The sequence below is a fragment of the Hakea prostrata genome, chromosome 3 (genome assembly GCF_041222555.1).
Source record: "Hakea prostrata isolate BN-2017 chromosome 3, UWA_Hpros_2, whole genome shotgun sequence".
Taxonomy (NCBI): Eukaryota; Viridiplantae; Streptophyta; class Magnoliopsida; order Proteales; family Proteaceae; genus Hakea; species Hakea prostrata.
In genome coordinates, this window is record NC_142602.1 from 65,623,339 (window position 1) to 65,695,427 (window position 72,089).

The 72,089-nt window shown below is 39.2% G+C and overlaps 2 pseudogenes across 1 annotated transcript; one reads left to right on the forward strand and one right to left on the reverse strand.

Moving 5' to 3' along the window:
* The first annotated feature begins 12,805 nt into the window (after positions 1-12,805).
* Positions 12,806-17,791, forward strand: LOC149022788 (protein ANTAGONIST OF LIKE HETEROCHROMATIN PROTEIN 1-like; annotated as a pseudogene). Its single transcript, XR_016172462.1, has 4 exons — positions 12,806-12,866; positions 12,961-13,223; positions 13,311-13,376; positions 15,558-17,791. The product of XR_016172462.1 is annotated as a protein ANTAGONIST OF LIKE HETEROCHROMATIN PROTEIN 1-like (transcript).
* Positions 17,792-28,359: 10,568 nt separating this feature from the next.
* On the reverse strand, positions 28,360-29,839 carry LOC149022789 (epidermis-specific secreted glycoprotein EP1 pseudogene; annotated as a pseudogene).
* Between the last annotated feature and the right edge of the window lie 42,250 nt (positions 29,840-72,089).

Consider the following 72,089-nt stretch of genomic DNA (forward strand, 5'->3'; position numbering starts at 1 on the left):
TTCTCTGTGATTAGGAGGATTATCTTATGTCATTCCCATGACTGATCTTCCAATCCCTTATGTTTTAGAGTGGATATCTATATACTCTATAACTTTGTGAATCTCCACATGATGATTTCAAAGGGAAATCAAGAGTGATCTTCATGATTGATTAACCATTCTAGGTTTTTGATTTCTAAAGCATGCTAGATTCATTCCCATGATTATTTTTATATATGATCTATTGTTCTTTTCTCTCTAGAGTGAATCCTCATTCTCTCTAGCCTTTCAGTAGAATTCATGAATTGATTTTGGTAAAACCTAGCTTTTGATTAAATTAGAATTCTACTCTTATGATCATTGTTTATGCCTAATCTATGCGAGATAGTCTTACTTTACTATTATAGAGTGTCCCTTAAAATTTCGGAGTGTTCCAAATCCCAGAAGTTGAGTTTCTGATAAAAAATTGGGGTTTATGTCCGTACAGAACAATTGTCACGTCCTCCCAGCCGGTACCCTATCTGGCATACCCGAGAGTGTGATCCACAGCCCGAAGATCAGGTATCGAGTGATCAGCCTCCCACATTCACAATAACATAATCATGAACAATCATAATAAAAGTGCGGAAGATAAACCATAAATCCAATAAGGAAAGAATGAATCATAAATAAATCAGAATGATAGATATAATCAGAGTATCAAACAGATAAGTAAAGTGAGGCAAAAATCCCACTTTACAACCAGCGGAAAAGTAGCTCTAAAAGATAATAAACTAGACAAAATCTAATCCCAGTAGCAAGTACATTGGGTAACTAAATTGTTCTCCACTTTATAGACAACATCCTTATAAGTGTAAATCTCATAAATGGCACAAGGACGCTTCCACTCAATGGTCGGACTAAGCATCGTACGGAGCATAACCACTCGTGGGATCTTCAGTGTAATTGTGGTAACCGCAATCACCTTCCTGGAGATATGCCTCTTCGCCTTGCGCTTCTTCATAGGGACCGTCATAGTATTCAAGACTGCAGGATAGTCTAACAAACATTGTACAATAAAGGAATGAGTTTCAAAGAAACTCGAGAAGGCGATTAAATCCATAATATCATAAATGGCATGATTTCAGAACAACCATAAATGCAATATGATATGAGACAAGCAATGAATGAATGAATCTAACTCTATGTATGCTGGTCTCTATTGGCAGACATGCTTTAAGTCATAGCACCGTACTTCTTTAGGAAGGTCCGCTCACATCCTCAACCATTTAAGATATCTTGGATTCTCTCACGGATCATTTCACCGGTCTTGAGCAGCCGATTGGTAATGGGTCCTTCATCCCTCAGGACAAACCATGGCAGGGGGTTAAGTCAACACACTCTCTCACAACCATTTGGCATAAGTATCGGCGCATGTCAGGGTAAAACCTAGCCAAATGCAAGTCTTCTACTTAGTTACATCAAGTCAGATCCAGATACGTCCATTCCTCGTCCCTGACGATCCTTTCCGGTATCCTTCACACTAGAGTCCTCATAGTCCCTAACTACGGACTCATCAACCCTATTGATCATCCACATATGGTAAACGGGAAGCTCTCACGTCCTCTCACGGGTTGGTTACCGGTCTTAAGCGCCCGTGAGCCCAAGTCTAACCATATGCAACCCTACCAATAAATGGCCCCCACAATGTGATTCCTGTCCTCTCACGGGTTGGTTACCGGTCTTGAGCGCCCATGAATCCCCATTGCTACCACGGGTCGTTCGGTCTCAATACCCCTCCGATTAGGGTCTGACATAACAGGACATCCTAGCCAAACACTACTAGACAATCCTAGATATGTCATCCAACAGTTTAGGAAGGTGTCCAGAGGGCATCTCCGGAAACATCCCATAATATTCCCGTAGTAGTCCAAGGACAGAAGTGTCAAAAGGACACCTCTCCTTTCCAAACCATACTTAAGCATACACATGCATCAATTCATATCATCACATATATGGTAACTTCATATATGGAAAGAAATCAATAATTACAATCACTTGCATATAATTGGTAAGTAAATCATACATGAATCGATTTAAGCAATGCTACTGTAATCAAGGTTATGTAATAGTAGTATATCATTGTAGGAATCTAATTTAGGAAACATATCAATGATATTCAAATATAGAAACTAGATTCATGCTATCTATGTAATTAAGGAAATAACCATCCTTACCTTTTATAACTCGCAAAGGAATCCTAAGAAGTCAAGTAAGATCTTGGCAAACTTGAGAAGAAGGTCCTAAACAAGTATATACAACATATTAGGAAATATCCCTAACAGAAAAGATACCAAAACATCCAACACGGACCAATCTGCGAGTTGCTTGAACTCATTGGTCGAGTGGATTGGTCGACTGGTCCAACGACCAATGCGATACGAAAGAGCCCAAAAAAACAGAGTTTTAAGATATGAAATCTGAATTTGGTGGTTCAAAAGGGTACTAATCAAGGGGTAAACTACATCAGTAGTATTCTAACATATAGGGGACCTCAAAACACCAATCAAATCAAGATATCAAGATCCAAATTAGGAAACAAAAAGTTACCATAATTAGATCAACCATGGATCTTGATGAATTTGAATTAGAAAACAAAGACAAGAACAATAGGAGGATGGATCATTGCTTCAGGTAAAGGTATCATGAAAACATACTTAGATCTTCAAGGAACAAGGCTTAGAAGCATAAATCTAAATAAGGAAATAAAACCTACCATATATGTAACTACCATGCATCATGAAGAACACATAGTATGGTAGAAGAGAACAACTAGAAATTTATAGATTATGGATCATGGAAGGAAAACACAGTAATTAACTACTAATATGATCAATATAGAAGATCCAAAGAGATCAGAATTCAAATCAGAAGTTTAACAAAGATTAGATCATGGTTTGATCATGATTCCCTCAAAAGCTTGCAATGATCATAGTTAAGATCATTGTTCTAGCCTCAAATCCTTAGGATGATCATGAGAACATGTTCAGAGATGTTTGCAACAGAGAATGCAGCATCTCTTCTACTGTCTCAACTCAAAAAGGAAAGAAAAACAAAGATGGAGGAGAAGAAGAGAGTGTAGACATACCTTTTGATGCAAAAGGAAGAGTTTCGACGAAGATCCGTCAAGAAAATCACCAAGGATGCAAGGGAGATGACTTGCAGAGGTCTTTGGTTCGTTCCAAGGAGTTTGGAGGTAGCAAATACGAAGTGGACTCGAGATTGGACTTAAATAGAGCAAGAAAAACCTAATTGCCAAAGACAGCACTCATTGGTCGAGTGGATTGGTCGACTGGCCCAGTCGACCAATGCTGACAGCAAAACCAAAACAGGGAATTGAAGGCCCAGATCAAATCCAATCCTAAAGGGGTTTTGCACACAAGTCAAGTGACTTACCTAATAGGTAGAATTGCATTCAAACCAAGATAGAGAGCACTCCAAGTCCATCAACTAATCAGATCTTCATCAGGATTCAGTTTCCATAAATAGAACTTCATCATCAACTTTCATGGATTCAAAGCCAGACACCAAGTCCTCCACTGGGATGGCCCAAAGCTGACTTCTCACTTTACTTCGGGTCATCGGACCTACAAATAACAAGGTTTCCGGGTCAAGGTTAGGGCTGGGTTTTACAACAATGTTGGTCGATCACCTAGTCGGTCACCTGACAGACCAACAGAGTTAGTGAAATTTTCTCTGTTTTGCTTCTGTTTCCTCTCCGATCTTTTGGATTTGTTTCTTATGACCTATACATGTTTGTTTAAGCTTGTTTAGGTGATTTTGGTCTTGTTCTCTGATCTCTCACTTAAAGTTATAGATTAGGAATTTGAGGTGAGTACGTTCATTCACAATATGCATATTTACATGCCTTGTTATGATATGACTTGAATGTATGATTTAACTAATGTAGTTTCAATTTCTTTACATTATATTAGTTCTGTAATTACAGTAGCATATTCATATTATGATTTATATACTGGAATGGAACATAAATGATATGAATGTGAATTTGACTTGATTGTATGATGTATGGAATCATGATATGATGTGAATGCCTAGGTTGTAGTTGTGGAATGGGGAATGCCCTTTTGGCGTTTCTATCTTTGGACACCAATGGAGGTGGTATGGGACACTTTCCTATGGTGCCCCTTGGCATTTTCCTTGACTACTAGTTGACATACCTAGGATTGGTCTATAAGTGTTTGGTTAGGGAAACCCATGTCATATCTGACCCTATTGGAAGGGGAATTGAGACTGGTGACTCATGGCAGCAATGGGGATTTGTGGGCACTCAAGACCGGTAACAAACCCATGAGAGGACATGAATCACATTGTGGGGGCCATTCATTGGTAGGGTTGCAGTAGTAGACTTGGGCTCATGGGCGCTCAAGACTGGTAACCAACCCGTGAGAGGACATGAGAGCTTCCCATTTACTATTTGTGGATGACCAATAGAGTTAAGAGTCTATGTAGCCAAGAAGGAGACGGTGACTCTAGGGGAAGGATACCGAAAAGGATCGCAGGAAGCGAGGAATGGACGTATCTAACTCTAAGTAGATATGACTCAGTAGATGACTTGCATTGGGCTAAGATTAACCTTGAACATGCGCCAATACTCAGACCAATGGTGATGTGAAAGAGTGGTGACCTAAACCCTAGCCATGGAATGTCCGGGAAGGATGCAGGACCCAATTACCAATGGAGAACCCAAGATACCGGAAAGGTTGAGGGAGAGTGATTTGAGACCTACCCAGAGGAGTATGGTGCTATGACTTAAAGCGTGTCTGCCATTAGAGACCAGCATATTTAGAGCTAGAAGCATACTTGCATTCATTGTCTCATCTCATTGCATTTATGCTTGCTTTGAATTGTGTCTAGATGGCTGTTGTGATTGAAGTACTTGCTAAGTTCTTTTGAGCTTACCCTTTGGGGGATATGTTTTTATATGTTTTTGCAAGAACGGAAGAGAACACATGCTTTGGTACAGAGGACCCTTCCCTACTTGGTGTAACTTTGGAAATCCTTGGAGAAGGTCATTTACAATGGTGTGACCAATGCACATGTTTGGACTACATTGACGACTCCTATTGATGGTAGTTGGCATCATCTTGTTTACCGATGGGATTGTGAACTAGAAGCTGACCTGAAGTTACAAGAGCACAACCTTATGGTGAAGAAGGTGAAGGCTGAAGAAGAAGAAAAGCCTATGGAAGATTTTGACTAGTTTACTCTTGTTCTTCTAGACTTTTATTTTATTTGTAATAGCTTTAGATCTTGCTTTAGATTTCTGATCTACCTTCTGCTTTGTTTGTGGGATATATTTTCACTATACTCTACAGTTATCTTTTGATTGGTATCTTGTTATTTCCACACTTTGATATTCTTTTGTGATCCTTCTGAGATTCTTTCTTGATTATTATTATTAAGTTACTTAAATACAATGATTTGCTCTTTCTTTTGATCATGTTATTGTGTTATGTGGATATGATCGCCCAAACATGATCTTCGGGGCTGTGGATCACACAATTGGGTATACCAGATAGGGTACCGGCTGGGTGGATGTGACAGTTGCTACCCGTGCACTAAGGGGTCACCCTAGGCGAACCACCCTACTCTACTTAGGGTGACCAAACCCCTTGGGTAGATTAGAAGAGTTCCCCAGGCAACCATTCCAAGCTACCCACCCCCATTGTTGTTCATAATTTGATTCTATGATTCAATGCATGACTTTCTAGGGTAATTCTAACATGAACCAGTAATTATTTAGGATAATTTGGGACATGTTAGGCTATCGTTTCGTTCACTCTTGAAAGGTTATAATCTACTTGTCGGTGAGGAAGTTCAAACTGCGTATGCTTAAGATTGACGTTTGGTTTCTTATTTATCATTCATGATAATTTATATGCTGCTGTTATATGATTCTTCTATTCATATTGGAATATGAAATTACTTAGAATCATACTCTATATATGCTTTATTAAATCTTGAAGTGTTATGGTTAAGTGCGGGATTAACAAGGTCATGCATGAACTTGACATGGGGTTGTAGCATGACCATTGCCCTTGGATCTTAGTATGGCCATGTAGTTTAAGTTTCTCATCTAGGATGTATAATTGCACATGGTTAGGTAATACTCATCATGTTGGTACTCTATCTGTAATACCCGCACCCCAAAATTTTCGATCTAATTTGAATTTTATTTTTATCCAAAGAACCAACTCGGACCGATGAGCCCGGAGTCGACACCATCGAACCAGAAGCGAACCACTTGGAGACCCTCAGCGAGAATGTCATTCCAAAGAGGTACGATTTAATTATCCGAGGATTTATTTATTTCCCCATGACCGATATATGGTAATGCTCATAGACCTCATATCCGGTGGAATTAGACTGAACTGAAAACGAGGAAATAATCAGCATGATTTTCCGAACCCAGGAGGGGTATATATATATATATATATATATATATATATATATATATATATATATATATATATATATATATATATATATATATATATATATATATATATATATATATATATATATATATATATATATATATATATATATATATATATATATATATATATATATATATATATATATATATATATGATATGTTAGTATATATAAGATATATAATATATTCAATACGTGAGAGATGGGGTTAGGTGAGTGGAGGAGGGAAAGAGGGAGGAGGTAACACCTCCCACTTTCCCACTCATTTGCATGGTTTAAGAGGAAGAAGAAAGAGAAGTAGGAGGTGGCAATTGTACTATTAACGTGTAAGCCTTAGAGAAATAAAAGTAGGAATTGATGTGCCAAGTGGTAAGGAAAAAGGTAAGAAAAATGGGAAAAAGTGGTTATACGTACAACACAAAAGGAAGAAAGAAAGAGGAGGTGACACCTATCAAATGTAATCAATTCATATTGATAAAATAACTAGGAGAAAGAGAAAGAAGAAATGGTATTGCTTCATATGCGTGTAATACGGTATTGAGTGAGGTGAATTAAGAAAAGAGAGAACAGAGGAGAGAAGAGAGAAAGAGGAAAACCAGAAAGAGAGTTGCACCCGTACCTAGTTGCAGAACTACGAAGAGAGAGAGAGAAGAAAGGACAGGAGAAGAAAAGACGTGTATACAAACTAGCCTAAAGTGAATTTTCCGAGGTTACGCGAAATCGACACGAAATTGGTGAGTGGGAATTTAGGACTCTCATACATCATGGATCTTTACATTATTTTATTGGTCATGCAAGCATGCGTATATTGTATGTAGAATTGATGTAATTAGGACATGCATGGCATAGCATGATATTTATATGATCGTAATTCATGTGGATATGATTATGATTGCATACGTACCCTCTGGTGATGATGTGGAAAATACCTTGAATGTGTGATCGTACGCCCCGGTAGAAGTGTACGATGTGTATTACACTCCTGGACTGTACACTCGGTATTCCCACACCCATTACTATGATGGGTATGAAATGACTTAATTATAGTAAACAACATTTCGTTCTAATTCTGTATTGCACACGAGGCCAGCTGTATGACGTGGTATGGGACACCAGAACATATTCCGGACCCCGCATAATCATCATAGTAGATTGCATGGCTAGAGTGCATATCCGAGTGCTACTTCCCTTGCCAACAGGGGACTAGGTGTTGGTCAACCAATGGGATGTGGGTGAAATGTGAGTAACCCATGGGCCTCATGCGGTTGTCTAGGGTGAAATGCGAGTAACCCAACGGTTTGGTGGTATTCTTGTAGTTGTGTGAATATGATTAAACCCTATGGGGATACTGGAAAAATATTGCATCGTGACCAGAGTAGCGCTTAACCCTCACGGACCTAGGCATTGTATGTTAGAGCATATATTTGTGCATCATAACCTCATGATATATTGTTGTCTTTGCATTATAGATGTTTCCCCTCACTGGGCTCTGTGAGCTCACTTTTTATATACACGTGTTCTATAGATTCAGTATCATCGTAGGATGCCGATCTTACCCCTTCCAACTTCCCGTCTGAGGCACTTTCGACACATGTTCCCGATTATGATGACTGGTGGACCCCCACTCCTCCTGATCATGGAAATGGATGTGTGTGTGACATTTGTGCCTACTCAGGACCCACTTAGGTTGAGTAGGGTTACTGGTAACCTGGTAGCTCTCGGCACTGTAGATGTTCGTGTGGGGTATATGTTACGCCTTGTACCCGTGTGATATGAGATGTATGGTGGAGATAGTGTTATTTCTGTTGTATTTTGTACGTCACTTGTTGGCTCGGCATCATGTATTTCTTTTTGGTGCGATGCACCCTAGCCCTGGAGGTTTTGTGTATATGTACAGGTGACTTTTGATGGAAAGGAAATAACACGTTCTCCCTTTCATCCTTAGTTATCTAAGTTTAATCCAGTTACCTTGTTATGGTTGATACTTGTAACGAATGGGTGTATATTACAACCTGATCCTGGGTTGGTGCGAGAGCGAACTGGTAAGTGTTCGTACCGTTGCATCTTCGGTTTGATGAAATCGGGGTGTGACACTATCGGTGTGGGTGTTGACGCCGACTGACCCACGGTAGCAGTGTTGGGTTGGTGGGCACCCAAGACCAGTAACCAACCTATGGGGGGACACAGCCACACCATGGGGGCCATTCATTTGTAGGATTGGGGGCATGAGCACTCAAGAGAGGTTACCAACCCATGTGAGGACATGAGGGCTCCCCCCCCCCCATCATATGTGGATGACCAATAGGGTTAAGAGTAGGCAGAGTTCGAGTTGATCAGTGCCATGTTAACTCTAGATAAGGAAGGATATTTAACTGAGTTGGTGGTGCCATAGGGGAGATATCTTAACCTAGAACGATGTGATTAAGTATATGACCTTCCATTGGGCTAGGTAATACCTTGATATGCGCCAGTTCTCATGCGAATGGTTGTGGTGAGAGAGTCTAGTCCTAATCCCCACCCATGGTCGATGAGAAGACTGTTATCCTTGTACCTTGGTTGTGATGCTTAGTTTGGTCTGAACCATTGGAGTCTTATGAGACTACCCAGAGGAGGCTAGTGACGTACCTTAATTTGTGTCTACCTAGCTAGAGATTTGCATTGGTTAGAGTATAGGAGCATCATTGCATTGCATTGCGTCGCAATTATACATCATATTATCATACATACATTTTTTCATGCCTTGATTTTGTGGATATATACATTTATTGTTGAATTACTCACTGAGTTCTTTGGAACGCAATCTTCCTAGAAATGTTGTTTTCAGATTTTGTTACAGATTATGATGCCATGACACTTCAAACTTATAAGACACCGGTGACTGATGGCTACAACTTACTAGATTACAGTGGTGAAAACATGCATAGTGACACGTGGGCATGTCTGAATTGTTTATACAGAGCTTTATTACACTTAGGAAGACGCTGACCATTAGAGAAACTAAGACATTTGAATATCATATTTATCACTTAGTTAAAAATGCTTGAATAATGTAAACCTTGGGAGTCTTGAACTCCTCTTTTATTTCCAGTTTGATTTTTCTTTCTAGTTTGATAATGTTCTTATTCCAATTTTTTTACTCTTGGGGAATATTCTTTGATAATTGCATTAATTAATTATTAAATTTATTGTTCCTTGCTCATGATTATGTCATTATGTGGAATGGTTGGTGATTACGTGTGAACCTGGTATTGTGACTATGGATCACTCCCTTGGGTATTCAGGTAGATCTGATACCAACTAAGCAGATGTGGCACTTCCTTTCACAAAGCCATTCTGCCGAAAAGATATTAGATGAGGCAAGAAAACTCTCAACCTGTCGACTAACGATTTAGAGAGGATTTTGTAGGACATATTGCATAGACTTATTGGTCTTAAACCACCACCAAATTTGGTGCTTATGACTCATTCGCAAATTCACCTTCAATATCGATAAGATGATTGGTATCAAGAGGAAAGTAGACTTTTGGCACTTGTTCGTAAGCTTAAAAAACAAATCCATGATAGGTGGCTTCTAGACTCGTGTTCAATGGTTGACCAATGCTGGCAAAAATACCAAATTCTTTCATCTCTCCACATTAAAAGGTGAGCTAGAATCACGATCTGAGCATTGCGCTCTGAAGGATTTCTATTGACCAAGCAGGAAGCTATATCTAATGCTTTCCGTACTCATTTTCAATCTATCTTCACCACTTCAAATCCTCATCAACCAAATTCTTATTTCTGGATTATCAAGGGTCAATTAATGCCAGCACTTAAAGATCAACTCACTACTCCATTCACTGAGCAGGAAATTCATACTGCAATTTTCTTAGTTAATAGATTGAAATCACCAAATCCAGATGGATTCCCAGGACTCTTTTATCAACACCTTGGGATGAAGTCAAACATGATGTCTTCCAAATGGTACGTGCTTTTACTGCCACTGTTACCTTTACAAAGCCATTGAATAAAACTTTTATCTCTCTCTTACCCATTCACATGTCACCTACTTATTGTTGGTCTAGGATGGGTATGACCATATGATATCTTTGTGCAAGTTCTAGGAGCCACCCTTATTAAGTAATCCTCAATTCCTCATTAGTCAAAAGAGAGGTTTGGCTGAGTCTTAGCTAGGTAGTTTAGATACTTCAATACTTCAATTTCATTTTCTTTATAGGTCGCATGAACAACAACTATTTGGGCTGGAGTTTCTGAGGCTTGTAGAAGCCAAACAATGAAGTAAGTTGGAGAGCTATGAGTGATTGAACATGGTAAATACATGGCTGGGTAGAGCATTGTGGGTTCATGGGATTGAGATGTTGACTTGAAACTGACATGATAATGGAGGATTTTTATCTGCGGCAGCCACTGCTGCCGGCAGCCGACGGTCGAGATTTGACCACGTTATCAATTTAATATTTAACAGTTCAGATTAAAAATTCAAATATACTATGTACAAATATGATCTTTTCGTTTGCATTTTAAAGGTTTCAGAATTTATTAATTTACAAACTCAGCCCTTGTAGGTAGCCGAATCGGAATCTTTGCCGGCAATCGATGCCTAGCAATATTTCTGGCGAGGACTTCACTGATTTTGCATCCCTCTCCTCCTTCATCATTTTCCGTCTCCCGTTCACCTCTTCCTTCAATTTTTTAACTCTCAATTGCGACAAACTGGAGAAAAAAACAGAACACTAGGGTTTTTCCTTGTTCATTTTGGTTTACTCTCAATGGCAACGAACTGGAGAAAAAATCAGAACAGATCTTTGATTCAAAGAACGGAAGGAAACAAGATTAGAGCATCTATAAAGGAAGATATTTAAATTCGCATGAATCCTTCACAGATCCGTTTGCTTTGTTGTAGTTTCTCATGTTTTCTCATGTCTTCTATCTCTCCATCAAAGGCATCAACTGTACAACCAACCTTAATTTATATGCAATTCTTTTATAAATCTTTCTGAAAACTAGGGTTTTTCCTTGTTCATTTTGGTTTACTTCTGCCCTTTTATTTTGCCTACTGTTGTGCATGTCGCAATTAGGTATACAACTGTTGTTCTCACTCAAACTGCGACATCGACTCTCAGAGGTGGATTGACATTGCCGCCACTCGCCAGTTTTGCCGCTGGAGAATCTGAGCAAGAGGAGGGTAGATTATCGGCCGTGGGCTTCCGATCCAAGGGAATTCATCCCCATGGGAAGAGGTTCGAGTCCATTGTAGAGAGGAGATGAGGACTATGGAAATCAGCAAGCTGAGTTCATGGTTCAGGAATCTGAACATCACGTCTGTGCTGTTCTTCGACGACATCCCAATCACACCACCTTCTATTCTTGTTTGTTTCTGAGAAAATGGGAGAAGAAGAAGAAGAAATCCTATATTTGCAAGAAACAAGCCATTTTGTGCCTTACAGTAGTGCCTTTGAACCAAGGCTACTCTGCTTTCGGTCATTCCTCACGCAGTCACGCCTAATCGTCCCACGCAGCCTCTGTAGAAACTAGATTTTTATTTGCAGTCGAACGTTGAATTTATCACAGGGGTTTGGATTCTCCTACCTATAGGGGCTGAGTTTGTAAATTTAAATTCTGAACCTTAAAAATGCAAAAGAAAAAAAATTTACATTTTAATATAATACCCTAGACTTTCAATCTCGACTGTCAGCTGCTGGCAGCAAGGCTGCCACAAATAAAAATCAGATAATGGAGGAAAAGAGATTCGTTTGGGTTTCTTAAATTGTTGATGCCAAGGTTTAAGTTGATTTTCTTGACTTCTATGCATACTCTGGTTGGAGTACTCGAAGGGTTCCGTTTGTAGCCTATCTGGGAAATCAGGACCTTTTCCAAAGCTCCAGACCAGATCAATAACAACCCAAAAATTAATGTGCTCCAATCCTCTCTTGAACTACTTGAGAGGGTAAGATAACTTCACTGACAAAACCAACACCGATCCTCTTCGCATCTAAATTTTTTTTCCCTTCCCAGTGGATGAAATTGATGGCAGTCTTGCCATGGGGAAAGCTTGCAATTGTCTTCAGAATGTTAGCGACAAATTCAATTCTTAAGGCCCCATTTGGTTCCGCGTTTCCTTGGAATCAGGTTCCAGGGAATCATGATTCCAAAAAAAAAAAACCATTTGATTCATAATTGACTCAGAACCCTGATTCTATTGGAACCTGCTTTTTAGTAAAAACCCGATTTCATTGGAAACCACCTCTTCCAAATAGAATCACCCAAATCGAACCATGGTATAAATTTGGGAGACTCGACGAGAATCAGTTTTATTGTGCTTTCTGTATCTCTAGGGTTCAGCTCTCGCAGAGGTTCTCTTCCGTTCCGTCGAGCTCGAGTGCTGGGTTTGTTGAGCTCCATCGATTTGGTTTCCGTTTGTCGAGCTTTCTTCTTCCCATTTCTGCTCTAGGCGTCTCACTCCTTGCTCTCTTCGTGCAGGAAAACCAAAAACGAAAGAAGAGCAGAGACATCCAGTGGAGTAGAGGAAGCAAGGCTAGCTCGATCTCTCTCTTTTTCACTTTCTTGGGTAACCTCCATCGATTTGGCTTCCATTCGTAGCTTTCTTCTTCCCATTTCTGCAAATGGCGTCTCACTCCTTGCTCTCTTCGTGCAAGAAAACCAAAAACGAAAGAAGAACAGAGACATCCAGTGGAGTAGAGGAAGCAAGGCTAGCTCGATCTCTCTCTTTTTCAATTTCTTGGGTAACCTCCATCGATTTGGCTTCCATCGGTAGCTTTCTTCTTCCCATTTCTGCAAATGGCGTCTCACTCCTTGCTCTCTTCGTGCAGGAAAACCAAAAACGAAAGAAACAACAGAGACATCCAGTGGAGTAGAGGAAAACTAAAACAAGCAAGGTAGTGTTCTTCCAACTCGCGGGGAAACCTCAAGTTATAGCTCGCGAGTCGCAACTTTTTCACTTTTTCTTGCTGTTGAATAACTCTTAATTCTCTTTCTCTGTACTTCTTTTATATTTTTGAATGTCAGCCATTGAATTTGTAACTTTAGATTTTTATTTACTTATATTAAATCCTTTAATTTTGATTTACTTATAAGCTGGTCTAAATATTCAATCCCTGCTTTCAATTTGGCATATCAGATAGGGTCATCTCATGTTTGAGAATGAATCTTGGTTTGCTTTCTATGGCTTTTGTCAAATGTATGGTGAGTTTATTCTTCTTCCAACTGTTCAGTGATAAGAGAATAAAATTTGGGTTCTTTGTTATGGAATTGGGCACATTTCAGGTTGTTAATTTTGAATGGGATGGTTATTATGGGTTGTAATGGGTTGTGATAAGATAGGGCTTTGGAGAAATCAATGTGTCAAGAAAGATATCAATCTTAGGGTTTTCAATGGGTGAATGGTTTATAAGTATGTTTGGTCCAGTTCCAGGTTTTCTGTTGGTTATTTATCTTTGTTTTGTTTTATTTTTTCTAAGTTTCGTTCTTGAGTTGGGTTTTGTTAGTCATCAGTTGGGGCCTATCAGGTGAACCATTCAGAATTGGGGTGACCAGTTATCTGTAAAATTTTTCAAAATCTAATCTTATTAAGTGGTTCGTTAAGTCCCAGTTTCAATTGGTTGGTGTCAGTCCTGTTAATCTGTTTTGGGATTGAATTGACACCTGTTAATTGTGTCTACTCTCTACCATGTACAGAATGAGCTCTGAGTGTGGCTTTTTGAGCAACCCCCTCCCCCTCTTTTTCTTCTTGATCATGTGGGCCCACATCTCAGAGTCCAATTGTCTCTAACACTTGTGGGAAAGAGGAGGAACAGAGGACATGTAAATTTTCAGCGGAAAATTTGGAAAGAACTGTGGAATTGGGATGATAAAAAGAGATGATCCTGTTAGGTTCAGTTGCATATGGCATTTAGGGAGCCATAGGTGAAGTAGAATCAAAGGCTGGATGGAAGAAGACCATGGAACCAGGACCCAGTGGACCAGCATTGCCAGGCTTGTTCAAGCAGGAACAACCAACCAAGCTGGTTCTAGAAGGGCCAAAAAGAGACCATACCACTGTGTCATCAGTGTGTCAGCCTCATAGTTGACTTAAGTGAGAATAATCTTTGAAGATCTATGGGACCCAATATTAGATCACAAGGAGTTTAGAAGTTTATTTGGTTTCTTTTTAATTTTTAATAAACATCAGTTTCTAATTCTTATGTTACCATTTCATTGAGTTGCTACTTGCTATATCTTCTTACATTTTCATTTTAAGTGTTAGATCATTTCTATTTCTTTTTGAATCTTTAGTGGCTGTTTCCTTAATAGAACAGAATTTTAGAAGAATTGAAATAACAAGCCATGTTGCCGTTACCTATGGGGTAATCCATGGTCAACAGCTGAGATAGCCCATCCATTTACCCCCTTTCTTCCTTCTATCTTCTCTTCCCTGTTCCCTTTGCTAATCGATTCCCTAATTTGTTACTGTTGCTGTTACTGCCACGAGCTGTCGTTGAGAGCCTCTTGATAGAGCACCAATTGACAAAATAGACTGCTGCTGCTGCTGCAATCCATCAAAGAGAGGCCTTCTTAACCCTGTAGAATTGCTAAGGCTTAGTTTCTCCTGCAACTTTGGGTATCCAATTTCTCAGCAATAAGAACTCTGATCCACTAGAGACTTTGAGGACATTCAGAATCTTAGATCACTAGGAGCTCCAGTTCATCCCTGATCTGAAGCCCAGGGTCTCACTGGTTTGCTTTTATTTTGGTTTTGTGCCTGAGTTTTCTACTGAATTTATGGGAGCTTGAACATTATATTTGGAATTGTTATCCTTAGGTTTACTGTCTTACATTTATTTGTAGGTGGTTTCATAATATTGCATCTGTTTCATGAATTTATGATGTATGAGAAATAAAAACTTGGATATGAGGAGATGATGGTTTCTGATATTAAGAAGGGATGAAGAAGTCTTGGGTTTATGATATATCATAGACTCTCTTCTTTCTTTCTTTCTTTCTTTTTCTTTTTCTTTCATTTTTATTTTATTTATTTATTTTTTTAATCTATATATATTTTCCCTATAATTACATTTCAGGCCCAAGTCCGATACTCACCTTGCTGAAAAATGGCTTACCCAAGAGATCGTGTCTTCCCCAACCACACTGAGTTGATAATTATTATGGTGACCACTGTGGTTGTTATCATAATGGACCGGTATATAAGAAGATACCTTAGGAGGGAACCATATAGACTAGATGGTCGATGTGGATTTCTTGAGACCCAACGTATGATTGGTGGCACCGAGCGTACGTGTCGTGAGCTAACAAGAATGAACAAGAAATCAGTTCATAGCTTGATTCATTTGTTGCGTATGAAGGGGCTCTTACAAGACAACAAATTGGTATTAGTTGAGGAACAAGTGACGATGTTCCTGCATTGTATTGCACATCACATTAAAAATTCAAATCAGAAGCACAATTTTGGGCATTCTGGTGAAACAATTAGTCGACACTTTAATAAAGTGTTAAACGCAATGATGAAACTACACCCATTACTTCTAAAACCCCCTAGTCTCACCACACATCCAAAGATAGCTGAGAACCATAAAAGCTTCTACCCATTCTTTAAAGATTGTGTTGGAGCGATTGATGGGTCTCATATACCAGCGTGAGTCTTGGATGAACAACATAAGAAGTTCCGTGATAGAAAGGGTCAAATTACACAAAACATTTTAGCTACATGCGACCATGACAAAAAATTTACATATGTACTTGCTGGTTGGGAAGGGTCTGCATCTGACTCTCGCATTTTGGATAATGCTATTCATAGAGATGGAGATGGAAAATTAGTTGTTCCACCTGGTAAATACTATCTTGCGGATGCTGGTTTTGCCAATCAGAGAGGTTTTTTGACACCATATCGGAATGTTAGGTACCATCTCAAGGAATAGAAGAGGGGAAATCAAAGACCCAAAAATGAAAGGAGTTGTTTAACTTGAGGCACGCGAGGTTGCACCATGTCATAGAAGGTGTTTTTGGTTGGTTGAAGTAACGTTTTAAGATATTGGCAACTCGAGCAGAGTTTCCACACAGAATTCAAGTAAAGATTGTCATAGCTTGTGTATTGTTTTACAACCACATTTTGAACCACAGCACTCTTGAAGAAGAGGAGGAATGGTTTGCTGGGGAGGGGACGTGTCACACCCCACCCAGCCGATTTCCGGACATGCCCGAAGACCCGTGGGGCGATACTCTCCGCAGGATATCAGTTCGCGGCCAATCCATAACAACAATATTATAAAGCATAATCCAAGAGCAAGAATATAAAAGAAAGTAAATCTAAGGTTATTACAGCGGAAGTCTAAAAATCAAACGGCGCTCTAACAACGGAAAAAGGAGGAAACAACCTAAACCCAACCCAAGTAAAAGAAACTCCAAGCCTCAGAATGGCTGGACTCCAAAAGCACCATCTGCACAAGTACACATCCCATCATGCATCTTCGTATCCTCACTCGCCAGTCCCACATAGGACTCTACAGACAGTGGACTCTCCAAGTAATATGAGTCGTTACATCCTGCAATAGCCTAAAGAAAAGACAATATTCACAGAGGATGAGTTCCACAGAACTCAGTGAGTCTAACATATCATACATCTTGCATTCATCATGTACACACACACATATCAGCATATACAGTCGATGAATAAAAGAATGAACATGAAGATATGATTATAACTTTTACCATGCAGTCTCTATAGTAGACACGCTTTAAGATAACACACCAGCCTCCTCTGGGTAGTCTCATCACTCACCCTCACGGCACTTAAGCTCGTCTGTTGGGTTCACCGTAGTAGTTGGGTCCTGTCACATCAACCATGGCTGGGGATTAGGTCAACACTCTCTCCCATCACCATTGGCCTGAGAATTGGCGCGTGTCAAGGATTTACTCTAGCCCAATGCAAAGTCACTATGTCTCGTGCTACATGTGATCTGGATACCTTTCCTCATGCCTAAGCACCCTTTTGGTCCGGTATTATTCTCACCTATGAATGGAATCCTCAAAGGGAGGCATCTATTGGATCCCATTCCTTAACCCTTTGGTCATCTACATATGCTAGGGTGGATGTCGTCATGTCCCCTCACGTCGCCTAACCGCCGTCTTTTGGGCGATCACGAGGTCCGTTCTAACACATGTCACTATACCACTGCATGATACCGTGGGTCTGTTTGATGCACACAGAACCCCATCCACTGATATCACGGGTCACTCGGCTTCAATACCCTTGCCGAAAGGGTAGTAGCACTCACGGGATTCCTAACCAATGCATCTAGACAACACACCGACTATGAAAAGTGCTGGGGACATCGGAGGACAGTGTCCCATACCACAGCCGCTGATAACCCAAGCTATGAATACCAAGATAGGTAAACCCCATTTCACAGTCACATACATTCATATGCATCAAGCAAGTGAAGTAACCAATCACATAATCACATATGATTTACCTTTAATCATTCAATCAGAAATATAGTATGATACGCAGGATTATCGAGATTATAGAAGGTAACAGAAATTATCATGCAATACCACATTATTCACAGTCCAAATACACAATGATATTACATAATATATGCGATGTTTTCCTCACCTGTTAATCGAGAATCCACTCGCAGACCCACAAATTCACAAAATTAAGGAATGCCCAATACCCAATTAACCTAGCAAATAAACAAACTAAATTAGATTTAATTCGGGATTCAATTTGAACACAGATCAAATGTGGGTTAACCGGGTATTAATTCTAGTCCAACAAGGTGGGTCAACTCAGTCCCAAATTGACCCGTTTAACTCGGCAGACAGCTCACCGAGTCAACTTGGTCGAACATGCTCGGTTTCGCACGAGGTTCAAAGTAGACGTGCGCAACGGCCGTGCGAATCTTTCTACGGAGTCAGAAAATTATTTCCTCAACCTAAGCCCTCCAATATCACATTTAAATGAAATTACCCATCAAAACCTCATGAAATTGGGCCAAAATTAGGTATGTTGAAGCATACTTACTTCCCTACGCGATCATACTTCCAAATCGCGATTCCGCACCGTCGATTTGCTCCAACTGCTTCTTCCCCAAGCTTCTTCTCCTTCTCTCTCCTCTCCCACGAGCTCTCTCCCTTTAGAAAACCAAAAATCCCGAATTTGGTTCAATTGGGAAAGTTAAAGATCTTTTAGGAGGTGAAATGACCATTTTGCCCTTCACTGAATTATCTGACCGCCTCCATCCGACCGCCCCAATATCTTCTTCATCCGAAGGCCGATCACGATGAGCTTCGGAGGGTAGGTACCTTACACAATTACCAAGTCAATGGTATATTTTATTTGAGATTTGAAGTCCTCTTGCATAGCTTTTTGGGCACACCAAAATGTCACTTAAATGCCTTAAGGAGTAATTTTCTCTCTCCTGGTGAAGTCAAACAAAGAGCCCGGGTCTTCATCACTGTCATTCAAGTCCATAGGATCAATTTCTGAACTTTTGGGCTCAACTCGGATGGTCAAGAGTTGACCTCATCCTGAACTTCGGGTACACGGACCTGAAATGCCGGGTTATTAGGTTTGGATTTTTAGGGATCTCACAGGACGCAAGGGTTAGGGACCACAGGATGCAAGGGTTAGGGACCACAACAGGTTCCTCTTCTGCACCTCATATTGTTGAAGATGAGTATGATAGTGAGTCTGATGAAAATGAAGACCACGACAACATCCATCTGGGTGCAGAAGCATTTTGAAATGGACTGGCAGAACAAATGTGGCATGCATACACAATCGAAGTTTATGATGATGAAGACATAGAATCGGAGAATGACAATGAGTCAGAATCAGACGATTAAGTTTTAACATTTACTGTTTAAAATGAAGTACATTAATTTAAATGTATGTTTTTGAGTTTGAAATGTACTTCGATTTGCTTTAATTTTCTGGTTAACTTTGTAGTATAATTGTCACAATATGTTTAATTCTACTGTTAGAATTGCATCCCTATTTTAATTGTGTGGATTTACTATGACCATCATTTTGGTATTAAGTATATCATCTGTTTCAGGATGTCAACGTCTAGTGTAAATGATGTGACAACTTCTTACTTAAAGTATAAGAACAAGAGATGCAATTGTGGGAAACTTGCAGCCGTCAAAATTTCAGTCTCATCCAGGCATCCTGATAGGTTGTACCAAGGGTGTGAAGACTTTCCAAATGGATGCTCTTTCTTCCGTTGGTGTGAGCCAATTGGAGAACATCACACACCCTTAGAGACATCTAGTGGTATGCAGATACAACAAGATGTGGATGTGAAAGATGTGTTGAAGTCTCAAAAGAAGAATGTGCAACATCTGAAAATTTTAGTTCAAGATATGACCATGGTTAAACTATTACAAATAGGATAATTTATTGTGTGTTGTGTAATACTATTTATAGTTGCTAGGCATGGTTACTGATTTGTATTTTAGAAATGGATGTATTTTGTTAAATTAATAACTCTTTTGTTGTCAGATATTCTAAAGTATTTTGTTTTTATCTTAATTATGTGGTAATCTTTTTGTTATACATTATGAAATTATGGTGTGGATTTTTGTGGTAGCATTGCATCATAACTGCATATATACATGTACTTTGTCACTCAATTATATTTGTACCAGATGGAGCCTATAAATGCGTCACAATCACGAGACAAAGACATAGCATCGTGGCCAACAAACATATCCCTCACACTCTTGGAGGAGTTCTTACAAATCCATAGAAGTTGTAGAGGTGGAGACAACGGACCCAAGAAAGAACATTGGATGGAGATAAGTAGAAAGATAACTATTGAACTATTCTGGGTAAAATCCACTTCTCCCACTCCTCTCAAAAGTAAGCAAGTGCAGAATAAAGTTTTAATCTTTGCAATATGCGCTACGAAGTGCTAGGATGATGAAATTGTTTATATTGAAAGTAGTGATGACACAAGTTAACCCCGAGGGGTGGCTCAGTTGGCAAAGCCCAATGCTTTCATGTAGGAGGTCAGAGTTCGAATCCCCTCGGGTCCAGGGGCGAAGCCTCGCCTATATTAATTATATAAAAAGCGCCTGAGGATGTAGTCACGGTGCGCGCAAGCTGGCTGGCCCGGATGAACCTCATTTCCAAAAAAAAAAAAAATGATGACACAAGTTGCGAGAATAGAAAATGTGGTTTCTACAAAAAAAAAAATGAAGGGTAATTTTCATATGGACCCCCTGAGGTTTGGTCTATGACATTTTTAGTCCAAAAAATTTGAGACTTTGCATATGCCTCCCCTGTGTTATAGAAAAAGTCAATTTAAGGGCAAATTATCATTTCTATGACCAATTTGCCCTTATTCTTTTTTTTGGGGGCAAATTTCATTTGGACCCCTTAAGGTTTGATTTATGTCCTTTTTAGTCCAAAAAAGGTGAGACTTGCATTCGCCTCCTTTGTACTATAGAAAAGGTGAATTTAAGGATAAATTATCACTTTTATGACCAATTTGCCCTTATTCTTTTTTTTTTAATTTAAATTTTTTACATATACATCTTACCTGCCATGAAACTCGTGACTCCCCTTTTAATCCAAAATTAGGGTTTAATGATGAATGGAAGGAATTCAAATGAGAGGAGTGATGAATGGAAAGAATTCAAATGAGAAGATGAAATGATATGAAAAGAAATCAAATGAGAAACAATTAGGGAAAGGATGAAAAATCATCCTAATACCAAATGGTTTTAGCATTTTGAACCCAAAATGATCTTTTGCATTGATCTTTGAAAAGCAGGTAAAAGTTAAAAATGAAATCGACCCTAAAGAGAACTGAAGATGAAAATTAAGGCCCAAGCTCTGGCTAATCTTACTCTTTGGGTTGGGTCAAGGGCAGAAAAGGATGAGGCCCCAGCCTACCTTGCAAGATTGAAAAATGAAGTCCAAGCTTTGTCCGGTCTTAGGGTTGGTTCAAGGATGATACGTGTGTAAATCTCAAGTTTACTTTGTCTTTCTTTATAAATAAAGGTATCAACCGGTTTATTTTGGGTATTTGGTTTACTTCTTGTTGGACTCTAAGCAATGATATTGTAATTCAACTTTGAGCCGACAACCAAATTAATTCTAAAATTTAATTCAAACCCAAACCTACTTGGCCTCAATTCTAATTAGGGTTCCAAAATTTGATTATAGATTGTTTAAAATTTATTGAGGAATCTGCACAAACACTTGAAAGGTAGTTGTAATCAAAATACTCCGTCAAAGCTTAAACGTATCTAAGGTACTTTCTTTAAGGTATTTAGACACCATGATTTGTGCAATACGGGTACCAAATGTGTCTTCACCTTCAAGATCAATCAGCCCAAACCTTTAAGGTTGCACCCCAAAAAGGTTACTCAAGGTGTAATCAGGTTATGTTCATTGTTTAATAGAATAACAACATGGAAAGAGAGAGAGAGAAAGAGGAGGAGGAAATTCAGTGTGAAAAATGAGCTCAAAAATAGTTTATATAGAGTTCCAAAGGTCATGGGTAAAAGGATAAAGTCACCTATTCAGCTGAACTCCCTACAGGCAGGGTATCTATTCAACTGACCTCTCTAAGGGAAGGTGCCTCTTTAATGGTATCTCTACACTTCCACCCATTGGGCTTTTCGGATCACATCCCAAGTCCCAAGTCATATAATATAATTAATATCAATTAATTAATATATAGCTACATTATTGTTGGGTCACACCAGGTTCGGGCTTAGTTCACGTTGCATATGGATTCTATCATTAACCCCAAAATTATATTGCATGGGTCTTATTATATATAAATAAGATAATCAGCTCCTTTCTGCTCAATATGAGACTAAAGTTTCCATTATAGAAATCATAAGATAAAAGATTTCTATAGTCTCGTCCTCCCCTGCCAAGTTCCTACAAAACACGTGCTCGACCTTGGGGGGTCGAGGTATGTCTCCGACAAGCAAGTCAGTACCAAGGAGAAATGAACTCAATTACTATAAGAAACTCAAGTAACTGATCACACCAAAATATCAATACCTACTTGTGGTGTTTATATAGTTTAAGATAATAGAGTTAGATTCGGAATCCAACTACAGAAAGACTTATTTACCTGTCTCATCCTTCTAGATAGTTGATATATAGTAGAAGATTATCTCGATGAACATTTCTTGATCGGTCAGTCCGACCATAACCAACCCTTGATCGGATGGTCGGACCAACTTCTCTAAACCTGATGGTCGGACCGGTCTGGAGATAATGATCATTTCGGTCATTAACATAAGCCCCCCAATCCGTTGGAGTCATGAGTAGTGTGTTCGATCCATAAGGATTACAATGTTCTCGTGTTGGATGTACTTGACCGGTCCATTCAAGTCCCTTGGTTCAAAAAACGTAACGTCTCACTTATGGGTAGCCGTCATTCACGCGCAAATATTGCACGCTTTTCGATGACTGCACGAGATTTGACATGTGTCAAAACTGTCATGTCTCATTAATTACACATCATAATTACGAAAAGCCCTTTCATCTTCAACCGTTCACTTGCTTGTCTCAACGGCCTTTGGATGGGTATCTCCAGATAATCGCATCGTGGCCGTTCATCAGATAGGTCCATAGATCTCTTGGATTGGAATCTATCATCTTCTTCTTTCTCATTGCATTTCTGCAACTGTGAAAGTGAAAAATGGAAGTTTTTTTCTCTCTGAAGTTTTCTTCTCTTCTTCTCTTGAGCTATTACACCGTTTCATCTCCTTCAGAGGGCTTGAACCAGTAAGTTTCCTACACTTTTCTTTTATTTTCATGACATTTTGTGTGGTAAACATTATGTTTTATGACTTCAAACCCTCATTTATTTTTCTATTTTCCTTTTGCTTCTATTTGTGTTTTTCTCTTCATTTCTCCACTGTAATCTTCCCTATTTTTTTAGAAAAGCATGGTTCTTGTGAAAAGAGCTTATGCTGTTTCCCAATCTAGTGGAGACTTAGGTATCAAAAAATCTTTAAGTTTTGCATCTATGGATGATTCAGATACCGAACAACCCACGAATCCTGGACAATGTTCCAGTGGTCGGTCCGATGAACCTTCCACAAACCTCTTTGGTCATGATCCTTCTAGTAATGATGGTGAAGAAGTCAATACTGAATCCCGACCTATGACTGTTAGGAATCCCTTTACCTGAGCTCAGTTTAAAGCTGAATGGAAAAGGTGGAAATATAGCCTTTCTCTTACAGAATACAAAATCGAGCAAATCAAAGACCTTACCCCCCCCCCCCCGACCATATAGATTACGATCCATACTCCTCTGGTCCCGAATTCCAACATTCCCATATGACCAAAGAACAACTAGAGTATCTTCGCCAAAAATATGAGATTCCATCAAGTTTCATTCTTCGTGTCCCGACTAGTGATGAAAGGGCAAACACTCCTCATCCTGGGGATTTTTTCCTTTATGAAGATGCCTTAAAAAGTGGTTTTCGACTTCCTGTCCATGCCCTCTTTAGGGAAATAATGAATCCACTTCTAAATGTGCCCAGGGATGTTTGTGCCAAATAGTTGGCGCAATGTTATTTGTTTTTGGGGTTTTTGCCAGGGTAAAGGAGTTAAAGTTCGACCATCCCTTACCTTGTTTCTTCATTTCTTCATGGCAAAGAAACATGAACAAGATGGGTGGTATTATCTTTCTAAGCATACCTCTTCCTAGTGTGGTTGGGACGGAAACTTGTAGGGATTGGCACCCTCCCGTCCAACACTAAAGGATGGCGTTCTAAATTCTTCTTTGTTCGGCCACCCTCAGAGCCTTCTTTCCTATCTACTGGGTCTGTGGACCTATTAGAGAATCAAACGATATCCCAATTCTTTTTGAAGCCAAGAAGCGTGCTAGGGAGCGGATTCTTCGGCTTCCTATTGAAGACAAGAATATGTTTGCCGTTCATGGCCATTATCTGGAATACCCCAATGTGCTACGTCATTGGGGGTTCCTTCCCGGTGAGTCATTTTTATTTCTGTTTTCTTTGTTGGAGTATCTTCTTTTGGTCGGAACTTCATTTCATTTGTCTTTTGTCTCAGTGTTGCTCAGTCCTATAGAGTGTACCCGAGCAGCTAAAGAAGAAACTGAAAGAGGCAGAGACAAGAGTACCGACTAAACTAGAGCGTGCTTGATCCACCAGAAGTAAACCAAACTTGTCTGCATTTGCTTCAAAGAGATCCAAAGATTCTTCTGACCTTCCGCCCCAACTAGGAAAGAAAAAAAGCTTCTACTCCATTTGTTGCTGGTTTGGGAGAGGATGTGGAGACTTCTCTACCTTCTAGCCCAGTGAAACCCTCACTACCTTCTAGCCCAGTGAAACCCTCATCTGGTGCTTCACCGAGCACACAGACTTTTGAGGCTTCTGTTCTTCATCCAAGTTGGTCGCTTACTTCTGACTCTTTTGTTTTGAACAACCAACAAGATGGAACTTCAGTAGCCAATGATTGGATGTCGGGAGTTTTGCTACTTGCTGACCAGAAGTTCTTGAGAGAGATTGGCCCCTTACGAACCCATGACGTAATGACCAGGTAAGTTGGTATTTTTAACTTCACTTATCAGAGTTATTTATTTTGGCTTTCCCGAGTAACATTCTTTTATCAGGTTGGTTTGTGCTTTGTCTCAAGCAATGGGGGGCAGCCTGGAGGTTGGTCAGAGAGACCATGTCGTCACCCACCAGCTTGAAGAAAAAGTTAAGGATATGGGTACTCAGTTAGAAAGTTTGGTCGGAGAGAAAGCGGTTGTGCAAGAAAAAGTGGTAACTTTGGAGACACGAGCAAAGTCTGCTAAGGATCAAGTGGCCGCCCTGAAGTTTGAATTGGAAGATTGTAAGAAGTTGTTGGCAAGTCAAGATAGGGAACTATTTGAAGAGTTACAATTGTTAGGTTTCACCCGTTCCTTGGATTCGATGATTATTCTAAGTATGTTTCTTGTTGTTTTAGTTGATCCAATGATTATTGTTAGTTCTTTTCAGAACTTTTTGAATCTTGGATTCTTTGGTTGTTGGGTGTCTATGGTTTACATCTAGTCTGTAGGGGCATGTTGGAGATAAGCATGGACTCCCATATGTGATAACAACCAATTTAGCTAGGGTTACTGAACTCCCAAATGTGATGACAGAGTTGGACTCAACTAAGGTTTCGAAGAGAGAGTTGAATACTCAGCCAAGTTTGACTAGGGTTTCCAAGAGAGAGTTGGACACTCAACCAAGTTTGACTAAATTTTCCAAGAGACGGTTGGACTACTACAGCAACCCAAATATTTGTAACCCTAATCTAATTACTTGTCATTACTCTATATAAGAATCTTATTCAAACACATATAACCACAATACAAATCATGTCAGGTATTAGTTAGCTTTTATAGAAAGCAGGCATACCACAATAAGAGTAATTAACCAAAAATGGACTACAGTTGACGTAGGTGTCATTGTCCATCCGACCACTCCAACCACTCTAAACCCTACGTAGACATGTCTCTCGTGATTGTTGTGCCATTCCATCTTTAGTTGAAATAAAATTGTCTTCGATGTTGTTGGGGGGGGGGGGGAGGCACATTAACATCGAAATATTTTGTATCTTGCAATGATAACCAGGAGTGGTAGACAAGGAAACTCATTTTTCCTCCTTGCTATGCATTTTATAAATTACTTTATTTTCAGTTAATGAAATGAGAATATAAGGTTAAAGTTCAAAGACCTTAGAGAATACAAAATGAACATTTTTATACCCAAAAAAATTCACCTTCTTTCACAGCAAATCATGCTAATCAACAAATAGAAAGCATAGAATGGACACAAAAAGTAATTCAAGTTCAGTGCTTAGATAAAGTGAAGAATTAAATGGCTATGCCGATGTGAGATGATAAGGCTAAGTGGTACATTGTGTGGATATTATTAGTTTTTTGTGGAAATTTTTGGATATTATTTTCCTCTGCTATGTCCTCCTATCTTTACATAACCTTTCATTGGAATAGAATATATTCAGGCACTTCTTTTTTCTCTTTTCTTTTTCTTTCTTTCTTTGTGGGGGTAATCAGGCACCCTTCCTTTGATGAGTTATCTGAGATGTTTATTAATATATTCCAATCTCCATTAATCAAGTCAGAAAAGATTCTACTTGTTGAGATTTACCCTATCATCTGTTTTGTTTTTGTTGTTCCATTGGCTGAGATTGCATATGTTGTCATTGTTGGTGACTAAAATATAGTGTGTTCTAAGAGTACATGGCTTGTACTGAAGTAAAGCTCCCATAGAAGGCTTTGGGCATTTGTTATATTTTTTTAGAGGGTGATTAACACTTACAATAGTTTTGAGTGTTTGTGAGAAGATTTAAGTGTTTTGGGTGGAGCAAAGATTCCTTGAAAATGTAGATTTCACAGGTCACTACACAAGGGTCATGTTGGATGAATTTTTGAGTAGTCATACAGTTGGTTTATGGGTTTGACTTCAACTTGAAAAAGGTAGTTCATGAAGTCTTCTTTCCAAAGAGCGATATGGAAGCAAATCTGGGCAATGTATAAATAATATGAAATTTTGCTACTGTGGATGAAATTCGGCTCTGTGATATAATCTACTTTCAGGGGTTCGAAAATAATTTTTTAGAGTTTGGGGGTCTTTGTGAAATAAGTCTTACATCTCAAGGAGGAAAGTGTAATTTTGAAAGATTGAATGATACAATCTAATGGTCATTAGAAGGACATGGATGAAGATCCAATTTTGACGGTCGAGATTAATGCGCTTGTTTTTCAAGTGTCGAAGACGGAAAAGATTCCATCGTGTGTCTTTGGTTGGTCGGGAGCATGAAAATGTGGTGCACTGCAAAGTATAATGATCAACATGATCTTGTGTATCGCAAATTAAAGGTAAGATTAGAAAGATTCCATTTCAAATAATCTGATGAAGGGTACTCTAATCTTACATCACTTAAAGGATTTGACAGCCCAGATCTCACCCGCCTTTTTAAAGTGGATATCCAACGGTTGTGTGATTAGATTCTCTTTGGGACTCATCTAGAAGATGAAATCCAACGGTTCCTATGCATTAACGTTCATTCTCTTTAAAAGTCAGAAATTGAGCGATATAGAAGAAGGTTTTTGGGGTTTTTGGCTTGTGGAGACTATGAAAAACAAGGGGGAGAAGCCAAGAAGCAATATGGGTATGGAGAACAAGCTTGAATGCGTATTTTGGTGAAAACGTTGAAGAAGAAGGCAAGTAATCTATTGTAATCTCCCTCAAATTGAAAAGTTTCACCTTTTAAGTAGTTGCTTGTTAGGGTTGAGTTGTTTGAGGTTGTGGCCTTATATTTTTGTGGGTGCAAGAGTTAATATTGGAGTGGGTGCTCCATGTTTTTGAATTAATTTAGAGTCGATACTCTCTTATCATTGTAGTAATCAAAATTTTAGTTGGAAAGTATTGAGTAAATACGAAGCACTATTTAGGGCATTATTCAGTGGATGTAGGCAATTTGGCTGAACCACGTAAATTTGGTGTCTTGCGTTTGTAGGTTATTTTCATTGCATATATTGGAGTGTTTTGATTGTAGAGTGGTGGTGCACTATCTAATAGACTCAACCACATTGTGGTGTGTGGTAGACGTGCCCTTGTATAATTGATAATTATGGAAGTATCTTGACCAACCTTGTCTTGAAGTTAAAAAAATTGTCACACCAAAGAGAATTTTAGAAGACACTGATTCACCCCCCTGTCAGTGTCAACCTGGGAATAACAGTTTTTCTAATAACGAATGAATTATCAATACTTACAATTTGATAATCAAAAAACTAAGTGCTGTTATTCGTTTTGGTTTTGCACATCATTGATAAAAACAAAGCTTGAAAAAAAGACTTCCATACAAATGAACTTTCATTATATATATAGCCACTGCACTGCTCCTCCTTATTACAAGGGCAAATAAAATTGAAAACATAAATTTGTTTTAAACAACGATGAAAATGGTACAAGAAGCGAAGACAAAAGGAAAACAAATCAAAGCTTACCTAGTGTACTTAATGAAAGCAACATGAGTGCTATTTGAGACCTTAGCGAGAGTTCCAAGCTCAGGAGCCAACAAGCACTTTGAGGATTCTTCCCTGTAAAAGAAGCCCAAGCATCCACAATCCTTGTTACATTTGTCCCTGCACTCACCCACCTTCATTGGTCCATCTCCCTCTGTGTACCCGTTCATGAAGTGCTCCACACCCACAACTTTGTAATAATTAATAACCTTTGTGGACCCAGTACTCCTACCTTTGTTGCAAGTAGGCAACACAGGTGAAGCACAACTACTCTTGCTCCAACCGAGCATGCCCTTTTGAGTTGGGCAAGCCACACATTGATCATCTTCACAAACTCCCAATGACCCACATCTCGTAGGCAGCTTGCATTCACTCTCCCTCCCTTCCCTATCAAAGAGTGTATATGTGATCTCCCATGCCCCCCAATCAACTTTGTCGTAGTAGGTGTAGATCTTTAAGTTACCGTCATATCCCACTCTCAGCATAGAAAGAGTCGCATTGTACTTTGGCCGGGCTAGAACAGAAGACCCAGAAGAGACATTGTTGAGCTCCTTGTCGAACGTCAAATCAAAAGCATAGCCTTCGTCCGTATCAGATGCAGAATTGAAGAGCAAACGTGTCAACGTTGCACCCTCTTCGCCTCCATTATAATAAAGCAATGGTTTGGCAGAATTCTTACTCTTCATATACATGGCCCATCTCTTCTTCTCCAAAACAAAACTGAAAGCACCTTCAGAGCCATCGACATAGGAGAGACGACTAACAAGCTTGTTAGGTCCCCCAGAACGAAGTGATTGACCCACCAAAAGTGTATCAGTTGGGTGATCAAAACTCTGCCACACAAACCTTCCCTTCTTATCATATAACACCAAGTTGCCACTGGAGAACAACCTTAGCCCAACGACACCCTTATTGGCGGTGCCAGTTTGCCATGCGACACTTCCGTCGGCATCAGCGAGAACGAGATTGCCGTCGGTGCCAAAGGTTAGAGTGGCATTTTCTTTGACTGGGTTGCCACGGTTGGCATCCCAAACCCAACGCATGATTGACTCAGAATGACGATTGCCCATTCGAAGGCCAAGAGTGAAGGCATTGGGTGTGGTGTTATAGAAGCAGAGAGCAAATGGAAACGTTTGGAGATCTGTAACACGGTAATTTGCATCGTACTCAACAATGTACTCGCCAAATTCACCTTCATTTATGAATTTGAAGGTGTTGGAAGCAGGCACAGCGGCTAGAGCTGTTAAGGGTAAGATGGTAATGAGGAGAAAGAAGCAGAAGAACCCTATCGCAAGTGGAGTAAAAGAAGACATTTTGCTGGTGTTTGAAATCTGGAGAAGGAAAGCGTCTATTTATATAGAGGAAGGCAGGAAGGTTCATGGTCTTTGGAGTTCTGAGAATGGGATATGGTTTGACGACCAGTCAAGGCTGGATGGCTTTCGCAATGAGAAATAAAGAATCGGAAACGCTGGCACAGGACCCATGGCACGTGTGGTTTTCTTGGTGGCTGTTTTGGCACTTTGTGTATGCAACTTGTAAATAAGGGACATAGACGACATAGTTTATTTGGCTTCCAATGTTCTCTTATTTAAAATATTTGCAAAAGGAGGCAGCCAAACTGGACTCAAAGAGGAAAGGAATTCATAGATGAAAAATCACATGATGGGCTGTCTGTTTTTGGTAAGAACATGATGGGCTGTTGGTGAACTGAACTTCATTTAATGTTGGGCAGAAGAAGAACTTTATTTAGCAATAATCCATTGTTTATTTCTTTGGATAACAACCTTTGCTGGATTAGAATACCGGATTTTATTTGGTTCATTTTTTACAAACGGACCATCCATTTTTCTTTGGATGAAGAATAAATATTCATCTGTCATATCCAAATGTTCAAATTAAATTATTTTAATTTTCTATTTATCTTCTAAATCTTATCTCAACCTTGAATATGACTGATAAACATATGTCCTTAATCTAGAAGGAAATGAATAGTCTACTTCTTTGCCAGAAATGGGTCTGATAAAATTCTATAAGAATATGCAATTTGAGATAGAAATAAGAATGTCATAATTAAAATTTTATTTTAGGAAAAAAAACGAAGTTACTTTGTAGTTAAATAGGATCATTATTAAAGGCGATATCAATCTAATGATTGTGAAGATTCTCCCGCATGACCTATGTTCTTTTTTAGGAAAAATAAAGGAGATTATATTATATTATACTCTATAGAGAAATTAATAATTTATATTCGGAAAACCGATTTTTGTCTCTTGTTGATATGAAATTTCGCTCGTCTTTCCCTGCCAAGTTCCTGCAAAACAAGTGCTCTAAAGAAGAGAAAAGCACAAACCATATAGATCCTGAAGATATGCTCATTATCATCAAGCAGTTCAAGCCTTTTGGAGCTGGTAGTTGCTGGAAGCTCGGACTTCAGAAAGACGAGTTGAGATTTTCCATAGAGAGAGAGAGAGAGAGAGAGAGAGAGAGAGAGAGAGAGAGAGAGAGAGAGAGAGAGAGGGGGGGGGGGGGGGGGGGGGGGGGGGGGGGGGGGGGGGGGGGGGGGGAGTGGGGGTAGGCATTCAGCTCGAGTGACTAACTCGTTGCTTTCTCCCAAGTGAAAAAAAAGGGCGCGCAGTGTTGGGCAGGGAGGCAAAATTTCATTCATTTTTTCGGAGTTTTATCCTAGACCGCAATTGATATTGTGCCCTTTAGTGGCATTTTATACAAAACCGCCACTAATGTATAAAGTGTGTAAGGTTGATATTGTGTAAATTAGTGGCGGTATTCCACAAAACCGCCACTAATTTATTGATGTTGTATCATTTAGTGGCAGTTATATATAAACCGCCACTAATGATGTATTAATTGCTATCCATTCGTGGCGGTTTTAAATAAACCGCCACTAATTAAACGTCACTAATTCTCATTTTTCTTGTAGTGCATAAAAGTGGTTTTTGTCAATGGATGGTGTTGTTCACATTAAATGCCATAGTAAAAACTGTCAGGTCTAGTGGCGACGAACGCAAGATGAGGAGAATAAGGAGAAGTGTGGTACTAAACAATGGTTCTTCTCCATTTTTACAATGACATGCTATTTCATTTGGTTAGAAAGAAATGCGAAGATCTACAATAATTAAGACCTCAACCCACTAAAGATACTTAACAGTGTCAATAGATAGGTTGGAGACTTGAAACTACTTCCCAAAAGTAGACTTGAATCAATCAATGCAAAAATGACACTATCCCTTACCTACTTCAAGTGTCTTAACTCATCTAATTATTTTGGGCATTCACCAATATTAATGTGTGCAAGTTTATCTAATGAACTAGATGGAGACAAATGGAGTGCAAAAAATTTGGGATGGAGCCATTCAGGAAGCAAACACAGGGATAGCACCAGCAGGACATCTCTTGAAGGAATTACTGGAGTCCACTTGGACAATGATAAAAATAGCCCAACTGAAGCAAGTAAAACTAATATACATCTAGTGTGATGAAACAATAGCAACTTACCTTATTAAAGGCAAAGAGATAAACAAGTTATCTCCGGCCCTTTTCCCTATTTTGGCACTTATGCCACCCATCACATCCAAGTTAGAAGTCTATAATTTAAGACATGATATAACCAAAAATTGGCTACTTAGTTTAACAACTAAACATGTTGGAATTCCTTGATCAAAGGTTATGCCTCATGTTGGATGTATAATAATAAAAAAATAAAAAAAACATGGATTGATACGTAGTAGAACCACCGGCCACTAGAATAAATGGATTGATGCTAGTTAGATTCTGGCTTCAATTATGTGGATTGAGTAGAGGAGAGCTATAAAGTTCACTATGGTTGTGATGTTGTTATTCACTGCCATGCTACTGATGCCTCTCTCTTTTTCTTTCTCTCTTTCTAGTTCCTATTTCTGTGGCTTTGAGGTTGGAATCTAGATAAATAAGTGTTGGTTTCTCTAAATCTATCATACATATATGGGAAATAGTTCAGATAATATATTCTAGAAAAATAAGTGATAGATCCTTATCTGGATTCGCTATTCTCAAATAAAGAAAGATTGCAGCGGAAGAAAATCAAGATCCACGTCCTTGTTTCTCCACAAATATTTGTCATCGGCAAATCCTCCTCAATCTCGCGGAAAGAGAAGAAAATCCACAACCCAAATACCGTTGTGGATGGATGGTCGAAGAGCGAGATTGAACTAGGAAGAAGAAAAACTCCACGAATTTTCTTCCTTCGATCCTACATTTCTTGGAGAGAGAGAGAGAGAGAGAGAGAGAGAGAGAGAGAGAGAGAGAGAGAGAGAGTGGTTTCCAAAATAAAATCCCGTATCTTAATTGTGTTGAGTGGGTCGGCGGTTACCAAAATATATCCTCATATTTTATAACCGCCTAATAAATGAATTTTCATAATTGCCCGTGGGCAAATTAAAAAATTCCCAATATCTCCCACTTGCACAAGGGCAAGTATCGATCTCTCTGTCATAGTAGGTCCCAGACACATATGTATATTCCAGATGTACACCTTTCTCTCTACTATGTATTCCAGATACATAGACCACTTGTGTCCCAAAAACCAACATCCACAAGTCATACTGATAATGGGTCATACGACTGGGTGATATACCTACTCCTGAGCCCCAAACTAAAAACCTTCACGAAGGCCAGGAATGACAGCATCACTCAAAGAAACATATTAAATAAGCATTAATGTATCAAAGTGTCCTAGATTTATTCAAACTCATTAGACAAAAGGTATCTCGATCCCTCAGAGTGATCACCTTCTTGTCCTTAAAATGTTCGCTATTGTAACTAATACAGCTAGCACCAACAAACAATCTTAAGGTGCAGTTGAATCAAACCTTTTCTTTTGCCCCAGACCATCACTACACTTGGGATTGACTCATTTCCTAATAATGCCCCTTTAGGTTGAGTCAATCATGACCATAGATAACACCCTAAAGTAGCCACATCAACCCCTCGTTTCATGACATCGTCAAAAGTTACAAGGACACCAATGGACCATAAAGTCCAGGACTCACACAATGAAAGGAATAGGGATCCATCCTCTTATTTCCATCTTATATTTGCTTATGTACCTGACTAGTGGGTGTTATACAAATCTAGTGCACCAAATCTCAAGGACATAGCAATTAAGGTTCTCTCACAAACTTGCTCATCCTTTGGTTGTGAGAAGAAATAGACCACCTTCTTAGTCATCCATAGTAAGGTACAAAATAGATTGGGGAGTAAGAGGCTCGAGGACTTAGTTTATGTGTATTACAACATGAGGTTGAGAGTGGGGCACTTACAAGATGATATGGGTGATGAAACTCAGGAACCGATTGAGTTGACTGATATATTGCACGAGCCCCCCGCAAAGGATGAGGAGGATGATGTCATATATCAGTGGGTTAGGGATCAGGGTGGCCCAATGTTGGATGGACCAAGAGGGTAGCCGGATCCTATTATTGCTAATACCATGGGCCCAGATGTTGTGGTTAAGCATATATCTTATGATGAGGGTCAAGTTGCTATAGCTGCAGCAACAGGACCAAGCGTACCATTTGTGGAGCCACTTGATCAACTTGAAACAACTAAGGTGAGGTCAAGTAGTGGGAGTTCAGATGATGCTAATGATACTATCCCTCCAAGTTAGCCTTTGAGTCATGGAGGTAGTCAGGTTGGTGGTGTTGCTAGTGGAAGTTAGGCTAGTCAACAAAGGGAGTCACCTTCTCCAGGTCTGAGTCATCCAACACATGCAATGCAAGATACGAGCCTCGGTTCCCATGCCGCCTAGACTTATACCAGGAGTAGGAAGACCAGATCAAACTGGGGATAGAGAATGATTATGGAAGAATGCAGAATCTTGCATCAAACATAGGGAGCATGAGTTTTTTTGAAATAAGATAACCGTAAGCACACAGTATCGTGTAGCTAACGGGTCGATCTCAGGGAGATATGCCACCTAGAATTCAACTTCTTAATGGTAATGCGAGAGTGGAATGATTCAATTTTGTTAACTAATTAATTAAACTAAACCAACGATCCTAATCCATACATCTAATGCAATCAAATTAAGACGAAAATTAAAGCAAACATAACCAACGCATAAATAAAAGACAAGAAAAAAATGCGAACAATTAAAATAAAAGGGAAGTGATCCGAGTGTCAGCTTTGGATTGAGGGAAGGGGAGTATAATTATAATGACTTTGACCGTGGACCCTTTGCCGTAACTTATAGTCCACCGATCGGGGGAAAGGATATTAAGAGAGAGAGAGAGAGAAAGAAGAAAAAAAAACTGCAGAAAGTAAATAACAAAGCAATAAGCAACGCAATAAAAGCAAAAGGGAAACCTTAACAAAAAAGAGGCACGACTGTAGGCATCTTTGATCAAGGACCCAGGGGGAAGGGAGAACAATAAATAAATGCTGAAATTAAATCCTAAATTAAGAATATGAAGGGGTAGATAGAAGCGGGAATAGAGGGGGGAGAGAAGATTATTGAAGAATATTACTTACTTTCATCTTTGAATCTCAAAAAAAAAAAAAAAAAAAAAATTAATCAAATGATTTGAATCTCAACCAACCCTAACAACCAGATCTAGAATAATATAGATTTGCAATTGCTAGACCCAGAGAGAAAACGAATCCTCAAACTTGAAACTTGAACTTGAAATTGCATTGATAAAAATAAAGGAAATACACTTGCATCAAATAAAAATAACACAACTTCAATTTTTCTTACAATACATTAAAACTTAAACATTCAATCTAGAATTAAAACCCACAAAGTAATCAAAGAACTAGAGAAACCTAGAACAAGCTAGAGAGAATAGAAGGTGCAAGACTTAAATAAACTAAAGAGAAAAATAAAGTGTCCAGACCTAAGTGGGAGGTAATATTTATAGGAGAAAGAGAATAATTTACAAACAAGGAAATAAAATAATAATAATAATAATAATAATAATAATAATAATAATAATAATAATAATAATAATAATAATAATAATAATAATAATAATAATAATAGAAAGAAAAAAATAAAGAAAGAGCAAAATTCGTTATAAATAAGAAGAGAGAGAGAGAGAGAGAGAGAGAGAGAGAGAGAGAGAGAGAGAGAGAGAGAGAGAGAGAGAGAGAGAGAGAGAGAGAGAGAGAGAATGTGTGGAGAATTAAATAAAAAAAATAGTAGCACGTGAAGAGGGAAACTGGAGAGAAGGTGGAGAAATTAAATAAAATAAAATAAACTGATCTTAACGTGGAGAAAGAGTGGGGGAAAAAATAGTGAAAATAATAGAAAGTGGGAAGAGAGAGAGAGAAAACTAATTAGAGAAATAAATAAAATCTAAAAAAAAATGAAATCTTCTAAAAAAAAATAGAAAATCCTAATCTTTGACTACTTGTGGGACCTATACATTCATTCAATTACAATAAAGAAAAATAAAATAAAAATTCTAATCTAATTTTATAAGATATTCTAGAGTTGGTCCATATTTGCATCTCTAGCCCATCATGCTCCAAATCAAGCCCATTCCCACACTTGAGAATTTGAATGGACATCCTGACGTGTAAAATCGCACGTTTCATACCCAAAACTCCAAATATTCGCTCTGGTCCTTAGAAATTATAAAATCTTCAAAAGCAACATAAAACCCAATGGTAGCTCCACTCTAAGTGTGTAAAACGTATGCTTTATGCCCTAAGATTTCACACATAAATGTGCTCATCAATGAGAATAGATCATAGTCACAGTGGTTCATAACAGCAGAGTTGGCAGTCATTGGAGTTCCTATACGGGGATCACACCACCAGGTTAGATTACATTGGGTACTCTTCTTATGGAGTTCATGCTATTCTTCAAGACCCTGCATTTGGAGAGTATGCATATGGGAGTGAAGGTGAGCTATTGATTGAATGTTTCAGAATCCTCAACCCATATATTAGTAGTAGCATGAACAACAAGAGCAGCAATGGCTCTTTCACCCACCCATGATTGATGGTTACCCCAGAGTGCTATTCCTACAGTATTTTGACATAAAGTTATATTGGAGCCACATAAACCGATATGTAATATACTACGTGATCAGTTGACTTGGGAGTTGTATGTGGCCATTGATCAGAATCAGTTGATGGAGAATATTGAGCGATATCAATTAGTAAACTTGTGAAACCCAGCCCAAACCTAGCCCGAGGCACCCTATTTATTTTGGGTGAAGAAAGACTTGTTTAATGTTAGACCTTGAAGTTGGACCTTAATTTCAGTGTTGCAATCCTTGAAAACCTTAGGAAGTCATGTCCGACCTTTCCCTTAGTGTAGATCCATGTCCCAAAGTGATGGAAGTTGTCCTTGTGTGCCCTCTTTATGGAAGACATGGTATTTGACTCGAAACCCATGGATGTGGTTGATGGTGCTCCATACTTGGATGCATTATCAGTGATTGTTTTGAATCTGCAGCTTGAAGAAGATGAGCTTAGTTGGTGGACCTAACGAACTCCCGTGCTTAATCCGAAGGTATTTCCCAAACTAGACTTCTTGATTGACTTGTAGGAGAAAACCCCACTCAATTTGACCCCGTATAGCCCTCTGAATCCCTGTCCGAAGTTGCTGTTCTTGTTTTGTCGACTGGCCAGTCAACCAATCAGTCGACCAAAGGAATACAAGCCTGAGTAAATTTGGTCATTTTGGGTTATATTTATGTGGAACTTCGTGGTTTCAACCCCATTTACTGTTGGGACTCTCTTGGGACGTGGGAAGGCTCCTCCTTGGCTTGGGTGATGATCTTCTACAAGAATCATGGTCTCTCTTCTCAAATCTCTTCCCCAAGGTATGTTTTTTCTCATTCTCTCTCTAATCTACTCTCTCCTCTTCTTTTCTTGCTGCTAAGACCATGACTAAGGTGCTGCAACCTTGTAAACACCTAGCCATGTGTTTCCCCTTTCATTTACATTAGTTCCTTTCAATTCTTGCTATGCTATGCTTCATCTTAATCCTTAGCATTGCATTTCCATGATTCCTTTCATTCCAACTTGTGTTATTGATCTCAACTGATGTATAGATGTATGTTAGGTCTGATTTGTCGATGGTTTATGCTTCTAAACTAGTTCTTATCACTTCCTTAGCTAATTACCCATCATTCCTTGCCATTGCAACAATTTCCATTTTAATTCTTGATGTTTATCATATAGAACTTAGGGTTTCAATTTGGGGGTTTTCAATTCAGCCATTGGATCATGCTAATTCTTGTTGTGTAGTGTTCTTATATTGTTATAATCATTCCCTCCAAGTCTCTATTCAGCCCGTTACTGTTCATTCTGGTCGACTGACCGACAGTGGACCAATCAGTTGACCAAAGGTGAACAGCAACTCTGTCTTTGCTCGATTTGCTCCGTTTGATCCCCGATTTGAGTGTTTTCTTCTCTAATGTTGCATATATGTTGTGTAGGGTTCAAGTACTAAGTTGGGGACTATTCTAAGTGATCTTTGGGATTAGTTTCGACTCGATTAAGGTAAGGACGGTTATTACCATAATTACACGGATTATGTGAATATTACTTTTATGATTGGAAACTTAGTATACTCACCTTCTTTATCGTATTTCTTACAATATATGACTGCTGTAAGTACTTCAAGTACAATAGTGCTATGTTTATCTATTCTTTTGTTATCATTGAATATTCATTCTTGCTAATTACATATGCAATTGATCATGTTTTATTCAATATCTTCTATATGATGAAATATCATTTGTATATGATGTGATGGAATTGGGAATGTGATTGAATAGGTATAATTTGGGATTGGGGAATGTCCTACTGACATTTCTGTCCTTGGACATCGGAGGGAATAGTATGGGATGTTCTCCGAAGGTGCCCATCGACGCTTTCCCGAATTATTGGATGACATATATAGGACTTGTTTAGATGTATGGCTAGGATGTCCCTGTCGTATCAGACCTGAATTGGAAGGGCATTGAGACCGAATGACCCGTGGTAGTAGTGTGGATTTGTGGGCGCTCAAGACCGGTAACCATCCCGTGAGAGGACATAGATCGCATTGTGGATACCCGAAAGGGGCCATTTATTGGTAGGGTTGCAAATAGCTAGACTTGGGCTCACGAGCGCTCGAAGATCGGTGAGTCATATCCATGAGAGGACGTGAGAGCTTCCCGTTTACTATTTGTGGATGACCAATAGGGTTGATGAGTCTGATGAGTAATATTCGTGATTCTACTGTTAAGGATACCGGAAAGGATCGCCTGGGGTGAGGAATGGACGTATCTTGATCCGACAATATATGACTAAGTAGATGACTTGCATTGGGCTAGGCTTTACCGTGACATGCGCCAATACTTATACCAATGGTGATGTGAGAGAGCGATGAGTTAAACCCCAGCCATGGATTGTCCAAGAAGGTTTCAAGACCCAATTCCCACCGAAAAACCCAAGATATAGAGATGGTTGAGGGAAGAGTGATTTGAGATCTACCCAAAGAAGTATGGTGCTATGACTTAAAGCATGTCTACCTATAGAGACTAGCATACATAGAGTTAGTGTGAAATTCAGCCCAAAACCTAAATTAGACACCCTATTTGTTTTGGATGAAGAAGAACTTGTTTGATGTTTGACCTTGAAGTTGGACCTTGAGTATGGTGTTGATATGTTTAGAAGGTCCTAGGAAGTCAAGTCAGACCTCTCCCTTAGTGTAGATTCGAAAACCCATAGAAAATTGATGATGGAATTCCCTACTTGAAGAGCTTGGTTGATTTAGAAAAGAGAATGCACCTTGATGAAGAGAAGATTGGTTGATGACCTTAGAGCATGGTTAGATATGATTTAAAGCCATTTTCCTATGCTAGGTAAGTTATAGTTGTTGTGTTTAAAATTTCGTTTGATTCCGATAAGAGAAAGGCCCTCAAATCCCTGTTTTTGGCTATGCTGTCAGCCTGGGTCGAGTGCTTGGGTCGACTAGGCCATGCTACCCAGCCACTCGACCCAAGTAAATAGAATTCGAGCAGAATCTTCTGTTTAGGTCCTTGTTGCTATATATACCTCATAACTTCGTGTTTTTAGTATCCCTAGCCTCCAAAACACCTAGAGAATGAAGGAAACTCATCTCCAAGCCTCCTTTGGGGTAGAAGAAGATCTACATTCAACTCTCAAGCTTTCTCTCTCTTGTTCTTCAATCAAAGGTTAGTATTCAATCTATTATGCTATTGATTCATTCTTACTAGGATCATTCTCTTCTCTGATCTGAGATTATGAGGAAGATATTGCATCTCTGCAATCATATCTTCTACAATCTCTTCTCATTCTATATGCTATGATTTCATATTCATTCTCTACATGATTTTCATGATTTCTTCTTAAACTATGATCATGTTCTTATTTCGATTTCTTCTAGCATATTAGATGCATCTCTATGATCATTCTTACTCTAAATTTACTGTGTTCATATACTAGAATGAGGTCTCATCATCTCTAGTTCATCTCTTTCATTCATAGCTTGTTTTCAATGAAAACCATGTTGTTTTCCAAATTAGAAAGTCTTGTTTTCCAAAATAGAAACTATGATTCTAAATTAGTAAGTAATGGTTTTAATGGTGGTTTGATGTCTAAATTATGCTTTTTAGTCTTAGACTACTATGTTAGACAATCTCTCCAAGTTTCGTCGCATTCCGGTTTGTGTAGCATAGGTTTCGGATCAAGATTCTCTTTTTATTTTCGGATTTGCTTTTGGGCAGATTGCCTGGGTCGACTGGAGCACTCAACCCAACCAATCAACCCGCAATGACAGCAACTCTGTTCTTCATCCGTTTCAACTCCAATCTTTTGGAATCACTTCTTATGACCTATACATGTTTTGTCAAGCTTGTTTAGGTGATTTTGGATCTGTTCTCTGATTTCTTATTTGAAGACTATAAGTTTGGATTACGAGGTGAGTATTCCAACTCACAATATGCCTATTTACATGTCTTTATGTATTATGACATGAATGCATGATTTAGCTACTGTTATGTTAGTTTCCATTATGATATGAATGCTGTAAGTACAGTAGGATCTTATTTCCTTATTTAATTTATGTACTTGATCATGAATGAATACTTATTCATGTATGTTTCATATTCATTTAATCTTGTCTTATTATACTCTTCTATTTGATGAGATATCTGTCGTGGATGATATGACTGAATTATGATTGTGATTGTTTAGGTATAATTTGGGATTGGGGAATGTCCTTTTGACATTTCTGTCCTTCGACATCATTGGGGATAGTATGGGATATTTCCAATGTTGCCCTTTGACACTTTCCCAGATTATTGGTTGTCGTACCTAGGACTTGTCTAGCAGTGTTTGGCTAGGATATTCCTTGTTATATCAGACCCGATTCGGAAGGGTATTGAGACCGAACGACCCGTGGTAGCAATGGGGATTCATGGGTGCTCAAGACCGGTAACCAACCCTTGAGGGGACATGAATCACATTGTGGGGGCCATTTATGGGTAGGGTTGCATATGGATAGACTTGGTGTGAAATCCAGCCCAAAACCTAAATTAGACACCCTATTTGTTTTGGATGAAGAAGAACTCGTTTGATGTTTGACCTTGAAGTTGGACCTTGAGTATGGTGTTGATATGTTTAGAAGGTCCTAGGAAGTCAAGTCGGACCTCTCCCTTAGTGTAGATTCGAAAACCCATAGAAAATTGATGATGGATTCCCTACTTGAAGAGCTTGGTTGATTTAGAAAGAGAATGCACCTTGATGAAGAGAGATTGGTTGATGACCTTAGAGCATGGTTAGATATGATTTAAAGCCATTTTCCTATGCTAGGTAAGTTATAGTTGTTGTGTAGAAAGTTCCGTTTGATTCCGATAAGAGAAAGGCCCTCTAATCCCTGTTTTAGGCTATGCTGTCACCTGGGTCGAGTGCCGCGGCGATGCTACCCACCCACTCGCCCGTAAATAGATCCGGATTGTTTAGGTCCTTATTACTATATATACCTCATAACTTCGGTTTTTAGTATCCCTGCCTCCAAAACACCTAGAGACGAAGGAAACTCATCTCCAAGCCTGCTTTTAGTGTAGAAGAAGATCTACATTCAACTCTCAAGCTTTCTCTCTCTTGTTCATCAATCAAAGGTTAGTATTCAATCTATTATGCTATTGATTCATTCTTACTATGATCATTCTCTTCTCTGATCTGAGATTATGAGGAAGATATTGCATCACTGCAATCATATCTTCTACAACCTCTTCTCTTTCTATAAGCTATGATTTCATATTCATTCTTTACATGATTTTCATGATTTCTTCTTAAACTATGATCATGTTTTTATTTCAATTTCTTCTAGCATATTAGATGCATCTTTATGATCATTCTTACTCTTGATTTACTGTGTTCATGTACTAGAATGAGATCTCATCATCTCTAGTTCATCTCTTTCATTCATAGATTGTTTTCAATGAAAACCATGTTGTTTTCCAAATTAGAAAGTCTTGTTTTCCAAAATAGAAACTATGATTCTAAATTAATAAGTAATGGTTTTAATGGTGGTTTGATGTCTAAATTATGCTTTTTAGTCTTAGACTATTGTGTTAGACATTCCCTTCAAGTTTCGTCGCATTCCGGTTTGTGTAGCATAGGTTTCGGATCAAGATTCTCTTTTTATTTCCGGATTTTCTCTTGGGCAGATTGCCTGGGTCGACTGAAGCACTCAACCCAGCCAATCAACCCGCAAGAACAACAACTCTGTTTTTTCATCCATTTCGACTCCAACCTTTTGGAATCACTTCTTATGACCTATACATGTTTTGTCAAGCTTGTTTAGGTGATTTTGGATCTGTTCTCTGATTTCTTATTTGAAGACTATAAGTTCGGATTACGAGGTGAGTATTCCAACTCACAATATGCCTATTTACATGTTTTATGGTATTATGACATTAATGCATGATTTAGCTACTGTTATGTTAGTTTCCATTATGATATGAATGCTGTAAGTACAGTAGGATCTTATTTCCTTATTTACTTTATGTACTTGATCATGAATGAATACTCATTCATGTATGTTTCTTATTCATTTAATCTTGTCTTATTATACTCTTCTATTTGATGAGATATCTGTCGTGGATGATATGACTGAATTATGATTGTGATTGTTTAGGTATGATTTGGGATTGGGGAATGTCCTTTTGACATTTCTATCCTTGGACCTCATTGGGAGCCCTTTCCAATGTTGCCCTTTGACGCTTTCCCGGATTATTTGTTGTCATACCTAGGACTTGTCTAGTAGTGTTTGGCTAGGATATTCCCTGTTATATCAGACCCGATTCGGAAGGGTATTGAGACCAAACGACCCGTGGTAGCAATGGGGATTTATGGGCGCTCAAGACCGGTAACCAACCCGTGAGGGGACATGAATCACATTGTGGGGGCCATTCATGGGTAGGGTTGCATATGGATAGACTTGGGCTCATGGGCGTTCAAGACCGGTAACCAACCCGTGAGAGGACATGAGAGCTTCCCGTTTACTATATGTGGATGACCTATAGGGTTGATGAGTCCGTAGTCTGGCACTATGCTGACTCTAGTGTGAAGGATACCGGAAAGGATCGCCAGGGGCGAGGAATGGACGTATCTGGATCTTAGTTGATATGACTAAGTAGAATACTTGCACTGGGCTAGGCTTTACCTTGATATGCGCCAATACTTAGACCAAACGGTTATGTGAGAGAGCGGTAACTTAACCCCCAGCCATGGATTGTCCAAGATGGATGAAGGACCCTTTGCCAACCGGCGTTGTGAGATGAGACCTACCCAAAGAAGTATGGTGCTATGACTTAAAGCATGTCTGCCAACAGAGACCAGCATACACATATAGAGTTAGAAGCATATTTGCATATATTGTTTCATATCATTGCATATATGTTTGCTTGTGAATGCATGTGAAGATGCTTATTGTGTTTGGATTACTTGCTAAGTTCTTTTGAGCTTACCCTTTGGGGGACTTGTATTTAGATGACATGGCAGGTACGAAAGAGAACCTGTGCACCAGCACGGAGAACCTTTCCTTATATGGTACAGCTCCGGATGTCCTTGGACAAGGTAATGAACAGCGAGGCAGCCAACACTCGGATTTGGGCTGCATTGATGGCTCCCATTGATGGCAGCCGGCATCGTCTTATTCGCCGATGGGATCGTGCACTAGATGCTGATCTGAAGCTTCAAGAGCATGACCCTAAAGTGAAGAGGATGAAGACTGAAGAAGAAGAAGAGCCGACTGAAGAAGTGGATTAGATTCTCTTGTTTCTTCTAGACTTTTATTTTACTTGTATTAGCTTAGAGCTTGCTTTAGATTTCGATCTACCTTCCGCATATGTTGTGGGGTATATTTCCGCTATACTCTACAGTTGTCTTTTGATTTGGTATCTTGTTATTCCGCACTCTAATATTCTTTAGTGATCCTTCTGTGATCCTTTATTGACTTTTATTATTAACTTATTAGAATACAATGATTTGTCTTTGCTTTTGATTATGTTATTGTGCTAAATGGATATGATCGTTCCTAAACTTGATCTTTTAGGCTGTGGATCACTCCCCCGGGTAACCCAGATAGGGTATAGGCTGGGTGTATTTGGGCGGGATGTGACACTTGGGCACATGGGCATTCAAGACCGGTAACCAACCCGTGAGAAGACATGAGAGCTTCCCGTTTACTATATGTGGATGACCTATAGGGTGGATGAGTCCGTAGTCCGAGTTGGTTGTAGCCATAGGATACGCTGACTCTAGTCTGAAGAATACCGGAAAGGATCGCCAGGGGCGAGGAATGGACGTATCTGGATCTGAGTTGATATGACTAAGTAGAAGACTTGCATTGGGCTAGGCTTTACCCTGACATGCGCCAATACTTAGACCAAACGGTGATGTGAAAGAGCGGTGACTTAACCCCTAGCCATGGATTGTCCAAGATGGATGAAGGACCCTTTGCCAACCGATGATGTGTGATTGAGACCTTCCCAAAGAAGTATGGTGCTATGACTTAAAGCATGTTTGCCAATAGAGACCAGCATACATACATAGAGTTAGAAGCATATTTGCATATATTGTTTCATATCATTGCATATATGTTTGTTTGTGAATGCATGTGAAGATGCTTATTGTGTTTGGTTTACTTGCTAAGTTCTTTTGAGCTTACCCTTCGGGGGACTTGTTTTAGATGACATTGTAGGTACGAAAGAGAACCCGTCCCCAGCACGGTGAACCTTTCCGTACATGGTACAGCTCCGGATGTCCTTGGACAAGGTAATGAACAGCGAGGCAGCCAACACTCGGATTTGGGCTGCATTGATGGCTCCCATTGAAGGCAGCCGGCATCGTCTTATTCGCCGATGGGATCATGCGCTAGATGCTGATCTGAAGCTTCAAGAGCATGACCCTAAAGTGAAGAGGATGAAGACTGAAGAAGAAGAAGAGCCGACTGAAGATGTGGATTAGATTCTCTTGTTTCTTCTAGACTTTTATTTTAATTGTATTAGCTTAGAGCTTGCTTTAGATTTCGATCTAACTTCCGCATATGTTGTGGGGAATATTTCCGCTATACTCTACAGTTGTCTTTTGATTTGGTATCTTGTTATTCCGCACTTTGATATTCTTTAGTGATCTTTCTGTGATCCTTTCTTGACTTTTACTATTAACTTATTAGAATACAATGATTTGTTCTTGCTTTTGATTATGTTATTGTGCTAAATGTATATGATCGTTCCTAAACTTGATCTTTTGGGCTGTGGATCACTCCCCGGGTAACCCAGATAGGGTATAGGCTGGGTGTATTTGGGCGGGATGTGACAGTTAGTTTCATACTTGCATCATTTGTCTCATATCATCTTGCATTATACTATGTTTTGTATCATGTATCTGTGTTATTATGAAATAACTGCCTTGCTGAGTTCTTTTGAACTCACTCCTTTTTGCAACATCTTTTCTTAGACTTATCTGCAGATACTACTACTGTTGACTATGGTGGTCAACACTATGAAGACCAAATTGATGACTCATACACTACTGATCATGGTGACTATGTTGGTGAAGACTATCAGTACGAGATTGATATTCGTCATTGCGGATTCTGCATTGTCTAGTTTCATATGATTATGTTATTAAGGAAAACATTGTATAAATTAGAAGAAATTGTAACTTAGTTGCTTACATTTTTCTTTCCCTTCTTTTGAGAACAAGTTGTAACCTTTATTTTTATTCGATCTACCTTCCGTTTCTATTGTAGAGTTGGTTTCCACCTCATTCCACATTTTGACTATTTATTCTATTGGTATCATTTTCGCACTCTGATTTTCTTTTATGATCCTTTTGAGATCCTTCTTGACTTTTATTATTAAATTACTTGAAAACTATGAATTGTTCTTGCTTTTGATTAAGTTATTGTGCTAAGTGGATATGATCGTTCCTAAACTTGATCTTTGGGCTATGGATCACTCCACCGGGTAATCCAAATAGGGTACCCCCTGGGTGGATGTGACAAAACTAGTCATCAAGTTTCAATATTCAAACTTTGGACTTTTACATGTGTAGTTGTGTTACTTGTGTACAACTAATTTAGTACTCTAAGTCCTTACCATTGATTTCAAATGAATATGTGTTGCGTCCGTACACACAAGTGCATGGGGTCGCCCAAGTAATAAAGAGGTAATAAAAATTATGTACTAGCTTTAAGAACACCAATAGTTATCTCGCTAAACAAATTATGAAGGATTAACTAAATTATTGATTAAATTAACAAAACATCAACAAATAACTAAATTGCTACACAAATCAAAACTTAACGGATGAAATTTCTAGGGATTTGATTTCACCAAACATGATATAGATTATTGATTAATTCTCGTTTCTCATATAACCAATTTAATCTCCCACTTGTCGACGAGATTCCCTAAGTTAGATTACCTTCTCCGTTATGCCTGAGGATCCCTAACATATTAAACCCCCCTACCAGTTACACTAGAGGAAATTTAATATATTGCATTAAACACAAGAAACTCATAAATAAGTCGAACAAACCATCTAACCTGTTAACGCTTTAGATGTAATTTGTCATTTTTCAATCCTAGGTCTAGTATGCATTCATCATTCTTATATGGTCAAAAACACACCATGAGATTCATGAAGGTTGATCAGGCATTCAGACATTAAGAATAAAATTGAAGAAAACAAGAGGGAAATTGAATTATATGAAAGGGGAATAAAATCAATAACTATCTCATGTAAGGATCCATCTTACCCTAGCAAAAGAAACTTAAAACATTGCAAAAGAAGAAGAAGAAGAAGAAGAAGAAGAAGAAAAAGAAGAAATTTGTAAGGGATTCATCACTCTAGGGTTGAAGAAGAGACTTCCAGCAACTCCAAAATTCATCCCAAAGCAGCTCCAACTCTCCAAATTCGTCCTCTAAAGCCCAAAAATATTTTTTCTATTGCTAAAGTATGCTCCCCTTTATAGAGTGATTTTCTAGATTATATGGGATATGATTCTAACATTTAGAAACAAACTTTGAGTTCCTAATCTAACTCAACCAGGAAATTCCATTGCCTAGGTGGCATATAAATCACATTGATTTCCTATGCTCAAATGCACAATCCAACTGTTGGATTTAAAGATCAAGAAGTCATGAAGCTCTTGTCCAAAAATCAGATCGATCGGATGTTGGATGACTATCCGATAAATGACTTGATAGAAACTAGATAGAGCACACTCAAAAATGGGATTCTTCCTTTTTCTTGCTTTGAATAGGATTATTTTTCTTCTTTTTTCCTTCTTTTATCAACCTTCAAACTCTACTAACTGCCTCAAGCAAATCCTTGTTGTTGAAGGAGTCCAAGTACTAAGATGATTCACTACAAAAATAGATATGAATCAGTATTTACTAGGATAAACATAAATTACCAAAATTACTTAAATTTGGGGAGAGTGCATCCTATGCTCATTTATATGTGGTGTTATGGCAAAATGATACAAAATAAGTGTAAATACATGTAAATCTATTCAATTAATTACTCAAAATAATATGCATAAACAAACTTATCAATACATGATGTGGCTTTATATTTGTATTTATAGGGATGGAAGACAATGATGTTGTGTGGCAACATAGTGTCCCTACAGATCCACAAGGCTAGAGATCACATACAACTACCGCAGAAGAGCCCTCGATGGAGGAAAACGCCAATTCAAGCACTTAAATTTGGGGAGAGTGCATCCTATGCTCATTTATATGCGGTGTTATGGCAAAATGATACAAAATAAGTGTGAATACATGTAAATCTATTCAATTAATTACTCAAAATAATATGCATAAACAAACTTATCAATACATGATGTGGCTTTATATTTGTATTTATAGGGATGGAAGACAATGATGTTGTGTGGCAACACAGTGTCCCTACAGATCCACAAGGCTAGAGATCACATACAACTACCGCAGAAGAGCCCTCGATGGAGGAAAACGCCAATTCAAGCACTTAAATTTGGGGAGAGTGCATCCTATGCTCATTTATATGCGGTGTTATGGCAAAATGATACAAAATAAGTGTGAATACATGTAAATCTATTCAATTAATTACTCAAAATAATATGCATAAACAAACTTATCAATACATGATGTGGCTTTATATTTGTATTCATAGGGATGGAAGACAATGATGTTGTGTGGCAACACAATGTCCCTATAGATCCACAAGGCTAGAGATCACATACAACTACCGCAGAAGAGCCCTCGATGGAGGAAAATGCCTATTCAAGCAACATTTGGCTGATGGTTATTGTGATACACTCATGTGTCGTGTTGTCCCTACTTCTATGAGGGATTAATAGATGGTAGCCCACCTCATGGAGATGGAGTGTCAACGTGTAGCTGCCGGTGTATGTCATGGTTGTGGAACTTGTGGTCATGGTGTTGCTGGAGCTAGTGGTGGAGCTGTTGCTGGAGAGCTTGGAGTTGGTGGTGGAGCTAAGTATCTTGATTGAATTTTTATGATTTGATCCCATTCCATGATTGTCTTGTACTCTTGTGAACTTATGACTTATGAATTATGATTTATGACTTACTAAAACTTCTAAAGTTGTAAGCTTTTGAAAGCATTTAAGCTCTTTGATGTATTTGATAGTTGATACACTAGCTTTTCATTTATGTGCCTTAAATCTTCTACATTACATGTTGTCTAACTTTGCATTCCCCAATTCAACAGCATTTCAGTTTGACACATAGGGTCGACTTAGAAGACATACTTAGGGTTATTTTCTCACAAATCCAAGTCCATCAGTGTGTTCAAAATACCTTAAATAGGCTAAATACCAAGTTTCAGTTCAACTGGGACCCTAAAACCCACCAAGATGGGCCACCGAGTTGGTGCCAAGAAAACCCCGCATCTCGACCCACAATCTAGGTCAAAATCTCGGTTTTTCAGGGTGGCAAGATCTTCCTCGAGAGCAAGATCTCCTACCATGGGCATGACAATTTAAGCATGGCATAAGATTGACGAACAATTTGACACATAAAAGTTTAGATTTGTTCTCAATGTAGAAGGGAACTATTTGAAGAGTTACAATTGTTAGGTTTCACCCGTTCCTTGATTCGATGACTATTCTAAGTTTGTTTCTTGTTATTTTAGTTGACCCAATGGTTATTGATAGTTCTTTTCAGAACTCTTTGAATCTTGGATTCTTTGGGTGTGTATGGTTTATATCTAGTTTGTAGAGGCATGTTGGTGATAAGCATGGACTCCCATATGTGATAACAACCAGTTCAGCTAGGGTTACTAAACTCCCAAATGCGATGATAGAGTGGGACTAAACTAAGGTTTCGAAGAGACAGTTGCATACTTAGCCAAGTTTGACTAGGGTTTCCAAGAGAGAGTTGGACACTCAACCAAGTTTGACTAATTCCAGGAGAAGGTTGGACTCCTATAGCAACCCAAATACTTGTAACCCTAATCTAATTACATGTCATTACTCTATATAAGAATCTTATTCAAACTCATCTTACCACAATAGGAATCATGGCAGGTATCACTTAGCTTTTATAGAAAGCATTTATACCACAATAAGAGTAATTAACCAAAAATGGACTACAATGGACGTAGGTGTCATTAACCATCCAACACTCTAAACCCTACATACACATGTCTCTCATGCTTGTTGTGCCATTCCATCTTTAGTTGAAATAAAATTGTCTTGGATGTTGATGGGGGGGGGGGGGGCGCATTAACATTGGAATATTTTGTATCTTGTGATAATAACTAGGAGTGGTAGATGGGGAAACTCATTTTTCCCTCCTTGCTATGCGTTTTATAAATTACTTTATTTTAAGTTAATGAAATGAGAGTAAAAGGTTAAAGTTCAAAGACCTTAGAGAATACAAAATGAACATTTTTATACCCAAAAAAGTTCACCTTCTTTCACAGCAAATCAGGCTAATTAGCAAATAGAAAGCATAGAATGGACACAAAAAGTAATTCAAGTTCACTGCTCAGATAAAGTGAAGAATTAAAAGGCTATGCCGATGTGACATGATAAGGCTAAGTGGTACTTGTGTGGATATTATTAGTTTTTTTGTGGAAAATTTTGGATATTATTTTCCTCTTATGTCCTCCTACCTTTACATAACCTTTTATTGGAATAGAATATATTCAGAACATATATTTTTTTTTGTTTTTTTTTTTTTAATGTTGTGTGTGTGGGGTAATCAGGCACCCTTCCTTTGATGAGTTGTATGAGTTATTTACGAACTTCCGCGATGCATTCCCGCCTTTCATCGTAAGATGATTTCACGCAGGGATGAAAAGGCCGACGGTGTGCTCCAAAACATAGGCTGAAACAAGAAAAATAAAGCATCGGGTCCTGAAAGAAGACCGCACAGCACAACAAACCGCTAAACCATGTGCGTGATTGCTCACGACTGTATTATAAAGAGCTAATATTGTCACATCCTCCTAGCCGGTACCCTATCTGGCATACCCGAGAGTGTGATCCACAGCCCGAAGATCAGGTATCGAGTAATCAACCTCCCACATAAACAATAACATAATCATGAACAATAATAATAAAAGTGCGAAAGATAAACCATAGATCCAAATAAGAAAAGGATGAATCGTATATAAATCAGAGTACTAGATATAATCAGAGTGTCTAAATCAGATAAGTAAAGTGAGGCGAAATCCCACTCTACAACCAGCGGAAAAGTAGTTCTAAAAGAGAATAAGCAAGATAGAATCTAATCCCAATAGCAGGTACAATAGGTAACTAAATTGTTCTCAATCTTATAGACAATATCCCTATAAGTATAAATCTCATAAACGGCACAAGGGCGCTTCCACTCTATGGTCGGACTAAGCATCGTACGGAGCATAACCACTCGCGGGATCTTCAGTGTAATTGTCGTAACCGCAATCACCTTCCTGGAGATATGCCTCTTCTCCTTGCGCTTCTTCATACGGGCCGTCATGATATTCAGAACCTGTAGAATAGTCTAACAAACATTATACAATAAAGGAATGAGTTTCAAAGAAACTCAGTAAGGCAGTTAAATCCATAATAACATAAATGGTAGGATTTCAGAACAAACATAAATGCAATATGGTATGAGACAAACAATGAATGTATGAATCTAACTCTACATATGCTGGTCTCTATTGGTAGACATGCTTTAAGTCATAGCACCGTACTTCTTTAGGAAGGTCTCAATCACTCACATCAGTTGGTAATGGGTCTGGCATCCCTCGGGACATTCCATGGCTGGGGGTATAGGTCACCACTCTCTCACATCACCATTGGTCTAAGTACCGGCGCATGTCAGGGTAAAGCCTAGCCAAATGCAAGTCTTCTACTTAGTTACATCAAGTCAGATCCAGATACGTCCATTCCTTGTCCCTGACGATCCTTTCCGGTATCCTTCACACTAGAGTCCTCATAGTCCCTGACTACGGACTCATCAACCCTATTGGTCATCCACATGTGGTAAACGGGAAGCTCTCACGTCCCCTCACGGGTTGGTTACCGGTCTTGAGCGCCCATGAGCCCAAGTCTATCCATATGCAACCCTACCAATAAATGGCCCCCACAATGTGATTCCTGTCCTCTCACGGGTTGGTTACCGGTCTTGAGCGCCCATGAATCCCCATTGCTACCACGGGTCGTTCGGTCTCAATACCCCTCCGATTAGGGTCTGACATAACGGGACATCCTAGCCCAACACTACTAGACAATCCTAGATATGTCATCCAACAGTTTAGGAAGGTGTCCAGAGGGCATCTCCGGAAACATCCCATAATATTCCCGTAGTTGTCCAAGGACAGAAGTGTCAAAAGGACACCTCTCCTTCCCGAACCATACTTAATCAATCACAATCACAAATCAATCATATCATACACATATATGGTAACTTCATATATGGAAAGAAATCAATAATTACAATTAACTTGTATATAACTGGTAAGTAAATCATACATGAGTCAATTCAATATAAATAAGTAATGCTACTGATATCAAGACAGTACCACAGTAGTATAACATTATAAGAATCTATTTAAAGAAATAAATTAACAAGATTCATATATAGAAACTAAGATATGCAATTTATGTTGTTAAAGAAGTAACCATCCTTACCTTTTATAACTTGCAAAGGAATCCTAAGAAATCAAGTAAGATCTTGATAAACTTGAGAAGAAGGTCCTAAACAAGTGTATACAACATATTAGGAAAGATCCCTAACAGAAAAGATACCAAAACATCCAAAACAGACCAATTATGGAGTTGCTGTACTCATTGATCGATTGGATTGGTCTATCGCCTCATCGACCAATCACCGACCAATGCAGACAGTAGCCTATAAAATCAGAGTTTTAAGATATAAAATCCGAATTTGGTGGTTCAAAAGGGTACTAATCAAGGGGTAAACTACATTAGTAGTATCCTAACATATAGGGGATCTCAAAACACTAATCAAATCAAGTCATCAAGATACAAATTAGGAAACAAAAAGTTACCATAATTAGATCAATCATGGTTCTTGAAGAATTCAAGATAGAAATCAAAGACAAGAACAATAGGAGAATGAATCATTGATTCAAGTAAAGGTATCATGAAAGGCATACTTAGATCTTCAAGAAAATAGACCTAAGAGCATAAATCTAAACAAGGAAACAAAACCTACCATTTATGTAACTATCATGATTCATGAAGAAAACATGGTATGGTAGAAGAGAAACAACTAGAGATTGATAGATCATGGATCATGAAAAGAAAACACAGCAATTGACTACTAACATGATCAATATAGTAGATCTAAGGAGATCAGAATTCAAATCAAAAGATAAACAAAGACAAGATCATGATTTGATCACGATTCCTTCAAAAGCTTGCAATGATCATGGTTAAGATCATTGCATTAGCCATTAATCCTTAGGAAGATCATGAGAGACAAGTCCAGAGATGTTTGCAACAGAGAATGCATCATCTCCTCTACTGTCTCAACTCAAAAAGGAAAGAAAAACAGAGATGGAGGAGAAGAAGAGAGTGTAGACATACCTTTGATGCAAAAGGAAGAGTTTTGACGAAGATCCGTCAAGAAAAACACCAAGGATGCAAGGGAGATGACTTGCAGAGGTCTTTGGTTCGTTCCAAAGAGTTTGGAGGCAGAAAATACGAAGTAGACTAGAGATTGGACTTAAATAGAGCAAGCAAGACCTAAATGCCAAAGACAGCACCCATTGGTCGAGTGGATTGGTCGACTGGTCCAATCGACCAATCAGTTCAGCAACTCCTAAACAGGGAATTGAAGACCCAAATCAAATCCAATCCTAAAGGGGTTTTGCACACATATCAAGTGACTTACCTAATAGGTAGAAATGCCTTCAAACCATGATAGAGAGCACTCCAAGTCCATCAACTAATCCGATCTTCATCAAGATTCAGTTTCCATAAATAGAACCTCATCATCAACTCTCATGGATTCAAAGCTAGACACCAAGTCCTCCACTGGGATGGCCCAAAGCTGACTTCTTACTTTACTTCGGGTCACTGGACCTACAAATAACAAGGTTTCCGGGTCAAGGTTAGGGCTGGGTTTTACAAATATATTTCAATCTCCATTAATCAAGTCGGGTGAGATTCTACTCGTTGAGATTTACTTTATCATCTGTTTTGGTTTTCTAATAACGAATGAATGATCAACACTTACAGTTTGATAAACACAAAACTAAGTGTTATGGTCAAACCTGCCGAACCGGAATCTTACGGTCAGTTCGTGTTTGGTCGAGTGTTAGGTTCGACCATATTAAATCCGGACTCTGCAACTTGTACACTAAGAAGAGGAAGAGTTCAAATCAAGCTCTACTATGGCTGTCCTAGTTGAATTCAATCTAAAGAGGAGAAGTCTATTCTTAACAGAACTCCATGCCAAGAACTATATAAAGAGGTTTGGTTATCATTATAAAGTATGCACTCTTGAGTTAGAATACATTAAGAGATTGAGCTCGCTTCTTCATTCGTCTGAACTAACTTGTTCGTTGGAGATGAAACTCGACCACACCGATTGAGCACGTTTTTGTAGGTTCAAGCGTTCGACCAGGGAGAGACCGAATCTTGCAACCACATTGGCGCCGTCTTTGGGAAAGCATCAAAAAGTCATGGTTATACAAACAAGATCAATATTGGGGGAAGGCAAGGAGAACGGAGGAGAGGAGGTCGACAAACAAAATCCTCTCCCAAAAACTACAGTGATCCCTCAGCATAAAGATCAGTTCAAGCAGCCTGACCAATTGGCTACCAAAAATCAGATCGATGAATTACAAAAAACAACCGGTGATCAAATTGACAAACTCCAAAAACAGATTTCATCTCTGAACGAATTGGTTAGGGTAACGATGTGTCATCAAATTGCCCTAGGAGCAAATAATCAGGAAAACCTGGCCAATCTGGGGGGAACTAGAAAAGAACAACCACTCATGCCCAACTAAACTCCTCGACCATCGAGAGATTTGATCAAAGGCAAGGAAAAAGTGGGAGATAAAGTTCGAGCACCCGGAGAAGGAACATCAAAAGACCCTCCTCTAGGGTTCAAGCAGGAAGATCAGCATAGCAGCACTAATCGTGGGGATAGAGTTCGACGCGAAGAAGGAGAAAAAAGAGTTCAAGCCCAAAGTACTAAGAACGTCAACAAGCAAATTGACAAATTAAAAGAAGAGCTAAAGAAGATGAAAGATTCAGGTAAAAATAATCTGTACTCAGTTCTCAAAAGAAATCCTTTTATTAAAGCAATTGCTGAGGCAGAGATGCCTAAAAGCTTCAAGTGTCCAACCTTCACCATGTTCGATGGAACAAAGTGTCCTCGACACCACATTATATGCATTACAAATCAGTAATGTCTTCTTATGAGCACAGTGAAGTTGCTATGTGCAAGATCTTTCCAGCATCCTTAACAGGATCAGCATCTGAATGGCTCCTGGGGCTCCAAAACGGTCTGGTCGAGGATTTCGACCACCTGGGATGAATATTCTTGTCACGTTTTCAGAGCGGAATCAGTGCTAAAAGAAGAGAAGACACCTTGTTCTCCATCAAGCAAGGTCGAACTGAGTCGGTTAGAAGTTATCTATGGAGATTCAACAATTTGACCATTCGAATCGAGAACCTAGATGAGAAGATAGCTTTTCATGCTCTATATCAAGGGCTCACTCATGAAGGACTGTTCGAGCGCTTACTGTTGAACATGCCCGGAACGTACGCCGAGTTACTCGAGCATTGTAACAAGTAGGCCTCAGAAACTTTGGAGTCGAGGAAGAAAGATTCGACCTGTCACACCCCACCCAGCCGGATCCGGTCATACCCGAATACCCGTGGGGGTGATACACCGCAAGATCTAGGTTCAGTGACAAATCTATACAAAACATGATATAGCATAATTAAATGGACAAGAATAAATCAAGTTCAAGTAATAAATTACCAAATCTGAAATAATGATTACAATCATCCATTATTTCAAAACTAAACATCAGAGTCCTAGAAGAGAAAGAATATTTAAAGTAGCAGCGGAAAATCATTTAAGGAAGCTCTAAGGAAAAGAAACTCCATAAGAGCAGTCTTGGCATGAACATGAAGCGTCATGAGCTTCCACTTCTTCTCAGACTACGCCCTCCTGATAGCCATTCATCAAAGGATCCTCAACGTAGGAGGGGTCCTCATAACCTGTAGAGCAGTCTAAAGAAACAAACAAAATAAAGGAATGAGTTCATAGAACTCAGTGAGGTAACTAACATTCATGTCAATACATTCATCCACACTCCATATCATAATTCATAAAACAGTCATGTATTTATTAATATAAACAACAAATGCATGGTGATGATATGAGGTTCCTAACTCTATAATGTAGTCTCTAAAGTAGACACGCATTAAGTCACACACCAGTCTTCTTTGGGCGGTCTCATCACTCTTCCCTCACGGCACTCAAGCACGTTTGTTGGATTCTCCGCGGCAATTGGGTCAAGTCACATCAATCCGTGGCTGGGGTATAAGTCACCACTCTTTCACATCACCATTGGTATAAGATCTGGCGTGTGTCAAGGATTACTCTAAGCCCAATGCAAAGTCATACGGTCTCATACTATATATGGTCCAGATACTTCCCCTATGGCACCAACCAACTCGATTCAGTATCTTTTCCCACCTAGAGTCAACGTATCCTATGGCACCAACCAACTCGAACTACGTTGACCCCTAACCCTATGGTCATCCACATATAATGGACATGATGCTCTCCATGTCCTCTCATGGGTCATTTCACCGGTCTTGAGCGCCCATGAGCCCTTGTCTATTATGTGCAATCCTACCATCTCATGATGACAGTGGAGCTGCTTGATGCTCACAGGACCCAGCCACTGACATCACGGGTTAACCAGTTTCAATACCTCTACCGGAAGGGTAGTAGTACTCATGAGATCACCTAGCCAAACACTTCTAGACATGCCCTACATATGTCAATCAGTAATTAGAGAAAGTGCCAAGGGCACCATAGGAATGTGTCACATACTGCCTTCCTCGGTATCCTATGGCAAAAATGCCAAAAGGGCATTCCCCATTCCCCAATGTTACCTAGACAATCACATAAGATCACTAGGGCAATGGGCAAACCCACGACCCTAGTAGAAAATACGAGGTAAAGATATTAATATTGTTCTTCCTCGTTCATCTTATACAATATCATACCATATTCATATCAATAACATAGGATTCAACAACAAAGAGAAATACTCAAGCAATAAATCTTACATTCCATTCGTGCAAAGTCATACACATGCATATCATGGTAAATATAAATTTACAACAATTTATATCAATAAAAGAAATTAAAATAGCAACAATTAATTATGTATAACATGGTTAGTTATTCCTCACCTCTTTACTTTGCTCCTTTCTCCAAAGTCCAAGAATTCACTCCCACAAGTTTGGTGACTAAAGATACATAAATGCCTATTCATGCAAGAAATTAATAATCACAAATTAGAGTCAATTTGGGTTTCAAAGGATATTCCAAAATCTTCCCACGAAAATCCAAATCCTTACCCCTACTTTACAAAAGGGTAGTTCCCAACCTTACTAGTGAATGATCTCTAATTCGCCACCGAATCGAAGTCTAAATGAAACGAAACTTTGAGAAAAGCTAATTGATATCAAAAGGATCCTACGGGTACCTTCAATTTGATCAATTTTGACTCATCTCAAAAAGGCCCAAATTTGGCTCTCATAAATCACCCGTGGGTAACCCAGAGAGTCAAAATGCGTCAACCTTAGCATGGGATCTTACCATTACTCCAATACTCAAGGGAAACATTAATATAAAAAAAGATAAGCATCTAGGATACCTATCATTATTCCCTTTCATAGATCCCTCAAAAGAAGAGAAGATAAATTACTCCCACAAACTAGGAAGGGATATTAATACAAGAAAAGAAAGCATCCAAGATACCTAACAACCTTCCCTTTCAAGATCTCCTTGAAAGAAGAGATGATAAACTCTCACCAACTTTGATTAAAGAGAAGGGTTAAAGAAAACTAACATTTCCTAGTGATTTTGCGAAGATTCGGATCATAAAAACCTTCGGAAGGATGGAAATCGCTCCTCTCTTTCGTTTCTCCTTTTCTCCAAAGCCTCCGCCTCTTTCTAGCCTTCAAAAATGCATTTACGGATGAGATAAAACATAAATAGGGTTTAAAATTCCAAAATTCCAATTTTGCCCCTAAATAGAAAATGGGGTGGGGGGTTGGTTCACCCAAATGGCCCAATCTTCCGGCTTATGGTTGGACCCCCAAAAGGACTCCAATTTCAGTGATATTTATCTCATTGGAAAGGTCTTTCGACAACCTTCGATTTGATACCTTATTTGCATCAATCAGATTCTCCAACATCAATCTATCGTTATTCAAATATCACCCTATTTACATCATCGTGATTAATCTTCTCTCTTCATTTAAACTCTAGGAGAGTTGTTGGGTCATCACGAGGGACATCCACCAACACTGGGTCCATTTTCAAACCTTAGGACTCGACTTAAATGGTCCACGATTGTCACTAATTCGAGGCCCGATTTTTCGGTCTTGAAATCGTGGGTCAAAAGGGTAGAAATCCAGGGGATTTCACACGACCAGCAACGGCCGACCTGATAACAGTGGTCGTCGTGATCCACCACCGAGCAGGTTTCCGATTAGAGGGAGACAGCCAGAAGCGACAAAGCGGCCAGAAGGAGAATATACTCCTCTTAAATTAAGGAGGTCAAAAATATTGATGCAAATCAAGAGTCAAGGGATACTTCAAAGACCTAACAAATTATATTCTTGACCAGAGGAATGTGAATAGAAGCAAATTTTGCGAATATCACAAAGATCATGATCATCAAACTGACGATTGCAGACAAGTGAAAGAGGAAATTGAAAAGCTAATATCTCAAGGACAATTGAATAAGTATGTCCAACCAAAGCCAAAACCTTACCAACCACCGATGGGAGGAAGGAAAAGAGCCTGATCTCCAATTAAAGAGAGAGGTCAAAATCTAAATAGAAATCAACCAAGGAAAGATCAAAAAAGCAATAAGCGATCTCCTATTTACACAAGTTTTGGAGGACCAACTGAAGAATCTGCTCGATAGGCAAAAGGAAAAGTTCGATACATAGGAAACATAGAGATAGAAAGAACAAAGGAAAGAACAACATTAGATCCAATTACTTTATCATCCAAAGATTTGCAGGGAGTTAAAACTACTCATGATGATGCTCTGGTGATAAAGTTATCCTGGCTAGAATTGAAGTTCATAGAGTTCTGGTCGACACTGGTTCTCAGAGCATATCTTATCTCTTGAAGCCTTCAAATTAAAGCTCAACAAACGTATGCTCGTACCATGCGGTGCTCATCTCTTCGGGTTTACCGGATAATCAACTCGAGCAGAAGGAACAATCAGACTAGACCTTCAAGTGGGAGACCATCTCAGAGACAAGGTCGTCCAAACAAATTTTATGGTCGTCCGAGATCTATCAGCTTACAATGTGATTCTCGACCGACCAACCCTGTGTGCACTAGAAGTTGTGGTTTCGATCTTGCACATGAAGATGAAATTTCCAACTTCAAACGGTGTTGGAGAATGCAGCGCCAACCAAAATTCTAGTCAACTCAGCTATGTCAACTATATGAGCAAGAAAGCGAAGACAAGTTCGACCATGTCAGTAGAAATCAGGGATGATCGAGATGAAGATACCATGCAGAGAGTGAAACCGGTAGAGAAACTCGAAAGGATCGTCCTCAATCCTGAGAATCCTTCCCAGGGAACAATGGTCGGTGTTGAGTGATGAGCACATTTATGTGTGAAATCTTAGGGCATAAAGCATGCATTTTACACACTTAGAGTGGAACTACCTTGGGTTTTATGTTGTTTTTGCAGATTTTAGGACTTTTCAATATTTAAGCAAATATTTGGAGTTTTGGACATGAATCATGCAATTTTACACGTCAAGAGGTCACTTCAAATTCTCAAATGCGAAAATGGGCTGATTTGGAGCATGATGGGCTAGAGATGTGATTATGGGCCAACTCCGAAATATTGAAGAGATAAAGAAGGCAAATTTGATCTACGGTTGAGATTATAAATTATCAATCAAATCTATAGAGATATTATTGAGAGAGTCCAAATGGAGAAAAGAGTCATTGCATACTTCAATATCTTATTTCTTATTTGGGATTTGATTAAAGAAAGAAAATGAGGAAAAATAATTATATTTAGAGAAGGAAGAGGCAAAAATCCCGTTTTCGAATGTCTTTGTCCAATTTCGATCAAGCCCTTCATCAAATGGTCATCTGGTGTCCGGTTGTGCTGATTTTTGGAGGAGAGCTTCATGACTTCTTAAACCTCAAATCCAACGGTGGAATTATGCATCTGATCTCTCTAAGTTGGTTCGATTAGTACGTCAAAACCCTAATTGGCTGAGTCAGATAGGAACCCTGAGTTTGATTCAAATTCTGTCAAGATTCATATCTCATGTAAACTCTATAAAAGGAGAGGATACTCCATAAAAAAAAAAAAACAGACGTGTTTTAAAGCATAGTAGAAGCATTCTTTCTCAGGGCAAAGCCTTGGAAATCGGGGTTGGCAACCAAAAAAAAGAAGCATTCATTTTTCTCTCTTCAATTTATTTAGGTTTTCTTTGCTTGCATTTGTGAGATTTTAATTTCTAGATTGAATGTTTAGGTTTAATTTTTTTTATGTAATGCAATTCAAGTTCAAGTTTTTAGATTTTTATGTTTGTTCAATTCGCAAGTAAGTAATCTTCTTTATTAATCTTCTCTCCTCCCTCCATTCCCGCTTCTATCTACCCCTCCATATTCTTAATTTAGGATTTACTTTCAGCATTTATTTATTGTTCTCCCTTCCCCTGGATCTTTGATCAGAGATTCCTACAGTCGTGCTTCTCTTTGGTTAAGGTTTCCATTTTACTTTCTGCTTATTTACTTTCTGCAATTTACTTTCAACATTTATTTATTGTTCTCCCTTCCCCTGGGTCCTTAATCAAAGATGCCTACAGTCGTGCCTCTCTTTGGTTAAGGTTTCCCTTTCCTTTTATTGCTTTGATTATTTCTTTTCTGCAATTTCTTTTTCTCTAATATCAATTCCCCCGATCGGTGGACTGTAAGCTACGGCAAAGGGTCCACGGTCAAAGTCATTATTATTATACTCCCCTTCCCTCAATCCAGAGCTGACACTCGGATCACTTCCCTTTTCCTTTTATTTTTATTGTTCGCATTTTTTCCTGTCTTTTATTTATGCATTTGATTGTATTTTCTTTATTTTTCATTTCAATTCGATTGCATTAGATGTATGGATTAGGATCGTTTAGTTTAGTTAATTAGTTTAACAAAAATTGAATCATTCCACTCTCGCATTACTATTAAGAAGTTGAATTATAAATGGCATATCTCCCTGAGATCGACCCGTTAGCTACACGATACTGTGCGCTTGCGGTTACCTTTAATTTCACAAACACTGAGCTAGAAGCAGATCTAAAGATCGAATAGATAGAATTTCTAACGAAAAGTTCCGACGTCTTCGCCTGGTTGGCAGAGGAAATGCCAGGCATAGACAGGAGGAGTGGCCGAGCACAAGTTATGCATCGATCCTCAAGCAATTCCAATTGTCCAAAAAAGGAGGAACTTCTCCGTAGAAAAACACGAGTCAATCCGAACAAAAGTATAGAAGCTCAAAGAGTCCAATTTTATAAAAAGAATTAACCATCCCGCTTGGTTAGCTAATGTGGTTATTTTAATATCCAGCCCTATTCTAACCCTGACCCTAACCCAGATCCACTGTTGCTTTTAGGTCCGAAGACCCAAAGCGGTGGTAGAAGAGACTTATGGACCCTTTTGATTGATGATTATAAGTCGGAGACCGAGCCCATGGACATTGACGATGATACCCCTTACTTGAGTACACTGTCGGTGTTTAATGAAAGTCTGCGCATCGAAGAAGATTGATTTAGTTGATGTACCTAATGGACTCCCGTGCACAATCCGAAGGTATTCCCCAAAACTAGACTTCTTGATTGAATTGTAGAAGAAAACCCCATTCAATTTGACCTTGTATAGCCCTCCAAGTCCCTGTCTGAAGTTGCTGAACTAAACCTGATTTTCTGCTGAGAAACATTTTGGTTGATCCTCTTTGGTCAATGCCATCGACCAAGGACCATCGACCAAAGTTTCCCAGTCTGACAAGTTAATGATTCTTTGGAATATTCCCTAATCTATTTATACTAGCCTCGTGTTTTGAGCCCTATTGCAATTATTTTCACTCCTGAGACGTGGGGGGAGCTTACCAAAGCAACTCCTAGGCATTTGTGAAGGATACTCCACCAAAACTCATTGTTAATCATTGTTTCTTGTCTCCATCTACAACTGCAAGGTATGATTCATCATTCCACTCTCTATTCTATCTTTTTCTATTCTTTTCTATCCCTCTCTTGTTGTTGAGACCTTGGAGATGGTGTTGCAACCTTGCAACCATCACTCCAAGTGTCCACTCTTGCTTAACCTATGATCCTCTTACCTATCTATTGATGTTATGCCCCCATTTCAAGCCTAGCATATACATTCTTGGATTTTCTTCTTAACATCATGCCCTCTTGTACAAAACTGAGGTGTATAGTATGCTATGTACATGTTTATCACTAGCATATGATCCTAATCAAATTTCTATAAGTTCCCTTAGCTAATGCATGTCTTTTCAATGTCAATGCAATCAATTTCAATTCATGCTATGATGCTTGTCTCTTGAACTTAGTAGCTCAATTTGGGGCTTTCTATTTAGACCATTGGATTATGTTAATTCCTTGATTTGTAGTGTCCTCATACTGTTCTTAAGCATTCCTCCAAGTTCCGGATCGATCCGAACCCCGAAAGACCAATTTCGGACCAAAATCCCCAAAACCCACTATTTTGTCCCGAAGACATTTTGGTCGATCCTCTTTGGTCGATGCCATCGACCAAAGACCATTGTCCAAAGTTGTTGCTGACAATAACCTTAGCCAGTTTTGACCCATTTGACATCTGATCTTCCCGATTTCTTCTCTAACTTATTATTGATGTTTGTTTAGGATCTTAACACTACTTTTGGACCATTTCTTGGTAATTCTCGATTCATCATCAACTCAACCTAAGGTAAGGATGGTTATTTCCATAAACATATAGGCCATGAACTTATGTTTGGTGCTTATACTTAAAGAACATAGTCTCTTAATTGCTTTTAATTATTAAAGGATTGTTATACATGTTTTAGAACAGTAGTATTGTGAAATATTATACTCTTGTTAGAATGATTTATTACTCTTGTTATTTGTATTCATGATGGATCAATTCGATATTATGATTTAACTCTTATCATGAAGATGTATTGAATGTATGAGAAATGATGGACTTGAATGTGTGATTGCCTAAGTATAACTTGGGATTGGGGAGTGTCCTATTGATGCTTCTGTCCTTGGGCATTGGAGGGAATAGTATGGGATGTTCTCTGAAGGTGCCTATCGACACTTTCCCGGGTTATTGGATGACATACATAGGATTGTCTAGTTGTGTGGCTAGGATTGTCCTTGTCGTGTCAAACCCTAATCGAAAGGGCATTGAGACTGAACAACCCGTGGTAGTGTATGGTTTGATGGGTGCTCAAGACAGGTAACCAACCCGGGAGAGGACATAAACCATGCTACGGATACCCGAAAGGGGCCATTTATTGGTAGGGTTGCAAATAGCTAGACTTGGGCTCACGGGCGCTCAAGACCGGTAACCAACCCGTGAGAGGACGTGAGAGCTTCCCGTTTACTATTTGTGGATGACCAATAGGGTTGATGAGTCCGTAATCTGGGATTACACTGACTCTAGTGTGAAGGATACCGGAAAGGATCGCTAGGGGCGAGGAATGAACGTATCTAGATCTGACTTGATACGACTGAGTAGATGGCTTGCATTGGGCTAGGCTTTACTGTGACATGCGCCAATACTTATACCAAATGGTGATGTGAGAGAGCGGTGACCGATTCCCCTACCATGGTTTGAGAGGACTTTACACAATTACCACGGCATTCCCAAGATACGGTATGGGTTGAGGGAGAGTGACTGACAACCAAAAGAAGTATGGTGCTATGACTTAAAGCATGTCTACCATAGAGACTAGCATTCATAGAGTTAGAATCATATTTGCATTATATGTCTCATATCACATTGCATTATGTTATGTTTTGAATCTGCATGATTTTAAATTATGGAATAACTGCCCTGCTGAGTTCTTTGAACTCATTCCTTTTGTGCAAATGTTGTTAGATTATCCTGCAAGTACCGAAGACTCTGATGGCACATTCTTCGAGACGGACTTTGATCCCGCATACTACCCTACGGGTGGTAGCTTCAGTGAAGATCAGAGTTTTGGTGCCGAAGAGGATTACTCTTCGTACCAGGGTTAGCCCCACTATTGTGCTGGAGCAGCAGAGCTGGGCTTTCTTCATCCACACCTATGAGGAGACGATCATTAGGATAGAAGAAACCCTAGTCTAGTGCCCCATTTCCCTGGTTTTTTATGGAACAACTGGATATGTAATTAACTTTCTTTGGATTACTTTTGAAACATGGGATTGTAACTAACTTGATTTTTACTACATTTTTCGCTGCTTTGAGAGAGTGATACTCACTTATTCTCTCATCTCTATGATTATACTTACCCATTGATATCATCTATTTCCGCACTCTGATTAATTGAATCTTATCTTATTCATGATATCTATTACCTGTTGCTTTTACCTTGATTATTATTGTTCATGATTGTGTTATCGTGTATATGGGAGGCATGGTCCCTCGATTCTTGATCCTTGGACTGTGGATCACATTCCCAGGTATGCCAAATAGGGTACCGGCTGGGTGGATGTGATAGTTATGGTCAAAAAACCAAACGGTAAATTATGGATGTGCACGGAATACAACGACCTCAACAAAGCATGTCCAAAAGATTGCTATCCACTTCCCAGAATTGATCTCCTCATAGATGCAACTGCCGGGCATGAAATGCTCAGTTTCATGGATGCATATTCTAGATATAATCAAATACTTATGCATCCAGATGATGAAAAACATACAACCTTTATGACTTTTTTTTTTTTTTTTTTTTTTTTTTTTTGGTAATAAAGGAAATTTATTTGAAAGAAAAGCCTCGAAATAATTCCCAGGGGGTGGAGGAGGGGGGGATGAGGGACTGGGAATTGGCAGCATAATAGGCAAGGCTATCAGCTACAAAATTCCCCTCCCTAAGAGTGTGGATGAAGGAAATAGAGTCAAAATTTACAATATGGAACTGGATTTTTACTACATTTTCCGTTGCTTTGTATCCACCAACATACTTTGAAATTGCTCCAGATCTATTTGACAAAGGTACATTTCAAGAAAATATGATTAAGATCAATCAAAACATCAGAGCAAAGAGGGCATTTATCTAGAATATTGCATCCTCTGTTTCTGAGCAGGGAAGGTGATGGGAGTTTCTCATGGAGCAGCTTCCAAGTGAAATGTAAGATCCGAGGGTTGAGAGGGAGGTGCCAAAGCTTCTTCCAATGAATGTGAACCTGTTGTTTCTTATGATTGAGAAGTCTGTAGACTAAAGATACTGTGAGGTTCCCTGATTGAGTTTGATCCCAAATTATGCAGTCTTGTTGCTTGATTGAAGATAAAGGTATTTCCAATATGGTTTGTGCAATATCTGGGAGCCACCACTTCTGAACAGTGAGGACATCCCATGATGATGTAGAATGATTGATGAAATGAGAAACTTTCTTAGGGGCTTCCAGTGGGGTTGGGAGAAGCACTTGAAGTTTCTGATTTGGATTAATCCATCTTGTAGACCAAGGATCAATTTTTTCTCCATCTCCCACTTGAAAAAAAAGGTTGTTCTTGATAGCATCTCGGACTCTGATAAGTGATTTCCAACCCCAAGAAGAGCTTCAGTTGGCAGTAGCTTGAAGGAAGCTGCATTTATTGAAGTATTGCTTTTCATGACTCTGAACCACATTGAATCTTTCTCAATGATGAGGTCCCATGCTTTCTTTGCTAATAGAGCATAGTTGAAGGACTCAAGATCTTTGAGATTCAGTCCACCATAGCTTTTTGGAAGACAAATGGTTTTCCAATTAATGGTATGAATGTGATCCTTTTCACCATTGGACCAAAAAAATTCCTGTTGGTTGCATCAATGGTTGCAAGAGTTCTTTTTGGCAGAATAAAGCATGAGATGTAGTGACTAGGCATAGTTTGTGTTACTGATTGAATCAAAACAGATTTCCCAGCATAGCTCAATAGCTTGGCTTTCCAACCTTGAAGTCTATTGTTGACTCTTTGTATGATATTGTTACAATGTAAATGCTTTATTTTACCACTGAAGAGAGGGATACCCAGGTATATATCAAGTCCAAGTACATACAACCTTTATGACCAATAGAGACAGTTACTATTATAAAGTAATGCCTTTCGGTCTAAAGAATGCAGGAGCAACATATCAGCAGGCAGTAAACAAAATATTTGCAAAACAGATCGGGAGAAGTATGGAGGTTTATGTAGATGATATGCTCGTAAAAAGAAAAACTAAGGTCGACCACATAGCCGACCTCAAAGAAGTGTTCAACGTACTTCGAACACATAGGATGAGGCTAAACCCAAAGAAATGTGCATTCGGAGTGTCATCCGGAAAATTGTTGGGATTCATGGTATCTCAAAGGGGGATTGAAGCAAATCCAAAAAAAATCTAGGAAATCTTAGACATGAAAGCACCAAAAAACATCAAGGAAATACAAATCTTAACAGGAAGGGTAGCTGCGCTGAACAAATTCATTGCTCGAGCAGGAGAAAAGTGCTTACCCTTTTTCAAAGCTTTGAAAACGGTATCCAAGCAACATGATGGAATTTGGGACGTAGAATGTCAAAAAGCTTTTGAAGAACTTAAAGAAAAATTATCTCGACCACCACTTCTTGTTCAATCAATGAGCTCTTGATCTATTTGGTTGCCTCTCCTAAAGCTGTTAGTGCAGTATTGGTCCAGGAAGAAAATAATATACAAAGTTCTGTTTATTATGTAATCCATATGTTAGTAGATGCAGAAACCAAGTATCCAGATGTGGACAAACAAGCCTTAGCACTGGTGATAGCAGCTCAAAAGCTCCGACCATACTTTCAGGCACATCCAATTAAAGTTCTTACAAATTTTCCTCTGAAGAAAATTTTGCACCGACCTAACCTGGCCGGGAGACTCGTTAAATGGGCAATAGAACTCAGTGAGCATCAGATAGACTTCCAACCGCGTCCGACCATCAAAGGACAAGCCTTAGCAGACTTTGTGGTCGAAACACAACGCACAACCGAACTACAGAATTAGGACGAACAGGAATTGGAGACCGAGCATAATTCCGATCACACCAACAGATGGATTCTATCAGTAGATGGATCAAGCAATATCCAAGGTAGTGGGGCAGGTTTACTTCTTCAAAGCCCAGGAGGGTTTGAGATCAGATATGCTCTACGCTTCAAATTCAAAACTTCTAATAATGAAGCAGAATATGAAGCATTAGTGGCTGGCCTCAAGTTAGCAAAGACTCTAGACATAAGAAATTTAGAAGTCAGAAGTGATTCACAATTAATTGTGAATCAAGTGAATGGGGTATACGAAGCAAAAGAGAAAAGGATGAGCAAATATCATGGTCTGGTCGATCAATACAGACAGCATTTCACGGACCTATTAATCAAACAAGTACCTCGAACAGAGAACGACCAGGCAAACGCACTTTCTCGTTTAGCAACAAAAGAACTAGATATTACAAAGTCCTTAATCTACCTAGAAGAGATTGTGAGTCCGAGCATATGTCTGGTCGACTGTATGTAGCTACAAATTGAAGAAAGTTGGATGAATCCTATCATCCATTATTTGGCACGCGATCAACTACCAGAGGAACAGAAGGAAGCTTGAGCTATAAAACAAAGAGCTGCACGATACACAATCAGAGGAAGTCGATTATACAAGAAATCAGTAACTCGACCACTCCTTCCTTGTTTAGGGCCTCAAGAAGGTGCAAAAGCATTACAAGAAGTCCATGAAGGAATTTGTGGAGCACACACTCAAGCACTAGCAGACAAGATAATGCGGCAAGGATACTATTGGCCGACCATACAAGACGATGCGACAAACTATGTCAAGAGATGTGATAAGTGTCAGGCCTATTCTAGCATACATCATGCTTCGACGGGACCATTAACATCAGAGTTATTGCCTATTCCTTTTGCAAAATGGGGAATAGACTTGGTAGGGAAATTACCAAAAGCTTCTTGTGGTAGAGGGTATTTAGTAGTTGCAGTCGACTACTTTACTGAATGGATAGAGGTAGAGCCTTTAGCTTCAATCAACACCAGCCAAATGAAGAAATTTATCTCCAGCAATATCATATACAAGTATGGAGTATCCAAAATTCTTATATCCTACCACGGTAAGCAGTTCGAGAGTCACGAGTTCAAAAAGTTCTGCAAAGAAATAAGAATCGAACACAGGATGTCATCAGTAGCTTATCCTCAGAGCAACGAACAAGTAGAGGTAACAAATAGGATCATACTTGATGGATTAAAGAAAAGACTTGACCAGCTTAAAGGTCGATGGGTGGATGAACTACCTAGCATACTCTGGTCATACTGAACAACACCCAGGTCGACCACCGGAGAATCACCATTCAGATTGACTTATGGGGTCAAGGCTAGAGTTCCAATTGAAGTACAACTAGGATCTCTCCGAGAAGATGAATTCGACGAAGAAGCAAATATCGAAGGCATGAAGATCAACCTAGACCTTATTGATGAAATAAGAGACAAGGCTCAATATCGTCTCGAAGTATATCAAAGGCAGGTGGCTTCGCATTACAATAGCAAAGTGAAGATGAGACAATTTCTCCCAGGCGATCTAGTGCTTCGTCAATCAGCGGCGTCAGATATGACCAATCAAGGAAAACTGGCTTCCAACTGGGAAGGTCCGTACATTGTAGTACAACAAGTAGCTCCAAGAGCCTACAAGTTACGTGATCCAGTTACTGAAGAAACAATTCCTCGAACGTGGCATACGAGCAACCTCAGAAGATATTATCAATAGCCAAATACAAAGAGGAATCTTCTTCCAAATTTTATTCCTTTCAGAGTCTTGTTATGAAGATACTACATTCAACTTTTTGAAGTGTGTTCGAACCTTTTCAAATAAAAATGCAGATATTTTTTTCCAGAAGTTAGAATAAAGTTTCATGAAAATATCAAAAGGACTTTCCTAGTGCTCAGAAAAGCGAGCACAATCAGTCTCAAACCGAACCCCCTTGCTCGAACTCATGAAGCAAGGTGGTTCCCAAACCGAACCCCCTTGCTCGAACTCATGAAGCAAGGCGGTTCCCAAACCGAACCCCCTTGCTCGAACTCATGAAGCAAGGCGGTTCCCAAATCGAACCCCCTTGCTCGAACTCCTGAAGCAAGGCAGTTCCCAAATCGAACCCCCTTGCTCGAACTCGTGAAACAAGGCGGTTCCCAAACCGAACCCCCTTGCTCGAACTCCTGAAACAAGGCAGTTCCCAAACCGAATCCCCTTGCTCGAACTCATGAAGCATGGCGGTTCCCAAAGCAAACCCCCTTGCTCGAACTCATGAAGCAAGGCGGTTCCCAAAGCGAACCCCCTTGCTCGAACTCATGAAGCAAGGCGGTTCCCAAACCGAACACCCTTGCTCGAACTCATGAAGCAAGGCAGTTCCAAAAAATTAAACACCCTTGCTCTAACTCATGAAGCAAGGCGGTTCCAAAAATTGAACTCCCTTGCTCGAACTCACGAAGCAAGGCAGTTCTAAAAAATTGAACACCTTTGCTCGAACTCATGAAGCAAGGCAGTTCCAAAAATTGAACTCCCTTGCTCGAACTAATGAAGTAAGGCAGTTCCAAAAACTCCCTATGCTTGAACTCACGAAGCAAGGCAGTTCCAAAAACTCCCTATGCTCGAAACAACGAGTAAGGGCAGCTCCAAAGGAAACTCTTTATGTTCGAAGCAATGAGCATGGAATTACAACACAAAAACAGTCAAAGAAAATTCCCTCGGGTGATGAAGCATGAACAAATACATATATTCAACCATGACTTCTGAAGATTCACTGGTCGAAAGCAAAAAATAATTTACCGACCAAAATGACTTGTAAATATTCAAGTGACAATAGATACATATGGTTTGAACATAAAGAAGTCTGAACATAACAAAAAGAAGTTCATCAACATTCGTAAAGATAAATAAAAAGACTAAGCTAGGACATCCTTGACATAGTCAACATTCTCCTGTTCCTCCTCATCTCCTGATTCATCGCCGTTCTTGCTTGAGGCACCATCATCTTCTATTTCTTACTTGGGGGCTGGATCCCAATTTGAATCTAAAAAAGGAATGACTTCAACAGGATCGCTGCTTGGGAAAGGAGCCTTACCAACTGCCCATTGAGGCCTTGCTATGTTCAATTCATCAAATAGTCAAGGATCAACAAATTCTTTAAACTTAGAAACATCCAAGGTCGGGTAACGTGACAAAATTTCTTTATATGCATACCTTATGCATACCTCCAACCATAGTTGAATCCAGGCCCTACAACTTCAGCCATGAAATTCCTACACCCCTTTGTTCGAACCCAGCACTTGATCACTTCATGCCTAAGCTCGTCAGAAATAATGTCAAAAGAAACGGCAGAGGAGCAAGACTAGAATTTCTCCAGATCGGCATGGAGAGAAGCTCTATCAACAGTTAAAGCTGCAAGTTGATGAGATTGGTCAAGCAATGATTGTTCCTTTTCTTTCAATTTATCCTGCAATGAACGGATAAGATCGGCAGAAGCTTGTTCGGAACCTTGGAGCTCGACCACTTGAATCAAAAGCAAAGCTTCCTTCTCAACTAACCCATCAATCCGAGACTTAAGGCCGACCACCTCAATCTCCTTTTTCTTCATCTGCTCGTTTAGCTGATGTACTCACAGATGATCTTGCCGACTAGTCTCAAAACAAGAGCCCAAAGTTTGGGTAAGATTGCAAAGCATCCTTGAGAAAGAAAAACAAACAGTCATAAAAAACTCGAATTTTACAAAACAAAAGACGAGCAAGTAATACTCACTTCATTTCCACGTCGTATCAACGAAGGGGAGTCATGCCGTCCATAAATTTTTGGTTGGGAGGAAGAAGAACATTGGGAAGCCATTCATTTGCCACAGTTGTGCCTCCTTACTTATTACTAAGCACACTGGACTCAGTAGTCAACGACCACTTGGGAAGCAATAAAGGAGGAAGAACAGAACCACCCCATTTCAAACTTGAAGGAGCATCCCGACCAGGAACACTTGAAGATCTTGGAGAAGCTGAAGAATCTTTAGGGGCGATCTCCTCACTTGAAGGATCCTCAGTATGGGATCGCGTCTCAACCGTCTCAACCACCATAGAGTTAGACCTCTAGGGTGGTCGAGGAGGATGGCCAGAGCCAGCTGCAGACTTCGACTTTGTCCCCCTCGACCTCTCCGACTTGGTCGGATGAAAAAGGAGGCTTTTTATACTTCCTTTTGATGCTAATCGAAGGGACAGATTAGGGAAGAAATCCAAGGATCCAAAATTCAAGACTTTAGGAATCCTAGTGAGATTCTAATCATACGAACATCAATAGATCTAATCCATGGTTTAGATTAAAGAAGAAGAGAAAGGTGAGATAAGCAACCACATGGAAGAAATCAACCCAAGATCATTATTGAAAAAGTGATGAGCCATTTCAAAAGTCATGTCAATGGCCACGTGGCGCAAAGTGAGAAAACTTGGGAAAAAGTGATGCAGCCATCACTTATGTTTAACCATCATATTGTTGGGTTCACTTCTGAAAGAAGTTTCCATAAAATACGAACAAAATTTATGATTCAATCAGAGAAGAAGTTAAGTCTCACCATGTCAAACATCTACAAGTTCAAGCATAAAAGACTGGGGGGCTTATGTTATGGTCAAACCTACCAAACTAGAATCTTATGGTCGGTTCGGGTTTGGTCGAGTGTTAGGTTCGACCATATTAAATCCGGACTCTGCAACTTGTACACTAAAAAGAGGAAGAGTTCAAATCAAGCTCTACTATGGCTGTCCTAGTTGAATTCAATCTACAGAAGATAAGTTTATTCTTAACAGAACTCTATGCCAAGAACTATATAAAGAGGTTTGGTTATCATTATCAGGTATGCACTCTTGAGTTATTGAATACATTAAGAGATTAAGTTTGCTTCCTTCATTCATCTGAACTAACTTGTTCGTCGGAGACAAAACTCGACCACACTGGTCAAGCACGTTTTTGCAAGTTCAAGCGTTCGACCAGGAAGAGACCGAATCTTGCGACAACACTATGTGCCGCTATTTCCTTTTGGTTATGCACATC